The sequence below is a fragment of the Hibiscus syriacus genome, unplaced genomic scaffold (assembly GCF_006381635.1).
Source record: "Hibiscus syriacus cultivar Baekdansim isolate YM2019G1 unplaced genomic scaffold, ASM638163v2 tig00117005_pilon, whole genome shotgun sequence".
Lineage (NCBI taxonomy): Eukaryota > Viridiplantae > Streptophyta > Magnoliopsida > Malvales > Malvaceae > Hibiscus > Hibiscus syriacus.
Window position 1 is genome coordinate 861253 of NW_024063519.1, and position 72089 is coordinate 933341.

At 33.8% G+C, this 72089-nt stretch overlaps 3 protein-coding genes and 1 pseudogene across 5 annotated transcripts; 3 read left to right on the top strand and 1 right to left on the bottom strand.

Moving 5' to 3' along the window:
* The first annotated feature begins 712 nt into the window (after positions 1-712).
* Positions 713-3080, top strand: LOC120195137 (4-coumarate:CoA ligase 1-like). The gene is made up of 5 exons (XM_039197238.1): positions 713-1792; positions 2092-2290; positions 2360-2573; positions 2676-2778; positions 2881-3080. The coding sequence occupies exons 1-5, from the start codon at positions 794-796 to the stop codon at positions 2995-2997; spliced, it is 1632 nt and encodes a 543-aa protein (XP_039053169.1). The 5' UTR covers positions 713-793; the 3' UTR covers positions 2998-3080.
* Positions 3081-14058: 10978 nt separating this feature from the next.
* On the top strand, positions 14059-22214 carry LOC120194877 (protein STRUBBELIG-RECEPTOR FAMILY 6-like). 3 transcript variants are annotated; one of them, XM_039197055.1, is made up of 17 exons: positions 14059-14163; positions 16492-16776; positions 17549-17681; positions 17773-17844; positions 17937-18002; positions 18098-18169; positions 18266-18337; positions 18450-18521; positions 18603-18668; positions 18781-18843; positions 18936-19246; positions 19562-19842; positions 20064-20335; positions 20875-21007; positions 21203-21342; positions 21443-21599; positions 21852-22214. In XM_039197055.1, the coding sequence occupies exons 2-17, from the start codon at positions 16674-16676 to the stop codon at positions 22005-22007; spliced, it is 2169 nt and encodes a 722-aa protein (XP_039052986.1). In that variant the 5' UTR covers positions 14059-14163; positions 16492-16673; the 3' UTR covers positions 22008-22214. The 3 variants fall into 3 exon arrangements, with proteins under 3 accessions (XP_039052986.1, XP_039052988.1, XP_039052985.1); XM_039197054.1 differs by lacking the exon at positions 14059-14163 and having other exon boundaries at positions 16470-16776; XM_039197057.1 differs by lacking the exons at positions 14059-14163; positions 16492-16776; positions 17549-17681; positions 17773-17844; positions 17937-18002 and adding an exon at positions 16099-16103.
* Positions 22215-23504: 1290 nt separating this feature from the next.
* LOC120195034 lies at positions 23505-39181 on the top strand (annotated as a pseudogene).
* An 11162-nt stretch (positions 39182-50343) lies between these two features.
* On the bottom strand, positions 50344-51074 carry LOC120194963. Its single transcript, XM_039197114.1, has 2 exons — positions 50748-51074; positions 50344-50605 (listed from the first exon to the last, which is right to left on the bottom strand). Exons 1-2 carry the CDS (start codon positions 50895-50897, stop codon positions 50357-50359), a joined length of 399 nt encoding a protein of 132 aa, XP_039053045.1. The 5' UTR covers positions 50898-51074; the 3' UTR covers positions 50344-50356.
* Positions 51075-72089: the final 21015 nt, after the last annotated feature.

Consider the following 72089-nt stretch of genomic DNA (forward strand, 5'->3'; position numbering starts at 1 on the left):
AGTTCTTCGTTACAGACAATTAGTTTTACTTCTTAGGGGTTTCCATTAACTCATGCATTCTCTGAGGGAGTGACAAAGCATATCTCGCAATTCTGTCTGCTATCATGTTGCTGCTCCGTTTTACATTTTTGAACTACACTGCCCAATCTTGCTCCAGATAAGTATCAATATGCTGGACTATTGAAAGGTTTGTTTAACATGTGATTTACATAGTTTCCTCACATGACAGCCAAAATGTACAGATCAGAATCCCCAAGATGAAGTCCATTAAAGCTTTCTATATCAGGTATTCTCATGTAATAATTTAATGTCCTGGGAGGTGGAAAAGGGACGGTTTAAACATATCTTATGTTCTAAACTGTCACAATATTTAGGAGTGTTCACTCCTCGATTTTAATCCACCAAATGGAATTAATTCAATTAAAATGGTCGGCCACCGAGTTAAATTTCATTCTACCCTTCCAACAACTCTCTTCATCAACTCAACTTTAATCTGTTTATTTGTTAAAGTTCATTTCATTCATCAGATATAGTTACAAACTATCCAATATATATATACATATATACAATTGTTTCAATCAATTAACAAACTACCTTAACTTATTTCTAACAACTCTAACTAATATAACCTCCCAATTTCCACATTATTATATATCTATATTGTTATCTATCATTTCCTCTATATTGTTATCTATCGTTTCCTCTCAGGCTCCAATTTGTATTCAAAGCCTAAATTTCAAGTTTTAGCATATTTTTTTAAAATCTCTTCTGTATCTCAACTTTCAATTCCCAAATGGCACCCCAAGCTGAATTGCAAGTAGAAGAAATAATTTATCGTTCAAAGCTTCCTGATATCTACATCCCTAAGCATCTCCCTTTACATTCGTATTGTTTCGAGAACTTGTCTAGCGTTGCCTCCGGGCCCTGTTTGATTAATGGAACCACTGGTAGAGTTTACACTTACGCTGAAGTTGAGATCACCGCCCGGAGAGTTGCCTCGGGGCTCAACAAACTCCGCATCCAACAAGGCCAAGTGATCATGCTTTTGTTACCTAACACCCCAGAGTTTGTCTTGTTGTTTCTCGGAGCTTCGTTCCTTGGTGCCATTGCCACAACCGCCAACCCCTTTTTCACTCCGGCGGAGGTCTCGAAGCAAGCGAAAGCCTCCAACGCTAGGCTTATAATCACGCAAGCCATATACGTTGACAAAGTAAAAGAGATCGCCCAGAACAGCGATGTGAAGGTCATGTGCATTGACTCAGCCCCGGAGGGCTGTTTACATTTCTCCGAGTTGACTCAAGCCGACGAGAACGATATCCCCCAAGTCAAAATCACCCCGGACGACATCGTGGCACTACCGCTTTCATCGGGAACCACGGGGCTGCCCAAAGGGGTGATGTTAACACACAAAGGTTTAATCACCAGCGTTGCGCAACAGGTCGACGGAGAAAACCCGAACTTGTATTTCTACACAGAAGATGTGATCTTATGTACTCTTCCCATGTTCCATGTTTACGCTCTGAATTCGATAATGCTGTGCGGGCTACGTGCTGGGGCTGCTATTTTGATCATGCACAAATTTGAGATTGGACTGTTGTTGGAGCTGATGCAGAAATACAAAGTGACGATTGTTCCGATTGTGCCACCTATAGTTTTGGCCATTGCTAAGTCATCCGAAACTTCTAAATACGACTTGTCTTCAGTAAGGATTCTGAAATCCGGGGCTGGACCTTTGGGTAAAGAGCTTCAGGATGCTGTAAGAGACAAGTTTCCTTGTGCCAAACTCGGGCAGGTACGAGCAATTCAACTATTTTTAGTTTATGTGTTATAATTTTGTGCAACTACTCCAAATATGAACTTTCTTAATTTTTTTTGATAATTTGATTTTTCAAATGAATTGTGACGGTGGCTGGCCGGCTTTCTTTGTCCGATTGCTACCGTCTAGATTGGTGTCATAGGCTGTTTTATGCCCTCAGCAAGCAACAAAAACGTTTTCAACAACCTTGGACTTAATTGAATGTGAAAGTGAATGTGATGAATGGACATTATGGAGTAGGTTTTAATAAACATTACCTTGAAAACCTTTTACAGGGGTATGGTATGACAGAGGCAGGGCCGGTTCTAGCTATGTGTTTGGGATTTGCCAAGGAACCATTTGAAACCAAATCCGCGGCTTGCGGGACTGTGGTAAGGAACGCGGAGATGAAAATTGTTGATCCCGACACTGCTTCTTCCTTACCACGAAACCAGGGTGGAGAGATTTGCATTAGAGGAGATCAGATCATGAAAGGTAAATCACTCAGAAAATAAATATGACCAGAAATTTTAAAATAAAATATGAACCTTTGACTGCATGCAGTGTACCTTAATTACCCTGGGGCCACAGCTAGGACCATTGACAAAGATTGCTGGTTACATACCGGAGACATTGGTTACATCGATAATGATGACCAACTCTTCATCGTTGATCGGTTGAAGGAATTGATCAAATACAAAGGCTTTCAGGTTGCTCCTGCGGAGCTTGAAGCCATGCTCGTTGCCCATTCTGATATCACCGATGCTGCTGTGGTCGGGTAACTGAAAAGAACGGTTCATTTATAATCCATACTTATCTAATCTCTTGGTTTAATGTCTTTCTGAGTTACTTTAAATATATAATTTTCTGCAATTTTCAGCATGAATGATGTGGCGGCTGGCAAAGTTCCTGTTGCGTTTGTGGTGAAATCAGACAAATCAGAAATCTGCGAGGATGAAATCAAGCTGTACATTTCGAAACAGGTAATAATAATACTATTAACATATACTAGTAGTGGTTGAATTTGACCTGATGATGATGACAAATGTGACTTCACATATATACTCTGTTTTTTAATGGCGCAGGTGGTGTTTTACAAGAGAATAAGTCGCGTGTTCTTCATTGAAGCCATTCCAAAGGCACCATCGGAGAAAATTCTGAGAAAGGAACTGAGAGCTAAACTGGCTAATAAAACTCATTGATACCTGAATCCAGCCTTCCATGGAAGCTTGTGAAATAATATACAACCAAGTGCAAGGAGTCACTGTTATAAAATGGGACTGGTCATTTACGCGCCGACACTGAAATCCGAATTTTCTTTAATTAATTATTTATTTTGCTGTTTGTGATCACCTGAAAATATTTATGATCCACCACTGTACGTGTTCCTCCAATCTGACCGGTACAACATGCTAGAGAACATATAATTGATTAATATTTTGTTTATTATTATTTGTTTTAGTGGATGGAAAATTTGTCAGATTGATTTATTTGTAGGAATACAACAAAGAAAACAGTTCAGTGTTGAGGTTGCTTGATGTCTTTTTTCTCCGACAGGTGAATCAGACACTGGAGACACAAGTGGTACACTGCAATATTTCTAAAGGATACAAGATGCAGTTATTATGCCTTAATCTCAGCACAAATTACTGAAGATTGAAGACCATATGGTTTCATAATTGTGTAAAGTGCAATGAAATAATTTTCTAACCTGTTGGCTGTTGCAGAAGATTAACATTCGAAATCCCATGTGCAGACAAAGCTGTCGAATCAAACAGACTAAACTTAAAGATCTAAAATCCCTTTATTATATATAAACCCTTAAGTGACAGTTCATACACTACATTGCACAGTTGAACCATTACAACTGTAAGAAGCGTTTCCTCCATTGTTTCTACAAGCATTTCTCCAATTCCCCAGGAAAGGGAAAGTGAAGGAAAAAAGAAAAAAGTGATCTTTTATAAGAACCTAATACTTTCACCCTAATAGCAACAGGCAAACAACTCTTTGATACATGAATATAATTTTACCAGCTCCCTGAGATCATGCTTGATGTCTGCTTGGTGAAAAAGCAAGAACGCGGCAAGGCCATAAGCTTCCCCTGTTCCCCTTAAAACCTAATGGGATTACTCCAACCAAGTCAAAAACACAAAAGGAAAAATCTAGGAGAAAATTTGTAATATATTATACGCCACACTGGAGCTCCATAGAACCAAAACAGGATTTGCACGATTGATGAAGCCTAATTGATCTCAAAAGTCATCAAGAAAAACATGGTTTAAGCTGAAGAGTGCGGCTGGTGTTGCTGCTTGTCTAGTCATCCCCATGAATGTACCAACAAAGGAGCATGGTAGCACAACGGCGCACGATGTAGATTCGAGCACGTTGTTGTTTTACCAAGGATGCACACTTGGAGGAGAAGCCACTACCCTTTCTCTCAGGAGAGGCCTTAACTCCATGGTTGTATTGGTGCGACTGAAACTCACCCATGGCTAATACAAAAGTGTTGTTTTTACTAGATTTGATAGGATAAAGAGAAAAAAAAGCTCAACCTAGAGCTTGAATCCGTGTGGGTTAAGGGTAAAGAATATATATATATATATATATATACATTCCGAAATCCGAGAAAGGTTAACTGAGATATGAAGGAAGCAAGTGAACGTGTAGGTTCAAAAACTGAGGAGTTTGAATTTGCATGGAAGATGCAGTGTACATATATATATAACAAAGGGGAGTGGACGTGGTTTCGAGGCGTTTATTGCTTAATAATTAAATGAAACAATACCCTTACACAACAAAACACTACTTCCCTGCCTTCTCCTTTATACTAATCTTAAATGGTTGGAAACAACGAGGAATTATTTAATCAAGTAATGGGGATTAGAGAAGTGGCTGAGGATGAGCTTAAAAAGTGGAGAGCTGTTTAATGACGACAGGGCAATGGATTTGGCTGATGGGAACAATGCCCCGGCAAGATGGCCTCAATTTTGAGGTAGGACGTTGGTTTGGTTGGATTACTTGGATTTTCTACACCGTGGCTCCTACTCCAGCACACACACACACTCAGCTCTGTGTGGGCAAAATTTACAATTTTCTCCACTTGAGAGAATAAAATCTCGACCAATTTTTTGTGTCCTTTCAAATAATGGAAAATGGAAATGCCTGTGAATGAAAGATGTAAAAACTCTCTCGATCGAAATCCCAGTATTGTGTATGTTATGTAAATGGTGGTCATAGAATCAAAAGAGAAACTATGTTTGATCCAATGCATCAATGTTTACGGTATCATATATGTTATAAAAATGTTCATGGTATCCCCACCCAAGATTTTGCATTAGATAGCTGGTTCTTTATCATTAGCCAGCTGGGTTTGCTTTAAGTGAAAGATCCTGACAATTCTTAACCAGAAGTGACTATTCAGTGATCCATGCTGCCTACAGACGGCTCAAATTAGTTTACCAACATTTCCTCATTTCCTAAGCATATATCATATGTTCATTTGAACAAATTGGATATGGATATCCTAATCTTTTCCATGTATTACGTTTCAAGCAAGTCAGTATACATGACATTTCTATCTCCAAAGATTATTTTATGTTTTTTTTTTTTTTGAAAATTCTTGACGCAGAAATCTTTTGTCCCCTATAACACCATGAAATGGTATTCCCGCATCTTTTGCAATTCCTCTTCAAAGCTTTAAATGCATAATTAACAGCCTGTAGAATGGAAAAACATAGAAAACTGACTTCAACTCAAGTCTAGGTTTCGTATGGTAGCACTGCACTGCACCAGAAAAGGATTGAGAAACAAAGGATAAGTGATGAGCGTTGACCCATTGTTCGAGGAAAATAAAAGTCCATCTCAAATGCCTTTGTTTACAATTTTGATTTCCATTTCACCATCTATGTGCAATGTATGTGTATCCTTCCTTGGACCTTGGGCATTTAAAAACAGCGGTTTATCGATCTTCTAAAACCGAGTACAATTTCCTCAAGAAAAATAAAACCGAGTACAAAGATAAGTATTTACTCAAATTTCAAAATGATAAATCATCAAATAGAATAATTTTTTATTGATTCTTTTTAAATTTTACGAGGGACAAAATGGACATATAATATGAGTATAACATAACAAAAATATGATAATATAATAATTTCTTCTTAAAGAAAATGAAATACATCTCCATTTTCTTTTTCTCTTTAAAATTTTGTGCCCTTTTTTTATACATATAAACTTTTTATTCTTTGATTTTGTTTAGCCGGCGGCGAAATCAGTTTTGATGTTGGTTGTTATTCATTGGTTCTTTTTTTCTTTATATTTTAGTTTTTTAATAAGAATAATTCTATCTTTGTGGCACGTTTTTTTCTGTCTTTGCGGCACGTTTTTCATTTTATTTCTCAGTCGTTTGATGTTGATTGTCATCTTTGTTGATCGATGTCGGCACCAACTTTAATGATGGTTATCAATCGCCGACATTCTTTATTGTCTTTTTATTTTCTTTTGTTTTTTTGACTTTCAATAAAGTTGTCTGTATAGCACAATTTTCGATCGTTTGACCGTTGTTTTCACTTATTTTTCTAAGAGTTTATTTGACATCGCCACGACTGATCAAGATGACGCTTATCTATTATGTTGTTGATATTCTCTCCTTTGGACCCTCAGATTATATTTGGATACATGTTATGCGTTCGTGGATAGCTTTCCACATCGCTCAAGTCAGATTTACGGTTTGTCGATTGTCTTTTAATAGCTTTATTCCCTTTTGAGTTTCATTTGCCGATGCGATCATATATGTTTGTATCAATCTTTGTTTGAGTTTCTTGGTTATGTTTTAATCTTTCTTTGTATGGTCCTTATGTGATCTTCAGTTGCTAGTTTGTTTCATTTGTTATAGGAAATTATCCTAATTATATGTTTAATTTACGATTATGATTGTAAATATTTATTGTAATTGATATATTTCCTATTTTTAATAAAATTAGAGGCTTCTATCAAAAAAAGTTTGAAAAAAATATTTTTCAATCTCTCAATTTATTCAAATTAGATTTAGGCTTAATTAGAAAATAAGTACCCAAATTATATCGTTTTCCCCATATAGTTGCTCAAATTTTTTTCGATTCATTCAGGTGCCTAATGTTTACAAGCGTTATCACTTTACGTGCTAGACCGTAACTGTCGTTAAAAGACACGTGTTGCCTTTATAAAATTTTAAAAAAATTACTTAAATTAAAAAAAAACTTAAAAAAAATATTATATTTATGGGGGAAACCTTAATTTTTCTAAAATTAAAAGCCCAAATCCCTAAAAATCTCTAAAATCATCCTCAAATCCCTAAATTCCAACCACGATTGATGTTGCCGATGCCGCCTTCGACCGACATCGTCCTTGTCATCGCTTGCTTTATTAGGTCGCACAAATGTCGCGATTATTTCCTCAAATGTTGTGTCGTCAATCGATCTAAATTGCATTGTCGGTGGCTATTCTTCGCATGGGTGGTCATCGGGTGGAGGCACGGTTGGGGTAGGTTCAATCGACAGTGACCATAAAGGGCAGTGACGATAATCTGTGTATAGGGTTTAGATTTATGGTTTCTAAAGTTTGGGGTTTTTTAAAAAGGTTTTTGAAAATTTTGATATTTTTAAATATATTTTCAAGTTTTTTATTTTAAATGAAATTTTTAAAATTATCTGAATGTTACATGTGTCTTTTAACGACTTAATTTAATGGTTGTTACGGCCCGGACACCTAAAATGGTAACGTTTGTAACATAGACACCTAGATTAATCGGGGGGAACTTAGATGCCTATTAATTTCAAGTTTTTTATTTTAAATGAAATTTTTAAAATTATCTGAATGTTACATGTGTCCTTTAACGACTGAATTTAATGGTTGTTACGGCCCGGACACCTAAAATGGTAACGTTTGTAACATAGGCACCTAGATTAATCGGGGGGGAAATTTAGATGCCTATTAAAAAAGTATAGTTTTGGTAATTTTTTTCTAAATTAGGCTTAGAGTTATACTAATTCAAATTAATTGATAAAGCCTAAATGAACTTATATTTGGGCTACAACTTCGATTCTAAAACCCATTAGAAGGAAAACAATCGCATTACATTTAACTTGGGTCAAAACCCGAACCTACAGTTCTACGTATATCATGGCTTATCTCTCTAACTCACTCCCTACAATATCTAAATTGTCCCATAAACATTCTTTTGAATGTTACATTATCTTTTTCAAAAAAAAATATGTTACATTATCACTACGAATCAAACTAAAATTTAATTAATTATTTAATGATTTATTATATTATATAATATCTAAAAATAATAAATCAATTTTAACGTAATTATATGAATATAATTTTTAATAAAGTAAATGCATTTCCTTTCATGTTTTCAATTTCGCTTATCTATTTTTGGTTTACTCAGTAAGGGTTATTTTTATATAACACGCTAATTTTATTAAAAACAAGAAATATCTAAATTATTAAAACTCTATATTTATAATCATAAATTAAGCATATAATTTGGGTAATTTTCTACAATCATCGACACAAAAACTAGTCACGTAAGATTACATAAAATCATTTAAGGATTAAAAATTTAGCCAAGAAAATCAACCAAAAATATATACAAATAGATTTGATCGTCTCGATAAACGAATCAAAGGAATCAAGCTATTGAAAAATCATCGATAAACTACGAATCAGATTCGAGCGACGTGAAAAGCTATACACGAATGCAAATCATGTATCCAAATCTAATTAGAAAGTCTAAAATATGGAAGATCAACATGATAATAGATAAGCAAGATCTTGATCAGTCGTGGCAATATAAAATCAATCTTTAGAGAAAGATAAATGAAAACAACGATCAAATGATCAAAATGTGTCAAAAGATAGAAGATTTTTTCTTATAAAAACATATGAAAATGTGACATACATGTATACTTATTTAAATAAAAAATAAAAGAAAATGAAAATGTGACGTATGAAAATAAAAAGACAATTAAAAATGTCAACGGTCGATAATTAACATCAAAATTAAAATTATCATCTATCAACAAATACGAAAATAAAAAGAGATAAGCAGAGCATTAATGAGAGAGAACTAAGTTTTAAAAAAGTTTTTACAATCGAAATAACATTTAAGAGTTTAATTTTACATCAATCTGATTTCATTATGGAAAAAGTATTGTATTTATTTTTAGTTGTTCTCTCTAAATTATTTGTTATACAAATAGAAACGATTAACTTTTCATTAAAAAAGATAAAAATATTAAAAATTAAAATGAAAGTTTACAGTTAAAAATTTAAACTAAATATATAATTAGAACATATTCATGTAACCATTAACATATGAAACTAGTTGTTTGAGATCATACAAGGAAAATATTAAAACTCTATCTAAAAACTCGAATAGAAAATAGATACGAACAGATCTGACTGCATCAACAAACTAACAATGACTCAAACTATTGAAAGATCATTGACAACCACAAATCAGAGTTGAGCATTGTGAGAAAAATATTTTCGATTGCAATACGTGTATATAAGTCTAGTTCAAGGGTCTAAAGCATTAAATATCACGCATTAAATATCACCACGATAACAAATAAACGTTATCTTGATCAATCGATGCGACGTCAAATCTAATTCTAAAAAAATTAAACGAGAAAAATTCAAATGACCAATAAAAAAATTAGCAAACGTGCCAAAAAAATTAAAAATCATAAAGATAGAATTATTTTAAATAAGAAAAATATAGATATTATATAAAAATAAAAAAATATAGGAGATCAACAACTAACACTTGTATTAATATTTCGGTCTACTAAACAGGGGGAAAGAAATAAAACGACTCTAAGTCGAGGGGAAAACTCGTCTCTAAATATTTCTTAATAGTAATTACTAGGACCTTTGACATAATTGCCTTTTATAAATGTATTAGTATGTTCATTTTTCATGAAATTCCACAGTTTAATTACCTTAGCCCTTAAATTACTCTCACGTCCTTAGAAATAAGTGACATGTTTTAAATTATATAATATATAAATAATTTTTCTATAAATGAAATGCGATTAAAAAAGATTAAGAATTAAAAACATTAGGTACTAATATCGTAAAACTCATTTGTGATGGTTATTCCAACAGAACGGAAATTCTTATGACGGAAGGAAAGCGGTTAATAATTATATATCTTATTTGGAGAAAAAAATGGGAGCGGTCACCGACAGAAATTAAAGTTAAGCTTGGATGGGAATTTCACTTTGAATTACAAACCTAGCATTTCAAAGACAAGGTTGCTATTAACAGCGCCACATGGCGTGGACCACAACATCCTTACGGGGCCTCTCTTCTTTTTTCCTGATAATTCCTTGTCTCCTGCCATTTTTGTCTGTAACTCCTTTTTATATTTTTATTATTGCCACAGTTTCATAGTACTAAATTATGTTATATATTTTTTTAGAAAAAGCCAATGCTAAAAAATTTCTGTGAAATTACTTTGTGATAATTAAAATATTATTTTAGAAGTCCTCTTTATGTATTATTTTTATTTAAATTCGGTAAAAAGAGTGAGCAAACAAATAAAATTTTTCCAAATCATGACTATTCTCTTTAAAAGAAAATGCGTATCCCCCCCCCCCTTTTCTTCGTCCATGGTGACTTTAAAGGGTTGTTCGGATGGTGAGAAGATAATTACTGAAGGGTTCTAGAATCTATTTCCTTGGTTTGGATTGTAAAAATTCCTGATAGGAATAAAAAATCAATTTCCAACAATACCATTTTTGTGGGTATTTTACCTAGGGATGGGCATGAAACCCGAACCCGATAAATTCTGATTCGACCGATCGAATTAGTTTTTTTTTTAAAAAAAAAATTCTAATTCAGTTCGGTTTTTTTAATGTGGTGTTCAAGTCAGGCTGGGTTTAGGGTGAAAAATACCCGATCCGACCCAGGAAAAATAATTTTTACCTTATATATTTATGAATAATTACAATAATACCCTTATATATTTTATTTTTTTTCAATTAAGTCATTGTTTTTATTGAATAAAAATAATATTTTTATTATTATTTCGGGTTGGGTCGGTTTTTTAATTTATATATCGGGTTGGGTCGGGTTCGGATCAGGTGAAATCTTGTTTCAGTTTGATCGAATCTCGGGTGGAAGATTTCTTGTTCTCGGATTAAATCGGATGAACCAAAAACTCGACCAATGCACATCCCTAATTTTACCGCCCCCATTGTTTAGGTATTTTTCAATTCCTATCAATATGGACTAAAATACTCTTAAAATAAAAGAGTTATTTCAAAAATACCCATGCTATGTTTTTCTTTGCTTTGTTTATCAGCAACTGTGAACTTTGTAAAGGTTAGTTAAAATGGTGAATTTGACAATTTTAATTTTTTAATATTAATCAAGATCACATTAAATATTGATATATTTTTGTATAATTAATTTATGAACAAACAGTTAAAAAAGGGGAAAAAGATAAAAGAATTTAATAAAAATTTATGGTAAATGAAAACTCTAAACTCTCAAAAAAAACAACTTTAATCAACTGCTCCCCTTTTATATTCAAATATTATGATACTAAATTGGTATTGCGTGTATAAATGTTTAATAATTATTTTAAAAGATTTATATAATATCGATATTATATGATTTTGAATATTAAAAAGTAAAATCATTATTATTTTTAATAATGTATATATATATTCTATTCAATAAATAAAAAACAATTTAAAAAATAATAAAACAACCCATGTGGTCATGTACATTTAAGTAGGAATAAAATGATTCATCTATTAAAATTTTCATATTCTTCTATAGTTAAATGTTGATGTAAAATACTAATATATTTTTAGATAAATGATGTAAAAACTAATACTAATTAATATTAAAAGAATATAGGATATATTTACTCTTTTATTCTCTTCATTTATCTTTTAGATTTTATAAAAAAATACAAATTTTATGAATTTAAATTTTATAAAAATATATATAAATTAAAAATAATAAAATAATATTTTTAATGAATTATTATATAAAAATTTTCATTTGAATATTCTGAATTCAACTTGGTGAAAAACAAATATATAACAAAGACAATTTGGTAAAATATACAATTCTCTAATCTTTTATTCATTTAATTAAACATTATAATCTTACATTCCTGATAAATAAACCAAACACAATAATGCAACATTCTCAGTAATGTTACATTCCGATAATCCTATTTTTAGAGGTAATGCTACATTTCATGAACCAAGCGCACCCTAAAAATTGTTTCTTTTATATTATTGAATAATGAGTATGTATTTTAATTGATTTCAATTATACACTAACAATAGGAAATAAAATCAAATAATTCAATTTTATAAAACATAAAATAAATAATTTATATAAAAGGGTACAAAAAGTTAGTCGATGCAAATAGAACACTCTCAATGTTTATTTATTTATGATTAATATTTAAACAAACTGACATTTAATTTCGTTACACTAGTTTGATTATAAGTTTATTTGAAAATCAAAACTAATATATTTATTATTGTAACTTTTAGGGTTTTATTATTTTTAATTTATAAGTTAGTCGAATGTTTAATTGAGAAAGATAATGTCACGGTTGTTAAAAAAATTGAGAACATTACAATAGTTGGTATCCATTTTTTGTGAGACGCTCGAGTTATTGACTGCAAATCTACATATTAAAGTTCGATTTATTAAGAGAGAGACAAATAATATTGCACATGAGTTTGTTCGATGGATTTTATTTTATTTATTTATTTTGAGAAATATTTATCTAATTATATTATACAAATTGTACTCACTGACACATTCATGGTTAAATTTTTTTTACTCATCTTGTTTTTTAAAAGATGAAAATAATAAGATTGAGATTTTTTATAAAGGAAATAAAGTATTTAATATAAACCTTGAAATTTAATATAAACTAAAATAAAAATAATATATCTTGTAAATATATTATAAATATATTTGGTTGATTGGTCAAACTATTTATTTTTATTTTTTCATATTACCTTATGTCACGAATTCTAGACTCGTTATGAACATTTTCTTTTCTTCTCTTAGAGTCCTCATTCCCCTCTCCTCTAAGTAAAATTAAGATTAGATTTAAAATTTGTCAAAAAAGAAACATTAAACTTCCATAGAATGTTTATACTATAATTTTAAAAAATTAACTAAACTAATATTACGTCTTAGTTAAATAACGAGTGAATTTACGATATGGTAAATAATTTGATCTTAATATATTGTATCATATACCATTAACGATAAATATGTTATTTAAGTTATTTAAAAATTTACTTCAATTAATAAAAAAATTACTTCAAGTACATTACATCATTAACTATCCTTTTTAAAGAAAAAACCTACCAATCTGAAAATATTCTTTACTCTTTTTAAACTATCCTATTTACTTATAATGACTTTCTTATTTTAAAAAATCTGAACTTTTATATTGTTAACCAATTAATAAAACAAGTGAATGAACTGAATTTAAATATAAATAAAACAAAATGTTATTTGATATAGTGACAACCATTAATTATCCTTTAACCTGAAGGTTCAAATCTAAATATATGATTACGTGGGTATATTAATTTATATGAAAAACTAAAATAAAAATACTTAGATATTAGGAATTTATAATAAATGATATTCAAATAATAAAATAATAGACTTGTGCAATAATTTTGTGTCGGTCCAGTTTAGTTCAACTACCCTGATAAACAGAAATAAACCAACTACAAATGAATTGTTTTTAGTTTGAGAGTTATGATCACAATTAAAAGGATTTGAAAATGCGGAGGGTGTTGATCATAATCTCTACCTTCTTACATCATCTGACAGTGGCTGCCACTGTTCAATTCACTCATCCTACTTTAATCATTCAAGAATCTCTGCCTAAACAACTTGAAAATTTCTATTACAACAACCCAAACCCAAAGCTCAAAACAAGGAGAATTTGTGAACAGGTAATATACTTTTCTTAAAATCGGTGATAATGACATAGACAAATCATGCACTATGCTTTCCACTTTCAACTGTTTTCAAAAGCAAATGTGATTATTTAATTTATTTATCAATCATTCCATCAATAAAGCAGTTTATCTTTTTCTTCTTCTTTATTTCTGGTTCTTATGAAATGCTTTGCGTGATGTGGTCATCTCTTTGATCCAACACCCAACTACTGTATAAGTATGGCTGCAAAAATTAAATAAATCCCAAAGCCTAAAGAAAAGTGTGGGCATTGTGAAAGCTACGAGTGCTGTTTTATCATTAGATAATGAAGGAAGTGAGTATTTAGTTAAGCCATATACGCCTACCAAAGCGTAAGCATCTCTTTACTTTTTCGTTTTTGACAGTGTCAGTCATGCAAGAAAGGAACAAAAAAAAAAAACCCAAATTACAAGAATGGAAACCGTGTTCTGCATATTTGTTTAAGTGACTATTTTCCGGTATATCAACGGTGATTGGTATTATTTTCGATCTAATATCGATCAGATTATATTTTTTGATCTAACACCCTTAACAGAAAAACGCGCCCCTGCACCGCGCTATATGCTGATTTGACGCCACGTGGGTATAGCGCGCCCCCTGCCCCGCAATATACGGTGATCTGGCGCCACGTGATTATAGCGTGCCCCTTGATCCGCGCTATACCTGGATATCTGACACGTGGGGTATAGCGCGGTACAGGGGGCACGCTATACCCCTAATTACCAACCCTTTACGTCCTCATCCTCCCTATAAATACCCACATACTCAATTACTTTTATCACACTAAATTCTCACAAATTCTCTAAATTTCTCTCAAATATTCTCTTTTTAAGGTATATTTTATAATATTTTTACTATTATGTTTTTACTTTATTTAATATTTTACTAATATAATTCTTTTGCAGATATATAATGGAAGGCAGTCTACTTCGCTCGGATATAAATCATATATCTCTACACTTTGCTAATACGGTAACTTTTAACGTTTTAATTTAATTTAAATTATTAGTAATATTTAATTGATTTATTATATGTATAATTATTAGATTAAGAATTAAATATCTCGACACTTTGTTGATACAGTAACATTTTAACGTTTTAATTTAATTTAAATTATTAGTAATAATTAGTTGATTCATTTAATGCATGATTATTAGATTAAGAATTAATTTTTGTAATTATTTATTTTTAGGAGAAGGACCGTGTATTAGATCATTTTATTAGGAATCTTAAGTTAGTGATACCCAGCCGTGTTTTGCTGTATTTAGTAGAGGCTGGATTCGGTTACATAGGTAGATATCAGGGTCACTGTAAAATAGAGTCAGACTTGATTTCTGCCTTAGTACAGCGGTGGAGGCCGGAGACCCATACATTCCATCTTCTGTGCGGAGAGTGCACGATCACGCTTGAGGATGTTTTTATGCACCTGGGGCTTCCGGTGGATGGAGATGTGATATCGGGGATAACTTCCGGTTCTTGGACTACTTTGTGTCGAGATAGTCTATGACGTGTCCCGGAAAATTTTATCGGAGGTAGGATACCGTTAAATTGGTTAGATGTCAATTTTCGGGAGTTGAGCGCAGACGCCTATGAGGTTGAGGTTAAGATGTATGCACGGGCATGCATACTGCAGTTGATAGGAGGGTTGCTGATGCCGGACAAATCGCGCAACCTAGTTCACTGCATGTGGTTGCGATATCTTAGCGACTTTCGTCTCGCCGGATCATTCAGTTGGGGCTCGGCAGTTTTGGCTTTGCTGTACAGGGATATGTGTGGAGCCACTGACTACAGACGTAATGCTATCGGCGGATGTCTCCTGCTGCTGCAGTCTTGGGCATGGTATCGATTGCTTTTTTTATGTCCTGTTGTGAAGAACCCATTCATATTTCCACTACTTCTGAGGTAATTATAAAACTGATTTTGTATATTAATAATTTTATACAGCGTATAACAAATTTTTTTCCTTGAATAGGTGGTCTACTGATAAGAAAAATCATCAAGAGCTACCTGATGATTTAGAAAAAAATTAGGGTGCTAATCGATCAGAAAGCTGACATACATGTATGAATTTTAATGTTTAAAAATTGATTTTAGATTATAGTTATATAATTAGATTATTATTTTGATAAAAAAAATATATATTATTTGTTTTAGTTTTAATGGGTGTCATATTCTACTGATTATAACAAAATTACCTTATAACGAAAAAATCGCACGAACTTCTAAATCAAATTTGAGAAGATTGCGAGAATTATTACTCGTTGACGGAATTGTTGTATTAATTTATAAGAGATGATAGATGCGAGGAGATGTGAGCCGGAAGAGTGTATTTATAAGCATATAAGGCACGGTATCTGCACCGCGCTATATGTAATTATTCAGATAAAAGATATAACGCTGATCAGAGACCGCCTTAAATATAATTTCGGCGTATAGCGCGACCCCTGATCCGTGCTATACCCCTACCTGGCGTATAGCGCGGATCAGGGGCGCACTATACCCACGTGACGCCAGATCATCGTATATCGTTGGACAGAGGACGCGTTATACCCACGTAAAAATTTAGTATGACCGGTGTTAGATCAATAATAATACCGATCACCGGTGATATACTGGGAAAATAGCCTGTTTAAGTAATAATGTGGATGATAATGCTACAGGCATAGGCAGTGTAAGCATCTAAGCTTCTCCGTGGCTTGGGATTCTTCTTGCAAATCGTGCTTGCCTAACTTTTTCTTGGGTATGACTAAATAAGTATAAATTCGCAGCGTTGGAAGAATAAGAAAGAGGTCTCAGACCAAAACCATTTCTGGTATCTGGGAAGTGACCGGTTTAGGGAGAGATGGTGAGGAAGTGGAGAACAGGTTTGGTTTTGGTGATGTTTGCAGTCTGCATTTTGGGGCTCAAGCCCAGGTGTTCCGATGGTGCAACAGATCAAGGCGACGGTTGGTGTTATTTCTCTTTGCTTTTATGCCTTATTCTGCTCATTTTTATAGATTTTGCATATGTTTAAGTTTCGTGGTAAATCTGTGCTTTTTTCTTCTTCTTTTATGTGGCTTTTGCTTTTGTTACCTTTCTGTTATCTGTTTTGAGCTGCTTGCGGCTTCAAATGGGCCGACTTCATTGCATTGCCTTTTAAACTTTGTTAGCGTTGTTTAAAAATTTTGATATTGCTTTTCGAAGCTGGGTTCTTTTATATTATGGAGATAAGAGATGAGAAATGTTTGGTTTTTCATTTGGCATTTCGGTTCATAACTTGATAGGATATGGATTTTTTTTTTTTACAAATTTGTATATACAGCAAAATCGGGCCTGGCCATGTTACTTGTCCTTTCTTTCCCTCTCTCTATATACTGCAAATACATATCAGTTCTCCGCTTAAAAGGTTATTCATTGAAACTGAGATCACTTTAGTTTTCAGATTTCGCCGTTTTTTTTTTGGTTCCATTATTTCTGGCCAAATGTTGTTCGGACTAATAATTTCTCATTAATACCTTGTTCCCTGTGAAACTGCTAGGTGCTACTCACTTGCTGGAGGGAAAATTTTGTTAAACCACACATACGTCCATGAAAGCACACATAAACATACGATTGATTATGTTATGTGTATTTTTTTCATTGAACTTTTGCAACATTGCTGTCGAAGAATTTAAGATATGTAATTAGAAATTCTCTCATTGGGTTACTCATCCTGCTTGTGTGATCTTTGACATGCAGCTACTGCCCTAGGGGTTATGTTCACCAGTTTAAACTCTCCGCAGCAGCTTACCGGATGGACTGCTAACAACGGCGATCCATGTGGGCAGCCCTGGAAAGGTGTTATTTGCTCAGGCCAACGTGTTACGGAAATGTGATCTTCTGTATTCCCTGTTTTCCTTTGATATGTTTTGCCCTTCATGATGTTCCTAACTTTTACACTCATCGACTCTCCTGTTTATTAGTCATCTGTCAAATCTTGGACTTTCTGGGTCAGTGGGTTACAACCTTGAAAGTTTGACATCCTTGAAGGAACTGTAAGAAACCTAATCTTCAACGGTGTATGTACTTGTGTGTATACTATGAATGCTTGTGTATGATCTTCATACTGATGTGAAAAATTCTGCAGGGACTTAAGCCAAAACAATCTTTCAGGAAATATACCATATAATATTCCTCAGAACTTGACACGGCTGTACGTTTCATATGAGCGTTTATTTTGTTTCCTGTTACTACTACTTCATTCTGATTTTTTAGTGAACTTTATATAATGTATTCATTTCTATGCAGAAATCTTGCATATAATCAATTTACTGGAAGCGTCCCTTATTCCATTAATCAGATGCATTCTCTTCAATACCTGTAAGTAATGTTCCAATTATTTATTTCACCACACAAAGTCCAAAGACTGTTAAGCACTTATCCTTTTTTTCTCCTTTCTTACTACTGGAAATGCAGAAATCTTAGTCATAACCAGTTACAGTACCAATTAAATGACATGTTTGGACCACTTTCTTCTCTCTCCACAATGTAAGATATTCTTCTTACCACCAATTAGATTATATAGACTTTCATGTATGCCTGTCCTTTAATCTAATTTGAGAAAGACTAAGTTTGCAATTATTTTTACTTTTTGCTTCAGGGATCTCTCGTTCAACAATATAACTGATGCTCTCCCTGAGAGTTTTAAGAATCTTACAAGTATGAAGTCTATGTAAGTATTAGAGGCAATATCTTTTGTGGAACAAGTATAAATGGCTGATGTTCTTGAATATTTCGTTTACCCTTTTTGCAGGTACTTGCAAAATAACCAGTTTACAGGCACAATTGATGTCCTTGCCAACCTTCCCCTTGATAGTCTGTGGGTGACCAGTATATCAGTTTAAATATTCTAACATGTAGTCTCTTGTTTTCTTATCATGTAATTGAAACTGTAAGACTGCCCTTATGATGGTTGTTTTTTTGCCCATCAGGTATATTTCCAATAACCGTTTTACCGGCTGGATACCTGATCAATTGAAAAGCATCAATTTGCGGTAAGCATTTGACTTCATTATCAAGTGCTCCATTTCTATTTTGCGTCAAAGAAAGTTCTTCACAAGTTTAATTTGGAAAATCTTCATGGCAGGACGGATGGCAATTCATGGAGTTCAGGGCTTGCACCCCCTCCTCCACCTGGTACCCCTCCTGCTCCTAGAAACAACAGAATGCACAAATCTGTTAGCCATACTTCCCCCCCAGACAGTGGTTCCAGTAGTGGCAGTACCAGCAAATCAGGGATTGGAGGTGGAGGCATAGCAGGAATTGTGATATCTATCCTTATTGTTGGCGCTATACTAGCATTCTTTCTGGTGAAGAGAAGATCCAGGAGATCATCATCAGATATTGAAAAGCTTGATAGTCAATCTTTTGGTCCTCTAGTTTCTAAGGAAGTGCAAGGTAACTCTCATACTTTATCTGCAATTCCATGTAGTGACTAGCTTGAGTGTCACCATATATCTATCTTTATTGTTTTCTCCATGTTGCTTGTAATGCTGTGCCTTTTAAATAACAGATTCTGAGAGTGTGTTTCAATTTCAGCTGCAAACTGCTATAACCCTTTTCTTGTAGTTATTAAATCTCTTAAGAACATATAAGGAGTTTGAGTGTCACCATATAATGTTCTTATTTTATCATATCAAAATGCTACTTCATGCAGCTAGACACTTGTTTAGTTCTTTTGATCTATTTCTTATGCTTAAAATTGTATTGCAGGAAGGAAATCCATTCAATCTTCTTCTTCACTTGACACCAAGATGTTTGATAAACCCGCTTCAGTAAACCTTCGACCCCCATCGGTTGACCGTCTCAAATCATTTGATGAAGAAGACTTTTATAATAAGCCTGTTGTTAACAAAGCTATCACAACTCCTATAGATGTTACATCATATTCGATAGCAGACCTCCAGATGGCTACAGGTAGTTTCAGTGTTGAAAATCTTCTTGGTGAAGGAACTTTTGGATGTGTATATCGAGCTCAATTGGATGATGGCAAGGTAGACTTGCTTCCTAGAAAACCCATGGTTATGTCAACATAAATGCAGCATGATTATCGTCGGTGAAAATAACCCATAATGCAATTAATACTACAGATGCCAATTTTTCTGGTCTCCCTAGTTTTTTCCCTTCAGAGTTTGACATTTTATTGTCTCAACTGCTATAAAAATGATATACTCGATACTCATCTATATGCCAACTTTTGCTTATACTGCTGTAGGTTCTTGCTGTGAAGAAAATAGATTCAACAGCTCTTCCCAGTGAAATGTCTGACGAATTTATAGAGATGGTTTCAAATATATCCCAGCTGCATCACACAAATGTAACAGAGCTGGCCGGCTATTGTTCCATGCACGGGCAGCACCTGCTTGTCTATGAGTTCCACAAAAATGGCTCACTTCATGACTTCTTGCATTTATCAGATGAGTACAGCAAGCCATTGATTTGGAACTCCCGCGTCAAAATTGCTCTGGGGACTGCACGTGCATTAGAGTAAGTTGATAATTCAATAATGGAGAACAATATCTATAGTTTATCTCAATTTAGATCATCAGAAAAGGGAAGGAGTTGCAAGTAATCTCCTTTTCATTTCCTTCAGAACAGCTAATCCAGCTCATCATAACCTGCTATATATTTTACTTTATTGTCTTCTTCTTCAAGTAGTGTTAATTTGGTTTTTGCACCATCTACTTGAAACAGTTTACTAATTCGTAGTGTCTTGTTCAACTTTTTCCAAGTCATGCATGGCATTCCAAGCATTCCATAAAACCTTTGTCAAGTGGTGGTAGTTCAATGATAGGGTTAACACTGTTGTCATGTCTTAAATTAGAGATACCCTGATTGAGAAGTAATTATTTGTAAGACGCTAGTAGAGTATCTGTTGAATATTAGAAACCTCTAATTTTTGTCAAGATTAGGTGTGTAGTTTTCAGTTATCTATTTATAACGCAAGGGGCCTTCTTACCTGCTGTGCTAATTATCTTGTGTCCAATGGTTACATTGAATTCATAAAAGGAAATCTTTTTTTCTAGGTACCTTCATGAAGTTTGCTCACCGTCTGTTGTTCATAAAAATATCAAGTCAGCCAACATCTTACTTGATGCTGAGCTCAATCCTCACCTTTCAGACTCAGGATTGCCAACCTTTATTCCCAATGGAGATCAGGTGAATATCGTGTATTGTCGAATTCACTGTTATTGCATGAACTCATCATTTCCTTCAAAGTTTTTGAGTTTTGCACTAGATCACCAACTATGTTGTAGAGCATTTATTCGTTGAATTATGGAGTCTCTTTTGTTCGATATGCATTCTCTGTTTCCTTCATAGGCTCAAGATTGGCAACCTTTATTCCCAATGCAGTTACTGAATGGTGATGAAATGGGTTCTGGATACAAGGCACCGGAGGTTACTATGTCTGGGCAGTACTCCCTGAAGAGTGATGTTTACAGTTTCGGGGTGGTTATGTTAGAACTTCTCACAGGGCGTAGGCCATTTGATAGGTAAGGAATCCTCTATCCAGAACTGGGTATTCCATCATTTAACGTAATAACATCTTGTTATTTCACCACAATTCTAACTTAACATGAGTGTTCTTAACAGTACAAGGCCAAGATTAGAGCAATCTTTGGTTCGATGGGCAACACCTCAGCTCCATGATATCGATGCTCTATCTAAGATGGTTGATCCAGCACTTGAAGGGCTTTACCCTGTTAAATCTCTCTCTCGTTTTGCCGATGTTATTGCACTTTGTGTCCAGGTAATGCCTTGGTTGAAAAAAGCCAGACTAGCTCCCCTTTTTCTTGTTTCACCATGTTGGATGTTCAATGATTTGTGCACAAGTTTGGTGTTGATGCAACAGTCAATTTTCTTAACATATAGAAAGAGAATGGACATACCGTAAAACATGAATTTTTACTTACCTGTCTGGATGGGAAATGGAAAATAACTTGTTAAACAAATGCACCGCCGTAGTACCGAACTAATCCTTTTAATGATTTCCTTGGGGCAGCCTGAACCCGAGTTTCGGCCTCCAATGTCGGAAGTGGTTCAAGCATTGGTTCGATTGGTGCAACGAGCTAACATGAGTAAGAGGACAATAGGGACAGACCAATATGGTTCTCGACGAACCAACAGCACCGATGAATCACATGACTATATGTCCTAAATTGTTGCACTATATAGGCTTGCCTTTCTGTGTTGGAGACGAGGACTTCGCGATTCTAATCGTGCTGTCTCTCTGTTTGATTACAATATTATTAATGTTATATATACAACTCCCTAACTTTAGCTTCAGTTTCAAGTCAACCATGCACTTTGTAAAATGTTGCAATGTAGTCCAACCAGTGGCATCCACTGAAGTTCTTTCATACTTTACGTACGCATTGCACTTCACTGGTGTTTCTCTTGTTCTTTCTACAATAATAATGCTCATTATTCTCTAGGGGCACAGTTCCCTTGTGTTACCAAAGGAGGCTGGTAATTGGTAAGAGGGAAAAGTTGTAAATGATGAAATTTAAAGTCGGTGTTCATTCGATTAATAATAGAGTCAAATAATTAGTAGCTGAATTAATCCAACAATTACAGTTTTTATTATTAAAATAAGTATATTCGTCAAATGAATATCAAGTGTGAATAAAAGTTTATCTATCGCTAGTCAAAAACTACAACAGTTAAATATTTAAGCTATTTTGTTATATATTTACGATATTTTAATTAATTCTGCTTAATTAAATTGAATTAACATATAAATGAACTTTTTTAACCATCTTTCTAAAATCAATTCAATTTTTTATATCAACCTCTTTTATTAGTTTCCATAATTAATTTTAATCTAAATACTTATCAAAATTTTAAATTTCAATTCTGATTCAAATACTACATAAATAATATGATTAAATTATAAAAGCTTTAAATTATTAAATTATAAAATAAAAATTAAATCTATAAGTTACAAATGATACATATACCAAACATAGAACTTAACACTAGACAGAACCGAAAATATAAGATTTTAATTTTCTTTTGAATAAGTAAGATTTTATTATCCAAGAAGAAAGTTTAACAAATAACAAACATCCAATGAGCGAGTATTAACCCCTATTTACAACAAAAAAAAATGACAAGTCAAGACCCCAAAAGCTACAAAGATTAGAGTTTACATGATCCATTATATTAATATCTTTATCACTAAGCTGAATACGAACAAATTCCTTGACAGACTTAAGAATTTGATATGTTGTTCTTGATCCACCTTTGAAAATCCTTCTATTTCTTTCTTCCCAAATCAAGTAGTTAAAAGCGTTCCAAGTGATTCTTAGGATGATGAAAAGTAAGGATTTTCCCTTCCATTTTTTAGCAACACATTCAATCCTTGAATCCCATGTCGTGTGAGTATCTCGTAAGTTGGTAAGAATCATGATAGAGTTCCAGATAGAAGAAGCATAGGCACAGTCAAAAAACAAGTGGTTTCTGGATTCGGGTTCTCATTGCAAAGGATACATAGCTGATCAGTAGTAATTCCCATTCTGAAAAGTCTATCACGAGTAGGAAAACGGTCAAGAATAATCATCTAATAAATAATGCTTTGTTTGGGAATGTGAAGAGAAACCATAGCATTTTCTGCCATGGAACCTTATCTCTATGCTCCCTTAATTCTTCCCATATGGCTGTGGTTTTAGTGATTCTAGCAGAGATAATTGGGAGGGCCTCTGTTCTGAGTTTTAGAAGTTTTCTGATGCTCCAGCTAAAGGAAGAACTAACATTGATGTCACTTAATTCTCTGTTTTTAAAATGAACATTCGATTGTTTTTCTTTCTTTCTTATTTGTTCACCTGTCCGATATATTTCATCTGTGGAAGTTTGCCTAATTGCTTTTGATTATTTAGTTTCGTATTTTAGTTGTTTGAGATGTTATCCTAACATCAAGCTGAATTTCTAGGGTTTATAAATTTAAATATATATTTAATGCACTTTTTTCGTCTGTGTTTACTTCTGGAGCAGCATTAATACTATTTTTTCCCTGACAGGGGCAAGGGCCTTATTCAACCAGCATAAAGAAAGTTGAAAAGGAGATTAAGGAGATGGCAAAGAAAGTAAACGATTTATGCGGTATGGGATTCACCTATTTCCCGTTCTTATGTTTACGAAGCCCTTTGTTGGCCTTATTTTTTTGGCTTCATGTATTATTTGGATTTAAACATGATGTTTTGTTTAGGTATATGATTTGGCTTGGTATTTCTGGTGCCTTTTACATCATGTTGAATACTTTCAGATATGCGTATGTGTATAATATTCATCTTTAACACAAAAGAAAAAAGGGGTGGTGGGACTCAATTCGTATGGCGTATTAATTTATGTTGCCATGGAAATATCTGCCTATAGGGTTATGGTAGATCAAGCATAAGCTAGCTGCTTGGGGGATATACCTGCTTGTCCCTAGTCCCTACATTTCATAGTTTGCCATATCTGGCCAATATTTACCAGGAAAAACTTTCATTATAGCATTAGCTAGTTTCTACAGTCTCTCTTCTTCTTGTGTGTTCTTCTTGATTGCCAGCTGCAAACATTGTATCACATGACTTCGTTTAGCAACTATTATTGTCACAATAAGCTATTGAGTTATGTGGCCAATATTTAAACTTAAAATTACTATTTTTTTGCCACCGTCCACAAATTTGTTGAAACAAAGGTTTGTTCTTAATGTGTTATTGACTGTTTAATATGCTGGTATAATTTTGAAATAAGGCATCAAGGAGTCGGATACTGGATTAGCTGCACCCAGCCAATGGGACCTCGTCTCCGATAAGCAAATGATGCAGGAAGAGCAACCACTTCAGGTTTTTTATTTTTACTAAAAGGAATTTTAAGAATGTATTTATGTTATTTGTTCTGAATCATCTTCCCTATATTTTTCATCTAGGTGGCAAGATACACTAAGATAATTAATCCGAACACAGAAGATGCCAAATATGTTATCAATGTGAAGCAAATTGCCAAGGTATGTAACTTAAGACCCTGAGTTCCGTGTTTACCAATTTGCGTGATTTAGCTTAAACCTCCGAGTTAAATGACTTCATTTTCAGAAGATGGGCATTGAATTTTCTTTGTCTGATATGCATTTGGGTTCTGACTACAGTTTGTTGTTGGGCTGGGTGACAAAGTGTCCCCCCATTAACATAGACGAAGGCATGCGTGTTGGGTAAGTTCTCTGTTTGGTACTTAAAGGCTTCAGGCATGAATTCTTGTAATTGTGCATAAGGGTATCACAGTTTACAATTTACCTAAAGTTCTATGTCCTGTAAATAATTTATTTCGCTCTCTGCAGTTGTTGCATCTTTTTGTAACCTTTATAGCTTTCTAGGTAGATGTATATTTGCAATTTTTGGATTGTTTGCTTGTTTCCACTACTAGGGAGCACCTAGAAAACTGCAAGACAATGCTAATCATGATTTTATTCATTTTGAACCACTTTTTTTTTTGTAACCTTTTTTCTCTTTTAAACAAAGATTGAACCTTAATCATATAGTCAATTGCCACCAAGTTTGTTTTACATATGTTCACCTCATTTTGAGGTGAGTTTCTTTTTTACTAAAAAAAAATAGCAGTAACAATTAATGATCATGCTTTTATGATATTTCACTTTGGCCTTCATTTTTTTTTTTTGGAAGCAAACTCTGCTTTTACGTCCTTGTATGTTCTTAGGGTAGTTATGTGGTGCGGCGCCTAAAAAATAGTTAATGTACGGCGTGACCTGTTAAACAAGTGACCGGTTAAAATTTAGATCGGTTATGTTATATTATTTAACCGGAAATATTATAAAGTACAATAACATACTAGGTAGCGCTTATATAATGTAATAGGTAGTGCTTATATTTACCTATTTTATAAGTAAACCGGTATATTTATACCGATAGCATTGCAAATTTACCTATTACATTATAATATGTTGAAAGTGTCCATACTTTTTATAAAAAGGATCGATACTTTTTTTACAGTTATGTAATTTATGTTTCAATTTTTTTTAATATTGTTTCATGTTTTCCACCTACAATATTAATTTAATAATTTCATTTGCACAAAAAATTATTTGATTGTTTTGATATTTTATAAAATATTATTTAGAATTTAAATTTAACAATATTAACCAAAGATAATAATAAATATGTAATATATATGTTTATTGTTTTTAATTTAATAATAATATATATTATCATAACGTAAAAAAGAAATCATTAGACGCTTATAATTACTAAATTAATATCTTAAAACTCACTCAAAAGATAACCTTAAATTAATGTTTTTCACAGTAAAAAAAGTATGGACACTTTTATAAAAAGGATAGATACTTTACAATATAAGCACTACCTATTACATTATAAACGCTACCTATTACATTATAAGCGCTACCTATTACATCATATTTTTACCTATTATATTGAAAGTGTCCATACTTTTTATAAAAATGATCGATACTTTTTAAAGTTATGTAATTTATGTTTCAATTTTTTAATAGTGTTTCATGTTTTCCACCTACAATATAATTTAATAATTTCATTTGCACAAAAAATTATTTGATTTTTTGATATTTTATAAAATTATTAGAATTTTTAATTTAATAATATATATGTAACGTAAAAAATAATCATTAGACGCCAATAATTACTAAATTAATATATTAAAACTTACTCAAAAGATAACCTTAAATTAATGTTTTCCACAGTGAAAAAAGTATAGACACTTTTATAAAAAGGATAGATACTTTACAATATAACCACTACCTATTACATTATATAAATGATATCTATTACATTATACAAGCGCTACCTATTACATCATATTTTAACTTATTATATTGAAAGTGTCCATACTTTTTATAAAAAGGATCGATACTTCTTTTAAAGTTATGTAATTTATGTTTCAAATTTTTTTATTAGTGTTTCATGTTTTCCACCTACAATATTAATTTAATAATTTCATTTGCACAAAAAATTATTTGATTGTTTTGATATTTTAAAATAATATTTAGAATTTTTAATTTAATAATATATATCGTAACGTAAAAAATAATCATTAGACGCTATAATTACTAAATTAATATCTTAAAACTCACTCAAAAGATAACCTTAAATTAATGTTTTCCACAGTGAAAAAAGTATAGACACTTTTATAAAAATGATAGATACTTTACAATATAACCACTACCTATTACATTATATAAACGATACCTATTACATTATATAAACACTACCTATTACATCATATTTTTACCTATTATATTGAAAGTGTTCATACTTTTTTATAAAAGGATCGATCTTCTTTTAAAGTTATGTAATTTATGTTTCAATTTTTTAATAGTCTTTCATGTTTTCCACCTACAATATTAATTTAATAATTTCATTTGCACAAAAAAATTATTTGATTGTTTTGATATTTGATAAAATAATATTAGAATTTTTAATTTAATATAATATATATCGTAACGTAAAAAAGAAATCATTAGACGCCTATTTACTAAATTAATATCTTAAAACTCACTCAAAAGATAACCTTAAATTAATATTTTCCACAGTAAAAAAAGTATAGACACTTTTATAAAATGGATAGATACTTTACAATATAACCACTACCTATTACATTATATAAACGATACCTATTACATTAGAGAAAATCGCCTCAGTGACCAAAAATACCTTATAATATACGATTTTAACCAATTTTTTTTGGATTTGCCCAAAATGCCAATAAAATCGCAACGCGATATCAAAAATCGCAACGCGATTTAGAAAATCGCAACGTTAAAAAGAATCGCAACGGTCAAAGAAATCGCAACGCGAGCTTCCAAGTTCGCAACGCGATTTAGAAGAAAATCGCAATGCGATTGATTGAATCGCAATGCGATTGAGAGAGTCGCAACGCGATTTAGAAGAGAATCGCAATGCGACTGAGAGATTCGCAATGCGACTGAGAGAATCGCAATGCGACTGAGAGAATCGCAATGCGATTGAGAGAATCGCAACGCGATTTAGAAAATCGCAACGTTAAAAAGAAAATCGCAACGGTCAAAAGAATAGTTAAAAAATTTTGTTTCTTAAGAATTTTCTCTAAAAAAGATAGTATCCGCGCGGACGTGTCGAAGACACGTATTACCACGACACGACCGACCACGACCCGACCCGAGACGAGACGGCGGCGGCGGCGGCGCGCGAGAGTCCCCCTTGTCCTCTTTCACTCAACAAGGAAGTGCAAAAATACAAGCCTTAAATACCATTCCAATAGTATTTCCAATACTATGTGGGATTGAGCATTACCAACACTTGTCCAAATATCATTATTCTTCATAAGTTATCATCCATTACAATATGAATTAGTCGTGTTAATGAACCAATATACTCATTAATATATGGTATTGTTGAACAAAAGAATGATGATGATGATCTTATTAAAGACCATCTAATACGAAAGAATCCAATGCATAACCGATACCTTAATGTGAAACTAATTCACATAGAGGTTGTACGTGAAAAAAAAATCTTTTACTTTTATAGTAAATATCTATCTCAATAATTTTAATATAAAAAATATATTTTTTATTTAATAATAGAATTATTTCATGTATTTATCAAGTTATAATTTAAATACTTATTAAAATGAATTAATTTATTATCGATAATTCATATTGTAATGGATGATAACTTATGAAGAATAATGATATTGGGAACAAGTGTTGATAATGCTCAATCCCACATAGTATTGGAAACACTATTGGGAATTATATTTAAGGCTTGTATTTTGCACTTCCTTGTTGAGTGAAAGAGGACAAGGGGGACTCTCGCGCGCCGCCGCCGTCGTCGTCTCGTCTCGGGTCGGGTCGTGGTCGTGGTCGTGGTCGTGGTCGTGGTCGTGGTCGTGGTCGTGGTCGTGGTAATACGTGTCTTCGACACGTCCGCGCGGATACTATCTTTTTAGAGAAAATTCTTAAGAAACAAAATTTTTTTAACTATTCTTTTGACCGTTGCGATTTTCTTTTTAACGTTACGATTTTCTAAATCGCGTTGCGATTCTCTCAATCGCATTGCGATTCTCTCAGTCGCATTGCGATTCTCTCAGTCGCATTGCGATTTTCTTCTAAATCGCGTTGCGACTCTCTCAATCGCATTGCGATTCTATAAATCGCATTGCGATTCAATCAATCGCATTGCGATTTTCTTCTAAATCGCGTTGCGAACTTGGAAGCTCGCGTTGCGATTTTCTTTTGACCGTTGCGATTTTCTTTTTAACGTTGCGATTTTCTAAATCGCGTTGCGATTTTGATATCGCGTTGCGATTTTATTGGTCATTTTGGCAAATCCAAAAAAAGTTGATTAAAATCGTATATTATAAGGTATTTTTGGTCACTGAGGCGATTTTCTCATTACATTATATAAGCGCTACCTATTACATCATATTTTTACCTATTATATTGAAAGTGTTCATACTTTTTATAAAAAGTATCGATACTTTGTTTAAAGTTATGTAATTTATGTTTCAATTTTTTTTAATAGTGTTTCATGTTTTCCACCTACAATATTAATTTAATAATTTCATTTACACAAAAAATTATTTGATTGTTTTGATATTTTATAAAATAATATTTAGAATTTAAATTTAACAACATTAACCAAAGATAATAATAAATATGTAATATATATGTTTATTGTTTTTAATTTAATAATAATATATATCGTAACATAAAAAATAAATCATTAGACGCCTATAATTACTAAATTAATATCTTAAAACTCACTCAAAAGATGTATATACCTAAATATATAGTTATTGTACATACCTAAATATGTAGTTATTGTACATACCTAAATTTAATGATAATATATACTTGTAGTTATTGTACATACCTAAATATGTACTGCGAATTTAATGTTGTACCCACCCTTTAACTACCACTACCAATGCCACATCCTATTGAAAGCAGCACGACTGAAACATGTTCAAAATGAACCTTTGCTTACATCTCCATCAACTCCTGGAGCACTGAACTTGCACAACAAAATTTTGCCATGGATAATACTGTTGTAGACAATGTTAAGCCAACCGAGGAATGCCATGAAGTACATAATGTTAATGAATCTGACAGATTGGTTGGTCAGCTCTTTTGTTCACGTGATCAAGCTTGGTACTTTTACAAGGGATTCGCACGGGAACATGGGTTTAGTGCACGTAAGGGAACAACACGGCTTGACGTGGAAGGGAATGTGAAGACACAAGAATTTTGTTGTTCCAAAGAAGGGTTTCGAGTATCAAAAGTCAATACTGTTGATCGTCAATGTGCTCATACGCCAGTCACAAGAACAGGATGTAAGGCTAGAGTCGTAGTTACAGCAACAAATACAAACAATCAGTGGGTTATAAGTAAGTCTGATCAGAAACATAATCATGCATTGTGCACACCTGCTATGACACCATTTATGCGTTCTAATAGAGCTGTAAGTAAGGCTGATATCGATGAGGCAACAACATTGAAATAGGTCGGTGTTGGCACGTCACAAGTAATGAACTATTTAACGCAGCAGACAGGGGGCTATCATAATGTTGGATTTACACATAAAGACCTCTACAATGCACTTCAAAGAGGTAAAGCAAAGGAAATCGTCGATGAGGATGTGAATGCGCTTATTGCCTACTTTGATTATAAGAAACATGATGATCCCTGGTTTTTTATGACATACTCGGTAGACGAATCGGGGGCATTGTATAATCTTATTTGGTCGGATTCTACATCGAGATCGGATTACACATGCTTCGATGATGTAATTGCGTTTATCTTTTGCCTGCTTGCCTTTATGTTTAGGGTTTCTCGATTAAGAGTACTATATATAGTGAACGGTGGAAAAACACTTGATATTTAAATTAGTATCGACACAAACTAAAAAGTGTCGACACATTATTTAGACATATTCTCTCATAAAACCGGTATACTTGTACCGGTTAGATTGAAAAATTACATATTACATTATACTTTTGGGTTCGATGTTTTTGGGATCGATACTTTTTATATATGGATCGACACTTTATGGTTGCACCCTGTTTTCCATTCATTCTGGACCAAAAATATCGACACAAACTAAAAAAGTGTCGACACATTATTTAGACATATTCTCTCATAAAACCGGTATACTTGTACCGGTTAGATTGAAAAATTACATATTACATTATACTTTTGGTTTTCGATGTTTTTGGGATCGACACTTTTTATATATGGATCGACACTTTATGGTTGCACCCTGTTTTCCATTCATTATGGACCAAAAATATCGACACAAACTAAAAAAGTGTCGACACATTATTTAGACATATTCTCTCATAAAATCGGTATACTTGTACCGGTTAGATTGAAAAATTACATATTACATTATACTTTTGGGTTTGATGTTTTTGGGATCGACACTTTTTATATATGGATCGACACTTTATAGTTGCACCCTATTTTCCATTCATTCTGGACCAAAAATATCGACACAAACTAAAAAGTGTCGACACATTATTTAGACATATTCTCTCATAAAACTGGTATACTTGTACCGGTTAGATTGAAAAATTACATATTACATTATACTTTTGGGTTCGATGTTTTTGAGATCGACACTTTTTATATATGGATCGACACTTTATGGTTGCACCCTGTTTTCCATTCATTCTGGACCAAAAATATCGACACAAACTAAAAAAGTGTCGACACATTATTTAGACATATTCTCTCATAAAACCGGTATACTTGTACCGGTTAGATTGAAAAATTACATATTACATTATACTTTTGGGTTTCGATGTTTTTGGGATCGACACTTTTTATATATGGATCGACACTTTATGGTTGCACCCTGTTTTCCATTCATTCTGGAACAAAAATATCGACACAAACTAAAAAAGTGTCGACACATTATTTAGACATATTCTCTCATAAAACCGGTATACTTGTACCGGTTAGATTGAAAAATTACATATTACATTATACTTTTGGGGTTCGATGTTTTGGGATCGACACTTTTTATATATGGTTCGACACTTTATGGTTGCACCCTGTTGGCCATATTGTAAATTTGCCTTTTACTTCAAAGTATCAACATGACCCTTAATGTGTATAAGAAACATGTACAACAACATACTGTTAACTTTTCTCATCTCATTCATAATTATATTCACATACAAAAATATAAATCGTATACAAAATTATAAATCTTATACAAAATTAACCCTATATTTACATCATTGCATCCTTTTGTTATTCTTATGTAATATGGCAGCTTTTGTTATCTCCTGTCTTCGTTCATTTTGATTGTGGCTTACGAGATCGTTTAATATTCGCGATCGATCTCAGTCTCTAACAACCTATATTCAAATTGTCAGAACGTTAAGTATTGTCAACTACAATATTCAATATACGACTTTTAACAATTTTACCACAAACGAATTTTTCTATCCACTTAAAAAATCACCAGTTGCCCCTGTACAACCGATCGATTCCATCCACATCATCACATACATGCCGCAATCATGTCTGTTACAAAATTTGAAAACCACACATGTCAATTATGATGAATACTGCATAAATTAAGCTTTCTATTTGTGATAACATCTCATACCCATTTAATTGCTTATTATTCTTATGCTCCACAAATTTGAAATTTTTCAAGGGATACTTTCCTAGAGATCCACAGGATTCAACCCAAATGCGTTTCTTATTATAAGAATCTAATATTTTAATCTGCATTAAAATAGAAGAAGTTATGCACCCAAAAAATTATGCATTATAATTTACATAATGTCCTTTTATACATACATACATACCAATCTCTTAGCATCCTTCACTCTCTGTTTAGCTGCTTCAGTTGTAAACATACTATCATATATTGTTGCAACACGATCTACCATATCCAATACCAACAGATACCAACGTGAATTATGGTAGTTTATTGTGATCATGATCTGCAACAAATTTCACACCCAATTTGACAAAATTCAACATTCTATATCCGAAAACATCATTTGCAATTGGTATGGTGTCTTACCTTCTCACAGTCGATGAATTTCACATAGTTATTCAGTATGGGACCCCAGAAGCTAACAATACCCTCAACACTTTCTTTGCTGTTGGCATCCAACACCTGCTGCTGCAATTACGCAACAAACATTATTAATTTACCGTCTATAACACTACTTATCTCTATTTATTAATTTAACTCACCGCTAAGTGGTATGGAAGGTAGCCAATCCTCCGGAGTGATTTCTGAGAATTGTAGCATACTGTCCAGGCGAGCAAATCAATCACCTAACAAAATTAATTACACAATCAGAACATATTCAATAAGTTTTAACATTTTCTACTTTCTACTTACCACACCGCCAACCCATTCCGTAGGCTTCAATGTTGCAACGTCGTATACACTAGCGAATTGATTTCCCATTGATATTACAGAATATCTGTATGAATCATTAGGATTAATATGTTGTCATGAAATATTTAAATATAACTCACAAAGCAATATATTTCACTTACTCCGATTCTAACTCGCTATTCCATAAATAATCACAAATTGCAGCTTCGATGTCATCAATTCCGCTTAGAATATCCGCTTTTTCAACCTACAATTTTGCATACAAATTTTTGTCACAACAACATAATAAAAATCAAATTAAGTTTTCTTTTATTCAACTTACCTTATGCTTCTTCTTCTGGGGTGCAGGACATTCCGAATCCAAATCTGCTGCTATAACACTCTCCGGTGTATAAATGACATCGACTTCCTTCCTCCTCATTTCTTCCATCTCTTCTTCTTCCTCCTCCCTCTTTTCTTCTTCATATTTTTTCAGTTCATCGTATTTTTTTTCTACATAGCTCTTCATCTCTTTTATTTCACTCTTCAATTGATCTCCTTCATCCAAGTATTTATCAACCACCCCCTTCACCCCCGTAAGTTCACTCCTCAATTCCACAACCTCCTTCACCACTCCCTCAAATTTTTTCACCCGTCACCATCTTAATATCACCCCTTAACACCCCAACTTCTTTCACCACTTCACCCCTCAATACCTCTACTTCTTTCACCACTCCATCTATTTTTCCTTCCACTACCCCCTTATGCCTCTCAAGTGTATCTTCGACTCTCTCAAGTTTCTCTTCGACTCTTGATTATCTTTGCATGATTTCAAATTGGATTTTTTTGATATCAGCCAATTCAGACATCAAAATGTCGAAGTTATTATGTTTTCCCTCACCGTCGTCCCACTCACCATCATCCCCCAATACAACCATCCCTCATTTCTTCTCCTCTGCCTCCACTGCCTCCTCTACATCCTTGCCAATAACCTTCAAAATTAAATTACAATATTAAGACATTGATTATATTCTTAATATTATTTAATTACATTTATTACCCTTTCTTGCTTCTTCGCTCTATCCAACTTCAACTTCACCATCACTCTAACCACCCCTTCCTTCCCCCCCATGCACGGATACGTGCCACTCCGGTTCTTTCATAAGCCGGCACTGCCTTACAGCCCGACCAAAAATCGAACAGTGCAACCTGCATTTATAATAAAATTTATATTTTTATATAAAAACACAAAAAAGTTCTTCAACTCATTTACCTCTAAGATTGCTATGCACCCTTTGAGGTATCTCTGGCTGCCCTTTTTAAAGGTGATTATTGATTCAATCAATCTCGAATGGATATATTCAGCCCAATTGAATTCACCCTTCAAGCCTTCATCACAAATGAGCTTCATATGTTCTTTGTTCGTTGACGTATTACCCGTTGGACAAAGAAAGATACCGACAAGGTATAATAGAACTCTGGCCTTCAGCTCATCCCCAACGTAAGATCCACTTTTTATTTCCTCTTCAATTTCAGCATATGTCACCTTATGCTTCAAACCATATTTGGAGGCAAGTGCTTTCCAGTCCTTACTCTTACAGACTTCTACAACACTTTTGCCTTCATTTTCTACCCCCAATACGGCTGCAGCACATGGGATCCCGAGAGGAAATGAAAAATCACCATATTTAGCAATACATTGTCTGACATCAAATTGCGCCATCAAGAATCGACACAATTCCCTCCGAATAGGTCGATCCCTTACTCCTACCAACGATCCAAAACCTATTTCTCCTAGCACATTCAATTGAACCTTCTCCTTAAGGTGTTTAATTAATAAATTCACCCTTTTAATGCTGCAATCTTGTCGACACTTCCTACATTTTTTAACAATATATAATGTTATAGTTCTTATATATTTTGTATCAACGTATTTACAAGTTTAATATATACCTTATTTTCATGTGCTTTCCTCCGTTCTTTGTATTCTTTACTATCATTCATTGACTGTGTGATGTAAGGTTCCTTTTCAGCATCACTCATTGAATTCCATTTGGACCTCATATCTTTTGTCACCTAATATAAAACATAAACGTTTCTTAATCAATACATTAACACTAAATACTACTCAATGTCAATTTCATTTTACATACCGAACCGCTCTGTGTGCCATCTTCCTTCATCCTTTTGCATTCGGCCATACTGTCAACATTTAAAATTTGTAATCAATTTAAAGTTTATCGATACTTTAATCCAATTACCATTTCAACAATAATAACAAAAAGACATTGATACTTACTAGAAGTACATATATCCACCCTTGGGTTGCTTTCGAGTCTCGGCCTCAATTTCAAAGTCATCTGCTCCACCAACAAATTTCCAACCCATTGACTCCATTTTTCCTTTATATATCAGTTTACGCAAATCAAATTATTTTGTTACATACACTTTATTCAATATACAAATATAGATAACTACTCTTGTGGTAAAACGATTTTCTTCAAAAGAATTTGAATGGCCACACCAAAATGTGTCGGCACATTTATACAACCTATAATATCATTTTCTACCTATAATATTTAATAAAAGTATCAACATTTATATTTTTCCTTGAATATCACTTTCTACCTGCAATCGTTCCCAAATGCTTCTTTACTCCAAAACCCCAAACAACAGATAAAAACCCTATCGCGATTACTGTAATAATAAAAAATTAGGGTTTCGACAACATACTTTTCGATTCGGCTGCAGCAACAAAAAAACAAACTTCGCTTTAGAAACGCCTTCTGAAATGCAGCAACAATTACGCTTCGATTTCACAAACTCGTCCGTTCTATCTATTTTCAGAGGATATTTAGCTTATATTTTCATCGGATATGTTATTTATATTTAATCGATACAAATACAAAAGTGTCGATACTTTTATGTCAGGTGTCGATACTCTCGAAAGGATAATTACCTATTTTTTTGAAAGTGTCGATAATTTATTACACGTACTTACGAAAGTATCAACACTTTCAATATATCCGGTATCATTTTATCGGTTTTATCATTTTGATACCGGTTTTATCATATTTTTACCTGTTATATCGTTGTGGATCGATATATTTTTTTAAAGTATCGACACATTATAGGCGCTAAAACTGCTTCTCTTTTAAATTCACAAAGTGTCGATCCTTATATAAAGCATCGACACTTTCAATATATCCGGTAACGTTTTACCGGTTTTATCATTTTGTTACCGGTTTTATCATATTTTTACCTGGTATATCGTTTTGGATCGATACATTTTTTAAAAGTATCGACACTTTATAGGATTTAAAACTGCTTCTCTTTTAAATTCACGAAGTGTCGATCCTTATATTAAAGTACCGACACTTTAAATGTATCCGGTAACGCTTTACCGGTTTTATCATTTCTATACCGGTTTTGTCATAGTTTTACCTGTTATATCGTTTTGGATCGACACATTTTTAATTTGGATCGACATGAACCGGTAGCACAATTTTTTAATATTTCTTCATGACTTTGACATACTTTTATAAGTATGGACACTTTTATAAAAATGATATATACTTTTTTTAAAGTTATGTAATTTATGTTTCAATATTTTTAATAGTGTTTCATGTTTTCCACCTACAATATTAATTTAATAATTTCATTTACACAAAAAATTATTTGATTATTTGATATTTTATAAAAATATTATTTAGAATTTAAATTTAAAAATATTAACTAAATATAATAATAAATATGTTTTCCACAGTGAAATAAGTATGGACACTTTTATAAAAATGATATATATTTTTTTTAAAGTTATGTAATTTATGTTTCAATTTTTTTAATAGTGTTTCACGTTTTCCACCTACAATATTAATTTAATAATTTCATTTACACAAAAAATTATTTGATTGTTTTGATATTTTATAAAATATTATTTAGAATTTAAATTTAACAATATTAACCAAAGATAATAATAAATATATTTTCACAGTGAAATAAGTATGGACACTTTTATAAAAAGGATAAATACTTTACAATATAACAGGTAAAAATATGACAAAACCAAATTCATTATGACAAAACCGGTAATATTTACTTAATATGTTAAAAGTATGAACACTTTTATAAAAAAGATAGATACTTACCGATAACCAAAGTTTACCGGTTACCAAATTTTTTAATAGTTTTTCATATTTTCTACCTAAAACATTATTAGTTGTCAACATAATAGGTACCGCTAAACCGAATTTATTAAATATATTTTAATGTATCCGATAATGCCGTATATTAACCGTATATTAACTCGTTTTTCCTGAGACAATCCCATGTTCTTATCTTTGGTTGTGTATAAACTTCTCATCGGTCGGCTGTTCTTATGCCTTTTGCAGGGTTATCTGCAATAAATATCAGATAAAGATTCCTTTGCCTGCTAAAATTGACCCAAGTGTGACCATGATGACTGTGGAAGAGAAGCCTGATGTGACATATAATGATGGAGGATGCAAGGAACAGATTGAAAAGATGCGAGAAGTATGTGTGATCTTTTTTATGCTAATATGTACAAGCAAACACATAGAAAGCTGTCTATAGTAAGCTAGGATTAAAGTGTAACATGTAGAAAGTTTGGGTTTTTTAGGTCGAGTTACCTATGCTTCATCCAGAGAATTTTGTCAAGATTGGAATTGATCCTCCTAAGGGTGTTCTTTGCTATGGTCCTCCTGGAACTGGCAAGACACTTCTCGCTAGAGCTGTTGCGAATAGAATTGATGCTTGCTTCATTCGTGTTATTGGAAGTGAGCTTGTTCAGAAGTATGTTGGTGAAGGAGCTAAAATGGTTCGAGAACTGTTTCAGGTTATAACCTACACTAGTTTTTTAGTTTAATTTTTGAAGTTGCTATAGATTACTTTCTTTTGCCTTTATTAAGCAAAAATGTTATCTGCTGCAGATGGCACGCTCAAAGAAAGCTTGCATTGTGTACTATGCAACTTTGATGGTATCGGGGGTGCACACTTTGATGGTGTGGGGGAAGACAACGAGGTTCAGTGTACTATGCTTGAGATTGTGAATCAGCTTGATGGCTTTGATGCTCGTGGAAACATTAGTCTTGATGGCAACAAACAGGTTAAAGTTGCAAGCTATATTTTCATCTTTTTTTTACCTCAGTTTTTGTCTTGTGAAACAATCCAGCAGTTTTTTTTTATCTTTACACCATTGATATTATGACATAATCCAATAACCTTCAGAGAAGGTGTTATTTGATTGATTATGAAAGTATTTGAATGTGCAGGAATATGATTTTGCCATTTGTCTTTATTTTTTTTTTGGCAATATTCAGGCCAGACATATTAGATCCTGCATTATTACGCCCTGGACGACTGGATCGTAAGGTCGAGTTTGATCTTCCTGATTTGGAAATTCGGACACATATATTCAAAATCCACAAAAGAACATTGAACTGTGAGCGTGATGTTAGATTTGAGCTTTTGGCCCGCCTTTGTCCTAATTCCACTGATAAGTTTTTTCTGTGAAGTTTCTTGTTTTACTTCTCTGTTTTAATCAGGAGTGTTCTCATGGTTTTAATTGGCAGGAGCCGACATAAGAAGCATGTGCACGGAGGCTGGAATATTGTAGGAGTGAAATCTTGATATAATTCGGAAAAGTGAGGAGTAAGTCCCAAGCCATAAACTAAGAAAAAAAAATACATAATTCCTTATAGGATTAAACAAAGGGATTCGCAAATAAAAGTGCAAATGCTGCAACCAGCCCATAAATTGTTAAAGCTTCCATAAAAGCCAAACTAAACAAAAAAGTACCTCGTATTTTTTCATCTGGCTTGGGTTGTCTCACGATACCTTCTACAGCTTGGGGAAAACAGTGACAGAAAAGGACTTCCTTGATGCTGTCAACAAAGTCATCAAAGGTTATCAAAAGTTCAGTGCGACGCCCAAATACATGGTTTACAATTAATGAAACTATGTTTTAGCTATTCCCGCTTTCAAACCAAAAGATGTGTACTTTTTCCAACGTATTGAAATAGATGATATTTGTTGCGGCTTTTTCATGATTTTGTTTCAATGGGGATTTCGCATATGCCTCTTTCGTGTTGCTTTCACGTGAGCAAAACTGAAAAAAAATGAGGTGGAGAAAAAGATTAATTCCCAGGTCCAACCCACCAAGACAGCGACAAGTAAAGCTGTGTTCTCGCTTAAAAAGGCTCCCATCCCATGGCTGAAATTTGTGTGGGGGGGGAATTACAGCTTTATAAGTTATGATTTCGTTTCACCTGGTGACTGCATTCGAGTAATCAACCCTGCATATCAGCCCGTCTTGAAAAATGTATACAACAAATACGAGCACTGTATTCTGCCATGGAAACTCAAACCAAGATTTTAGAACGTCGCTTTCAATAACTACATCGCCTGTACATTCAAGTTTCCAGTCCTCATGGTTGGAGGATTACAAGGCAGATCAATAGAGCTAAAAATGGTACCCTTTCCACCGAACAACTTATCTAATATTATATAATTTTAATAAAGTACCGAAAAATACATCCTTGCTTAAAGTGCCGGTTATGAAAAAGGTTCGTGCCAACTGCAAATGTTACATACAGGATGACAGTAGCGTAAATTGCAAACGTTAAATATAGCTGATAATAGTGTATAGACTCCACAACGCAGGGGCAGTACCTAAGCCGATTCGTGAAGATTGGACTCTCGCATGTAATACATAGCTCATTATATTCATGAAGCTCAGAAGGTCTGTGACTTAGTATGACATTTATAAAGCTCCTTCAGCAACTTCAACAAGCCTACCATGGACTCATTTCTTAGTAACAGCAACTACTTTAGAAGCCACGTTCCTGTCTTTCACCAGATCTTTGGTTCCATTGATAATCCAATTTGTTTCCAACAGGTTGAGTTGCTTTGTTGAATCAGACTTCTTAATCAAATTATCCAACTTGAGAGTCGATAGACTGTAACTACTCGAGCTCAGAGAAGTAGGTTCTTCATCACTGTCACCATTCAGTATCCTTGCCTCCTTGGGAGCATAAAGTTAGGGAAACTTAAGTCGATTTTCTCACTTAATGAAAGGAATTGGTTCCCATTCACTTCTTTCTGGTCTGCTTGGCTCAAACTATTATTTTCCGACTGCATTGTTTTCTCAATTGGGCTAACTGGTTCTGTAACATCCTCAATACCGGATTAGTGATCAAATTGTAAAGTTTCATAATTTGGTAACTAAAGAAGAATAATGGATCAGTTCAATGATTTATTTGGAAATAAATCCTAAAAGTTGTTAGTAATTATTAGATAAATTAGAGGGCAAAGTGGTCATTTGAATTGGAAAGGATAAGATAATGATTTATATGGGATAAGCTTGAGAGATTACTCCAGAAACTCTCTTTTCTTCTTCTTCTTCCTTTCCTCCCGTGTGTCCATAGCAAAGGTAAGTTTTCTGATTAGTTGATTATTTGTTGATTTTAAGTATGGGTTTTGATCATTAGAGGATAACTAAGTTTAAGGAAAGCTTAAGTTATCTTAAAATCAAAAGATAAAGGAGTTAGAGAAGATTAAAGATTTGGAGTTCATGAGTGAAATCTTGAAATAGAGTTTATAATAAGAATTGAAAGTTAAATTTGACTTGTCATCAATCTAGTTAAGACATACGGAGTGTTAGGAGTGGAATTAACACATGTTGCAAAATTAAGGTAATTCTTGAATTTCATATGAAGGATAGGATTTGGAGGTTTAAGATGAAATGAGTATAGATTGGTTTAAGTATGTGTACTGGAGTTAAGAATGAAAAAGGGGATGAAACATGAAGGATTTAAGTAAAAGTGGATGAATTTTCGGGTTTAAAAAGAGGATTATGGGCAGGGTGCATCGATGCACATTCAATGTGCATCGATGCATCAAGGTTAAATTCCAGAAATTGTTGAAGGTGTACCGATGCACAAGTAGTGCATCGATGCACAAGTAGTGCATCGATGCACTTCTTAATAATAGAAACATCAAATGCAATTAATGCATCGATGCATAAGGCGTGCATCGATGCATCGATGCATCACCTTAATATTGAAACATCGAAGGTATTTTATGCACCGATGCACAAGTAGTGCATCGATGCATCATTAAAGAATGCATCGATACACTGTAGAGTGCATCGATGCATACCTTCATTGAAAGACGAAATTTGCTTTTCTTTTAGTCTAAGGAGTGAATCATTAGAGTATATTAGTTATAATACTGATATAAATTCATGTGTGATTATGTAGATACTAAACGTTAGCTTGTTCCGGAACGATCAAAGAATTAGAATCGAATCAAAGCAAGGCTAAGGTGAGTGCCATTTAAATTGTACTTATGTATCAAATAAACATTGGCTTGCAATGAGCCAGTGATGGAGTACTATAGTAGGAAGGGACTTCTAAAATGTTATTTGAATTATGATTCTTATGTTTGCATGAGTACATGAAAATGGGTACATATGTTATATGTATTGCATCTGTTATATGAATTGAGTGAATAAATGTTAGTGTGATGAGTTGTGTGAACTGGTTTAAGTAGTGGATGTAATTATATACGTTATGTAATATAAATATGTGATTTAAGACATAAGTTAAAGAACTATATGATATTAGATAAGATAGACACATGCTATTATAAGTGACTATAGGATCACGAACTATGTAAAATAGTAATGATTTATGTGATAACAAGAGAAAGGATATAAATTACATGAGTTATATATATATATATATATATAGGAATTTGTATAACCAACTTATGAGATTAGATGAAAAGTGAGATAAGTTAAATAACATTGATTTATAGGACAATATAAGAATAATATATAAATTAGGAGACATTGACAGAAGTAATTATATGAATATGTAAAATAAGTTATACGGAGAGGATTTATGAGCTGAAATGAACATATAATATATGAGTCATATAGTAAAGATTTATGAAGCTATAGGAAAATGTTATGGGAATTATATGATGATAAGTTATGAGAAAATATTTATATAGGTAACAAGTTATGTGAAATTGAATTAAGTAATATATGAAACTAGAATATAATTAATGTGAAATAAGTGATTAGGTAAAACTGTGAGAAATTATAGGGCATTGTTATTCGAAGTATATGAAAGTATGTATATGGATACCTGTATAAGTTTATATGTTATACTATATGCTATGTGATGTATATATGAACATATGTGAACAAGATATAACATGCGAGTTTACATGAACAAATGAGGAATGATATAAGTCATATGAAATGATCTACGTGAATATATGCACTTGTGATACATGTGATATGATATGAAATATATGGTTACACATACATATGGTATGTGACAGAAGAGAAAGAGCAAGTGATATGAAAAGTATAAATGATAATGCCCATGTTATATGATATGAGAGCTAGTGGTATAGTTGGCATGTCAAGAGTCGAGGGTATATTAGTCCTTCGGGACGTATCTAGTGGTCCTTCGGGACATAGTGGTCATTCGGGACGAATACTGAACATATGTTTGGTGCCCCATGAGGGAATTTATACGAGCTATGGTGACAGCATTAGTGCACAACCTTAATGTACTCACATACCTTAAGTTCTCACATGTGTATATGGGCTAATAAAAAGACAATAACCAATTCAATACATATGATGCATATGCTTTTAGTGATATGGAATATGTTCCATGAATTATATGATATTATGTATGTTTAGTTTTGAAATGATAAATGTGTTATATGATATACATAAATGATAAATACAAGATCATATGATAAATAGAGATTTCGATAATGATGGTATATGTATATGTATGTATTTTGATATATGAAATGTACTATAATTTCTATTACATGTTTTATATGCCTCACTAAGTCAACAACTTAGCGTGTGATTGTTTCACACGTAGGTACCAAGAAGAGGAAGAATGATAAAAGTTAAGCAAAACAAGTCAGTTTCTCCTTTCCAAAGATCAGATCAGAAAAGCATTGTATAAGATGTATTTTATAATGTGAATGGTAGTTAGCATGTAAATAAAGATTTGAATTTGATATGCTCTAATTAGTTTTTCTAAAATCATATGAATATCTTTTATGTAATTTAGTCAGTTGTTTTAATAAAAGTTTTAAAATTATTCACTAGTTTGTACAAGTACCGGTTTTGAAAAGTCAATGTGACACCTCGGATTCGTATTCGGGTCGGGTACGGGTTGGGGGTGTTACATTTAATGGTATCAGAGTCAGGTTTAGCCGATTCTAGGCTAAAAACAAAGTCAAAAGTGTTTTAAAAAGTATACATGCCAACACAAAGTGAAAAATTTTCTGATCTGATAGTGTAAGGAGTATACTGTCTTGTTAATATTGTTATGTTATATTATATGTATGATTATGATAGCTTCCAAAGTGAAATACAAGGCAATAGACTGAAGGTAATAACATTCACCTGCCCTGGCCAGGCAGGGAGAAGAGCGAACACCTGAGGAAGTGCCTGTATAAAATTTGGAAATGTATTCATCATGTTGAAAAATGTTCTGATGTGTTTTCCAATTATACTTCTTTAACTCATAAAATGAATGTATCAATTTAATTGAAAGAGTTACGAGCACCCGAGTTCAAGGGTGAATTTGAGCAATGTTCTATTGTTATAGGCATTTGATTAATGATAGGAAGATAATGTCAGAAGGTTTCTATTTCTCCAAATTGGAGAAGTTAAATTGAGCAGTTTCGTTACTACGTGGGCAAGCTAGAGTATGGTGGACAAATGTCACCATGAGAATGTTGAAAGACTCAGTGATGTGGGTATTATTTGTAGAATAATTCAAGTATAAGTACATGGATGACATGTTCATAAGATAAATGAAGCTAGAATATACAAACAAGAAGAAAGGGAATTAAACATGCTTGTGTATGAGTATAAGTTTAATAAGTTAAGAAGATGTATTACTGAGTTGATTTTGATTAAGAATGATACATATGATTGGTTGTTTAAGGCTTGCGCCTTAAATTAAAATAGTGTTACTGATTTTGAATTTGTTCTCATTTTAAGAAATGGTTAATTGCGTTAAAGTTTTTGAGAGAGCTCAGAATAAAAGGATTGAAGAATAAAATCTCAGATGATTAAGAGAATTAGTGCTTCATAAAGTTAAGCACCATAAAAGAAATATGGGGATTATGATTTTCAGCTTTAAACCAGATATGAATTAGTTGTATTCTCTGCTAGAGAATAAAGTCAATCAGTTCAGACGGATTGGAAATTGTAGTATTAAAGAAACTCTATTGTTCTGAAATAGAATAGTTTCTTAACAGTATGGGCAAGATAAAGTGGAAGAAATTGATGTTAATTGGAGAATATTAAAAGACTAAGGAAGGGTTTAAGAATATATATATCAGTGATCAGTTATAAGACAACGGTAAATGGAATAGGTGAATTCGAACCAAAAGAATTGTATTATGGAAGAGTGGGAATAAAGGTTTGATAAGTGAAGGAAATAGCGAATGAATTATTTGGACTGGAAAGAATGCATATATGGATAGTTTGATGAAGGTATATGTTTTGATTGACAGAAATAAGTTGAATAATAAAGTAGTGTGATAGTGAATGTATTAAGGTTAAAGGATTTGTATGTTTGACGAAAACTAAGGATTGATAGAAAAGTTGAGAATGAGTTTGTCGGTGAACTTTATAAGACAAAGAAAGTTACAATTATTTGATTTTGAAACAGAGGAATAATATTGTATTTGAGTAAGAGTCTGAATTTGAAAAGTTGAGTAAGATACAATTGAGGAAAATTTCAACGGAAAAAAAAGTAATATGACAAGATCATGTGTATTAAAGTACAGGCAAGGATTAAGATATGATGAAAGGTCGGAAGATATATGATTGGATGTTTAGGGCTTGTGCCCTATATTGAACAGTTGATGTTTATTAACTGTAATAGTAAAGGTGATAGAGTTGTAAGATTTGGAAAGAATATACGGTTAAGTTCATCAAGTATGATGAATTTGAATTCGGTTGTGTATTTGGATTATATAGATATGATAAAGGCAAAGAGAAAAGTATTTACAAGTTTTAAAGGGAGCTTTGAGGAAGAAAATACAAGTGCAAGAGATGGTAAACTATGAGGTTTTGTATAAGTGAAGTTGATTATTAATGTTATGAAGAAGTGATAAAGATATGATTTGTATATAAGAAAATCTTGATTATAAGAGGATAAATGGATAAAGAAATGAAAGGATGAAGTATTAAGTAAGGGAAGCATCAGGAGAACATGAGAAGATATGTTCTTATCAAGATGTACAGTGAAAATTCGAGGAAGAATTTTCTTATAAGGATGGGAGAATTGTAACATCCTCAATACTGGGTTAGTGATCAAATTGTAAAGTTTTAGAATTTGGTAACTAAAGAAGAACAATAGATCAGTTCAATGATTTATTTGGAAATAAATCCTAAAAGTTGTTAATAATTATTAGATGAATTAGATGGCAAAGTGGTCATTTGAATTGGAAATGATAAGATAATGATTTATGTGGGATAAGCTTGAGAGATTTATCCAGAAACTCTTTTTTCTTATTCTTCTTCCTTTCCTACCATGTCTCCATAGCAAAGGTAAGTTTTCTGATTAGTTGATTATTTGTTGATTTTAAGTATGGATTTTGATCATTAGAGGATAACTAAGTTTAAGGAAAGCTTAAGTTATCTTAAAATCAAAAGATAAAGGAGTTAGAGAAGATTAAAGATTTGGAGTTCATGAGTGAAATCTTGAAATAGAGTTTATAATAAGAATTGAAAGTTAAATTTGACTTGTCATCAATCTAGTTAAGACATACGAAGTGTTAGAAGTGGAATTAACACATGTTGCAAAATTAAGGTAATTCTTGAATTTCATATGAAGGATAGGATTTGGAGGTTTAAGATGAAATGAGTATAGATTGGTTTAAGTATGTGTACTGGATTTAAGAATGAAAAAAGGGATGAAACATGAAGGATTTAAGTAAAAATGGATGAATTTTCGGGTTTAAAAAGAGGATTCTGGACAGGGTGGATCGATGCACATTCAATGTGTATCGATGCATCAAGGTTAAATTCCAGAAATTGTTGAAGGTGTATCGATGCACAAGTAGTGCATCGCTGCACTTATTAATAATAGAAACATCGAATGCAATTAATACATCGATGCATAAGGCGTGCATCGATGCATCACCTTAATATTGAAACATCGAAGGTATTTTATGCACCGATGCACAAGTAGTGCATCGATGCACCGTTAAAGAATGCATCGATACACTGTAGAGTGCATCAATGCATACCTTCATTGAAAGACGAAATTTGCTTTTCTTTTAGTCTAAGGAGTGAATCATTAGAGTATATTAGTTACAATACTGATATAAATCCATGTTTGATTATGTAGATACTAAATGTTAGCTTGTTCCGGAACGATCAAAGAATTAGAATCGAATCAAAGCAAGGCTAAGGTGAGTGCCATTTAAATTGTACTTATGTATCAAATAAACATTGGCTTGCGATGAGCAGTGATGAAGTACTATAGTAGGAAGAGACTTCTAAAATGTTATTTGAATTGTGATTCTTATGTTTGCATGAGTACATGAAAATGGTTACATATGTTATATGTATTGCATCTGTTATATGAATTGAGTGAATAAATGTTAGTGTGATGAGTTATGTGAACTGGTTTAAGTAGTGGATGTAATTATATACGTTATGTAATATGAATATGTGATTTAAGACATAAGTTAAAGAACTATATGATATGAGATAAGATAGACACATGCTATTATAAGTGACTATAGGATCACAAACTATGTAAAATAGTAATGATTTATATGATAACAAGAGAAAGGATATAAATTACATGAGTTAGATATATATATATATATATAGGAATTTGTATAACCAACTTATGAGATTAGATGAAAAGTGAGATAAGTTAAATAACATTGATTTATAGGACAATATAAGAATAATATATAAATTAGGAGACATTGACAGAGGTGATTATATGAACATGTAAAATAAGTTATACGGAGAGGATTTATGAGCTGAAATGAACATATAATATATGAGTCATATGGTAAAGATTTATGAAGCTATAGTAAAATGTTATGAGAATTATATGATAATAAGTTATGAGAAAATATTTATATAGGTAACAAGCTATGTGAAATTGAATTAAGTAATATATGAAACTAGAATATAATTAATGTGAAATAAGTGATTAGGTAAAACTGTGAGAAATTATAGGGCATTCTTATTCGAAGTATATGAAAGTATGTATATGGATACTTGTATAAGTTTATATGTTATACTATGTGCTATGTGATGTATATATGAACATATGTGAACAAGATATGACATGCGAGTTTACATGAACAAATGAGGAATGACAAATGAGGAATGATATAAGTCATATGAAATGATCTACGTGAATATATGCACTTGTGATACATGTGATATGATATGAAATATATGGTTACACATACATATGGTATGTGACAGAAGAGAAAGAGCAAGTGATATGAAAAGTATAAATGATAATGCCCATGTTATATGATATGAGAGCTAGTGGTATAGTTGGCATGTCAAGAGACGAGGGTATATTAGTCTTTCGGGACGTATCCAGTGGTCTTTCGGGATGTATCCAGTGGTCCTTCGAGACGTATCTAGTGGTTCTTCGGGACAAATACTGAACAAATGTTTGGTGCCCCATGAGGGAATTTATACGAGTTGTGGTGACAACATTAGTGCACAACCTCAATGTACTCACATACCTTAAGTTCTCACAGGTGTATATGGGCTAATAAAAAGACAATAACCAATTCAATACATTTGATGCATATGCTTTTGGTGATTGGAATATGTTCCATGAATTATATGATATTATGTATGTTTAGTTGTGAAATGATAAATGTGTTATATGATATACAGAAATGATAAATACAAGATCATATGATAAATAGAGATTTCGATAATGATGGTATATGTACATGTATGTATTTTGATATATGAAATGTACTATGATTTATATTACATGTTTTATATGCCTCACTAAGTCAACGACTTAGTGTGTGATTGTTTCACACGTAGGTACCAAGAAGAGGAAGAATGATTAAAGTTAAGCAAGACATGTCAGTTCCTCCTTTCTAAAGATCAGATCAAAAAAGCATTGTATAAGATGTATTTTATAATGCGGATAGTAGTTGGCATGTAAATAAAGATTTTAATTTGATATGCTCTAATTAGTTTTTCTAAAATCATATGAATATCTTTTATGTAATTTAGTCAGTTGTTTTAATAAAATTTTTAAAATTATTCACTAATTTGTACAAGTACCGGTTTTGAAAAGTTAATGTGACACCTCAGATTCGTATCTGGGTCGGGTTGGGGGTGTTACAGGTTCAGCTGAGTCAACGGAAATATATCCACCATTCTCATTGGATGTAACTCGTCCTCCCTTTATCGATTCAATTGATTGAATTTCTTTTGCTATAAGCTTTTTGGTTTCGATGAGTGAGGCTCGAGCAACAGGGCTCTTCATTGCAGCAGCTTCAAGGGCTTTTGCAGTCTTCTCAACATCAGCAATTAAAAGTCTGCATTGTCATATATGTAATCATTGACTTATACAGTGAATTGGCAAACTATTTTCTCTCATTGGTACCCAAAATGCACAAGGATGATGCATGGGAATGATTAAGAGAATATCATGTTATATGCTGGGAGAATATAAGAAAAGACCAACCTTGCTCGTGCAAAGACTAACCTTGCTCTTTTTTTTATAAGAATATTAGGCCTCATTAAAAACCCCCTTCATGATTTAAGGAACTTGAAAAATAGTTCCTTAATCAGGGGAAGGAGGAAAAGAGTGCCCTATGATTTTATTAACAACAATATCAACATAGGAATACAACACCTAACTCCCTTAAGGAGATAAAAAACCCAAAAGGAAACATCCTTTTAAAAATAACATGAGGATTAACCAATGCCAGCCTTAGCTAGGGAATCTGCCTCTAGGTTGGCAGTCCTATTAACCCATCTAATAACGCCTTCACAATCTCTGAGTTTTTGAATAATATCTTTAACAATATGAACATAAACAGCGGGACATAGAACAACGTCCTTAACCCAATCAACAACCACCCTACTATCACTCTCGATAATCAAACTTTCCTTATATCTCTGTCGAATATATTCAAAGAAAACCAGACCCTTTAGGATAACTTTCAATTCCATCAATGTAGGAGGCCCTGGACCAGCAGGCTCTTTGAAAGATGCTAGTATCGAACCAGATACGTCTTTAAGAACACCACACTCCTCTTCCAATCACTAGTAGTAGCAACATCCACATTAAGTTTAATAAGGCCCTTGGGAGGAGGGGACCACAGACACTTTGATAAAATCCGATTAGAATATGGTAAGCAAGAATACCCAAGGAAGGATCAACAATAAGACAATCCTTAAAGATAGAAACCTGAGAATTTTTTGCTAAAAGCCATGAAGCAAGCCTGAACCTTGCTAAAAAGAAAATTCCAGCTTGATCTAGCTTCCCTCCGAAATGACCATCCAGCTCAGTTGGTAGAGCACAAGGTTCTTAACCTTGAGGTCGTGGGATCGAGTCCCACGGAGGGCATTTCATATATGGAGGTCTCCCACGGAAGCTGCTCTCAACCTGACGTTGGGGGAAACCTACTATCTTACCTCCCCCCTACCCCATTACATATGGGAATAAGGGTCAGCTAATTATCTAGTTTCCCTCCTTCAAACACAATAGAATTCCTAGTTTTCCATATTGTCCATAGAACCACTCCAGGAATAAATGACCATATGACAGAGTTATACCTCAATTCTACCCAGGCTAGAAGAAAACTTTTAGCATCTACTTGAAAAACAGATTGAATATTCCAGTAGCACATGAACTTGTTCCATATTGACCAAACAACCGAACAAGAAAATAATAAATGGGAGGGGACTCTTCCATTAACTTACATAAAGGACATAACAAATCAACTATGTCCTTTACTCCTCGTTTAACCAAAGCTGTCTTCACTGACAATTTTTGCAAAATCACTTGCCATAGAAAAGTCTCCACTCTTTGTGCTGTGATGTTCTTCAACATCTCAAGCTTGGAACCCACCATGGTGTCCTTATAAAGTGGTTTATTTTTTCTTCAAACCTCAACCGCTCGATTGGGGTTATAGTCTCACTAATAGAAGAACAGCTTGTTTCATTAGATTTCCTCATGGAAGGGCTCTGCTTAGACTGTGTACTAGCTGTTGGCTTCCTCATTGGTTTTATTTGAGCCCCTTCTGATATGCCATGAAATTTCATCATGCCAGAGCAAACTCTCTCATGATATTCCTATTTAGGAGATTAAAACCCACATTTAGATGCAAAGCTACAACCTACAAGGATATCTTGTAAGCATTAAAATCAAAATGAAGTCGCATCAGTTCGATTAATTGGATGTTATCTCACAATCCATAAAAATGAAAGCACATACAGGATCAACCCATTTGGCTGCAATGGCTTCGGCAATTTTCCTTCTTTGTTCAGGTGATTTTGGTGCTTTCTTGCTACCTTTTGGTCTAGGCATCGTTTTCCTTTGTTCAACGCTTTCCAGCCATTCCTTAGTCAACTGCTCATCTAGCATCTTGTACGAATCCCATTATAGCACTTCTCCACCAATATAGCCTTTTCTTGAAGCTTCGGCAATCAAGTTCATCCACTCAAAGTGGCAAGTTTCCTGCACCATTAACTTCTCACGGCGTCTTTCCCATCCAATTCGTACTCTGGTTGCAATTTTTTCTCGTCTCCTGGCTGTAGGATAATCACGATGAAGGGAGTCAATGTAGATATTAACTAGGTAGAGAAAACCATAAATAACTTTGACATATGGTAAACGAAAACATAAACACAAGATTTAGGACATATATAAGATCGCTAAATGACTAGGAATCACAAGAATATTAGTATCATCGAAAAACCGAAACCCTGACCATAAAGTACCCACCTCTGAGCATGTCCAAGGTTAACTAACTTCATTCTAACCTGCATTTTGAAATTTTCATTAAACAACACTGAAGCAACTATATATGATGATTTGATAGCACCATTATTATTTTTTGCTTAACTAGCATCCATAAACCAAATGGTCATTAGTCTATAATTCATCCATAATGGGATTATGTTGGTAAAAAGAACTGCTTTGACCAGTTATGTTAATTCAAATATGTACCAGATAATAACTTAGTTGCTGGAAAAAAATGGTTTTCAGATGATTTGTTTCACTATATGCACCTAAAACATGCAAAGTTCAATCCCTGTGATAACATATAAAAATCTTACATGACATCACCTTAGGGTTCTGCATAGCAAGCATTGTCTCTCCCTTACCGGCACTGTGCTTCCTGCCTTTGTTCCGTGGTGTTGTAGACACCCGTTTTTGTCCGGGTCTTTTTTATTATTATCATTTATATATTTATTATTATTATTATTATTATTATTATTATTATTTAACTTACAATTTACATATTACACTGTTTTGCAGGCCAACCCATGCCCAACAAACGAAGCCCAATTGACCCGAGCCCATACCCATCACTCAGCAGCCCGATTGCAAACCCTAACCTTAGGGTATCAACATCCCAGCGCCGCACCAACATAGACCATTCGATCTGGACCCATTCAACGGTCCAGATCGATGGTAAATAGGGTTTCACAACCCTAAGCCAATCCAGTCGTCGTGCCTCTTCAACGTTCCAGTAGCCGTTCAAGCCGAATATCACCGAGCCTCAAGCCACCGTCGAACCTCTCATCGAGTCAATCTATCATCCACAGTGACAACAAGGCCATCAAATACCAAACCAGTCAGAGCAATCAGAGAAAAATAAAGGAAAAAAATCAAAAGAAAATCCAAATGATGTCCTAAGGTACATCTAGCCTCTGTCGACCCTAGTGTCTCGGGCAGCAAATTCAATCATCACAAATCATGGAAGCTAACATAAAATCAAAAAAAGAGAAGGCAGATAAAGAGGGGGAGCCATTCGGGGTTCAAGGAAGGAAGGGGAGGGAGTTTTCAGAACAAAAAAAGAAAATATAAAGAAAACAGAGAGAAAAAAAAAGAAGCTTACCGAGGAGGGAGGTTCGGCGAAGGCATGCAAGGAGTTCAAAGGTCACCGTGTCTTATTGTTTCGAGAGGTAAATCGGCAGATTTAGGAGACTGGGGTAGTGTTTAGGCAAAGTGGAGTGGGGTTTTGAGTAGTGGGGGTTGAGATGATTCTTTTGATGGTTGTTGGGCATCTCCGGCCGCCGTGCGCCGCCGTCGTCGCCGCCGTGAGCGCCACCGTCGACGGCGTTATTTCTTTTCTCTTATATGGGAGTTGAGAGAGTTTAAAACTCTCTAACTCCCCTCTGTTTTTCGAAGGCAAGCAAATGAGGAGAAGTGAGTGACCTAAGCCCGATTTTGGGCTTATATTATTCAACCAAAACGGCGCCGTTTCAGCAAGGGACCTTCAGCGTGTTTTTTATCTTGCGGGGTAACTACACTTTTGGTCCCTGGTCCTTTGTAACCGCATTATTTAAGCCATTTAATGAATTTATTATTGTTTTATTTCGAGCCTTTTAGTTTTTAATGATTGCATTTCAGTCATTAATTTGTATATTATGTTTGCTGATATTATAATTTGGTTGTGATATTTATATTTATTTCGTTTTAGTCACTGTCTCAGTTTATTGTGCATTTTCCTTTGATATTCGGATTTGGTCATGGAATTTGCAAATGTTATATATTAGTCACTGTTCATGTTTTATATCATATTTGTCTATATTTGATTCTGGATTTAATATTTTCAAATATTTCAATTTAATCACTGATCCCATGCATTTTATTATCTTTACTGTTATTTGAATTGGGTCACCATATTCGTATATATTCTATTTTAGTCATTGTTTGATGTTTGGTTTAATTACTTTGTGATCTTTTATGTTTCTGTTTATTTCATTTTAGTCCTTACTCTTTTATATTACTACTTTCGTGAATGTTGGAATCTGATCTCGTATTGTGTAATTATTTTATTTTAATCACTGAATATAACTTTGCATTTTTTTTAATTTTTGGCTTCAAGTTCTAATTGCTTTTATTTTAGTCATTTTCTGTTTTTTAATATATTTGGTTTAAGGTCTATTTTATTTTCTTTTGTTTTGGGCATCTATGTTTCCTTGTTTATATTTTAGTCCTACTAATGTATATTATGTCATTTTTGTGGATATTTGACTTTAGACCCAATGTTTGTAATAGTTTCGTTTTAGTCTCTGATTTCATATGATAGGTATTTTGGTAGATGTTCGAATTTATCCCTGATATTTGTGAATATTTTATTTTAGTCATTTATGTATGATTTTATTGTACTTGTTATTCGGTTATTTGTATTATGTAAATAATGTTTTTTAGTAATGTAAATATTTTATTTTGTATTCCCAATTACATTTATTATATTTTTATCTATGTATGAAATATTCAATTATATTTTCAAGAACACGTATGCGTAGAATGGGCGTGGAAAGTACCACTTGGTCGAAGTGGTGTGATCCGGTACGGCATTTTAACGACATAGAAACTTGAAATAAGTCGAGTATATTTTGATAATTAATTTGTTCAAACGATGCAATGTGTGTTATTATAAGTGACAATCTATTTTAGTTTATGTGAATGTAAATTTCAAATTTTTTAATTTGTATTCAATTCACGTTTTTAGTTAATCAATTTACTCGTATGTAAACATCGCTTTTAGTTATATTTGATTCGCAATTTTTTACATAATCAATGGTAGAATATTCTTTTACAAAAGAGAAATAGTTGAAATAGCTTTCCCGACGGAGGATTGCAAATTTCAAGATTTCTTATCGAGTTAAAGGATTTTCTTTAAATAGTTAACTCGAAGTAAATTAATTAAATTTCAATAAATGGATCTTAATTTAACTTTATATTCGATTTGTAATTTCCATCATCACGACGATATGTAAGCGATAGAGTACCAATTTTGGGCGCTGTGGGGGTGCTAATCCTTCCCCACGCGTAACCAACTCCCGAATCCATTTAATCGAATCTTTGGTGACGCATACCAAATTTTGTCTTATAAAATGATTTTTTTTAATTGTTTTAAAAGACGTTTTTAGGTATTCGACCTACCTAACCTAAAGGTCGATGGCGACTCTTTTCAATTTTATTCAAATCAATTCAAAATCACCCAATCTTTCCAAATCAAAGTCGTAATCGTTTTTTTAAATATTTAATTGTTTTACCTAAAAAGATGGTTATGACAGCTTGGCGACTCCGCTGGGGACTTTTTTTCGAGAGTCAGGCTGTATGTCGTTTACATATTGTCATCTTGGTGGAAATTATGATTTCTAGTTTTTAGTTAATTTATGATCCATTTATTGAAGTTTTTAATTGCTTCATTTTTAATTATCATACTAACATTTTATCTTTTTGCTTTCAGCTCTGTCCAAGTTTTTGTCGAGTTTTTTCTTTTCATTTTGAGTCAAAGGTAGGTATGTTCCTCCTCACACACATCACTCGCATTGGCATAACATAAGCTCTAGACACGAGCTTCGATCCAAATTAGTTGGGGTGAATGCTTTACTCTCGTAAGAATTTATTCTTCGTATGAGTTTTAGCAAATAACCCATGGGATACATACCTTATACCTTCGTAGGAATTTATTCCTCGTATGGGTATAAGACAGTGAATCCCCTCGAATTGAACTCGTTCCGTTTGAAACCTGTAATGGGTGAGGATTGAGGGTTTGGCAGCCCAAGGGGGCACCGACATCAAAGACAATTCGAGTCCCTTTTTTCCGTTAGAGCCGAAACCAAGCATATAGTGAACCGTCGAACGATCACCCTAGGTATAGTCATACCGAACCTTTGTCCGTCAGTAGGTACCCAAAATAGGTGTACACGAAGGAGGAGCGATTCTAAACCTTAACCATTTAAATTTGTAGAATATATTTTTTTTTTCCGAATAAAGCATGCGAACTAGATACCATGCAGTTAGGACCAATTTCTTGAAAATAGATCATTTTGGGTAGATAGCATGTCCGGGTAGGATTGTTATTTAATTGAAAGCATGTTTGGGTAGATATCATGACGGGGTAGGTGTTATATCCATCTCTGAATTACATTTTTATTTGTATCAATTATTTTACATGTACTAACTTATTTTTCTCTTTTGTTTGTGTATACTAACTTATTTCTTCTCATTTGTTTGTGTCAATTTGTCATTTGCATTGCATTGCATTGCATCATCATAATGCAAAAGTGTTGATCCGTAAGGGGATATTCGAGAGAAAATTTTAACAAGAAGAGATAAAAGTTTTCAATCAAGCGATCGCATACACAGGCATGCATCGAGGCTAAAAAGAAGTCCAGAGTACAAGAATGAGATTTTCTCGAATATCGTGCATTATTCGAGACTGATATGATAATCCACTGATCTAAGGAATAATCCAGCAGTAGATTCTCATCCACAATTATTCCATCGTTAACCATCAGGGAGTGAAGCACAAACTTCAGCATAGCCGAGGCATTAACGGAGTCAGATTACAGAGCGCTTGAGGGGCATCATTATTGAGGACGAAGATCCGATATGAAGCAGTGATCCATTCCAGGCTCACCATCTAAGCGAAGACATGTCTGTAAAGTGGACTGTCTTGTAATATGAAATTTTTTATCTCTGGTGGAAATTGTTCTACGGTATTTATCGTTGGGATCAATATTTTTGCATCCGCATTTGTATCATTGCATTTTATTCAACATTCATTTAAGCATCGTTACGTGCATTAATCATACCTTGTGGGAAACTTTGAGGAAGCGCTTCTAACTGTGCAACTGCATTCACACAGTATTGAAAATGGATGCAAAATTTGAGGAATTGAAGAAAGAGCTGAACGAGAGTTTGCAAAAGTTGCAAGCAGAGTGGGAGGTTAAAATGGAGCAGATGCAAAAGACCACCGTGGATCGTATCTTGCAAAACCAAAAAGACCTAGTTGACCAAATGGTAGCAAAGATGGTTGAGCTCAACCAAGAAAAAGGCAAAGAAAAGATTTCATTGACCCGTGAAACAGTTAAATGTGTGAAAGCACAGGCTAGTTCGCAACCAATTATCTCGCCCAACAGGATTCCTAGTCACCTAGCGACGAGAAGAGCCAAGAACGAGATCCCAGATAATTTGAAACAGTGGTGCAGAGAGACATTCCATGGAATGAGAGGACAAAACTCTCACAACGGGATGGATGCAACAGAACTAGTACTAGTTCCTAACCTGGTGCTTCCGCCCAAATTCAAGATGCCCGAGTTTGAAAAGTATAGTGGAACCAGTTGCCTTAATTCACATCTCACGATGTTTATCCAAAGGATGACTGGATACACCAACAATGATCCGATGTTGATCCACTGTTTCCAAGATAGTTTGATTGGACCCGCTTCTAGGGGGTATAATCAACCGAGTCATACTCAAGTCCGCTCCTGGAGGGATTTGGCTAGTGCTTTTCTGGGCCAATACAAGCACATGATTGATATGGCCCCCGATAGAACAATGCTTCAGAATATGAAGATGAAGAATTATGAGAGTTTCCGACAATATGCTCAACGATGGAGGGATGTCGCATCTCAAGTGCATCCACCAATGACTGAAAGAGAGTTCATCACTCTATTCATCGATACATTGAAGTCTCCATATATCGACTACATGATAGGGGTTGCCACTAAGAGTTTTTCTGACATTATCATGTGTGGAGAAATGATCGAAAGAGCAGTCAAGAATGGCCAGATAGGAGGCACTAGTCATTCCGACAATGAGGAAAGAGATGATATTAACATTGAAGGATCTTATCTAGCTAATATGGGGACCAAACCTCATAAGGCATTCTGTCACATCAATCCAATCCCAATGACATATGAAGAATTGCTCCCAATGCTAGTTGAGAGGAACCTTGTGACTCCAGTTCAATCCAAACCAAGAGAGACCCCATATCCTAAAGGCCATGATATTAACGCCATATGAAGCTATCATGTTGGGAGCTCGGGGCATACCACTGACAACTGCAAGACACTAAAGCACAAAATCCATAATATGTTTTATTCAGGGGTATCCTAATACTAAGCCAGAGAAGTCATTGCATCAACCACTTGCATCCATAGAGATTGTTTTGTTTGAACTCGTTTTTGTTCTTTCTTCAATATTTGCTTAAATATTTTTAATCTTTGATGACTGAAATGATGCTACCTTCTAAGGTTAAATAATTGAACAAATTTTAATCTTTAGTTCTTTGAATATCGAATGAATTACATATTCTTTTAATTCTTCAAGAATTATAGATTTTTGACATATGGCAAGATTAGACCTATTTTATCCTGTCTAAAACCCTAAAATAAAATCTCGATTTTTACCCGAAATAATTCCTGGTCACTACCAAGGAACCAAATTTTGACATTCTATCTCTTTGAGACCTTGAAATATTCTTTTCGACCTTGAAACATTCCCTCTCTTTAAGGCCTTGAAACGTCCTTTCCACCTTGAAACACTGCATTTATTTTTTGAGACACAAAAGTCATACCCATACCTTTCTTTGAGTCAATAAAGTCACAATCGTCTTCTTAGACGTAAAACCAACATTTTTCTACCAATAAAACCTACAGACATTGAGTACAAGATGTTCACTTGAACATAAACCTTCCTACAAAGAAGACACAGTGTGGGGCATCTCGCATCAATTTTCTGAAGACGAGCGTGAGCAATTGAGACATGTTGAGAGCAAGAAGCGAAGAAAAAAATAGAATTCATTCAAAATAATTCTATCATGCATTAATTACATTGTTTTCATTTAAATAAAAATTAATCCTGAAAATCTATCCCCCTGGGGATACCTCTTCTGCAAGGACTTCTGTGTATGAGATGATGAACGACTTTCTTTCTTTATCCCTTCACAAAAGGAGAAAATATATCCCTTGTGTCCCCATTTGAGCCTGAATGATATTTTCTTCTGATTCAACCCTAATCAAGGATCACCCTCCATATTGGGGGGCAAGTTGGAGGAAATCTGCTCGTATGAGTGAAGATCATTGATCCAGATAAGATACCAAAAGGTGAACCAAATACACAGTGCAAAGATCATATTAAAGCGAAGAGAAAAGAAAAACAAAGAGAAAGAAACAAAGTGAAAAGAAAAAAAAGAAGAGAAAGTGGACAAAGAGCACATACAAAGAGTCTCTCGACTCAAATGGCACATCAAGTTTCAAACTATGAGATTGATCCAGAATTAGTTCACCAGAAGATCATAGAACATCAAGAGAAGACAAAGGACTCATACGAGCATATTCAAATGGAGCAAGACAAGATTGAAGGCATCAGAGTTAATTGATCATTGGTTCAAATGCCCTTAAAACACATGTTTGGGCCTTTTATCCCTTTCTTTCATAACCCTGAACCATGACCTACATTACATGCCTTACAAGTCCCTTCTAATCATACATGGATTTCTAAGCGGAAGAGACTATCCTCATATTTCATCCCGCCTATCAGGATTAATATTTTACTTTTAAAGATTTTCTAAAAACTTTAATGCATGATAGAGAAAAATAACAATGGGGGGTTAAAGACGTAAAATTCTGAGTAACGTTTTGAAACCAAAGGAGAATTCGAGTTGAAAACCTGAAAGGGCAGCTCGAATATGAAGATTATTACATAGGAGACGATTGCTCAAATCCCTTGATGAGGCATCACACAACATGAATGAGAACATGAGAGTTGGGAGTCAGAGAACACTTCCAATAACTGAGTACAGAAGCTACTCCATCAGATCAGAGAACATCAAATAAATGAGAACACTATACTTTTGACCAAAATTAACCACTTGAGACTTTTTATCCTTCCTTACTTAACCATCTCTCAAAGATAGCATTGATCTTGACACTTGTCAAATAGCTATAATTTATTGAAGGATTAAAAGAGTAATTAATTCTTTGATATCCAATGAACTCTTGTTTTATGATTTGTCAATTGTGAAACTTTGAAAGGAGCAATATTTTCAAAACTTTTGATTAAACATTTTTCAAAACTATTGATATTTTCAGACTTTTGAAAATAAAAGAAGAAGAAAAATATTTTCAAACAAGATAATCTCTCTGGAAGCGTATCTTGGAATTCAAAAAAATATCTATCTGAAGCTCAAAGATCGAAGCTGGGGCAAGAGAAGCTAAATTTTAGGGCAAAATTTGATGGAATAAACAAATGGTCTCAGGTCAAGGTTTGTAAGAGTACACATTGGTGGAAATACGGACAAGTTGAATCAATGATAGAGTGAAGAATACTCTCGCAACTATTCTCCTTCCAGATCGAGAAAACATACATACATACATATATACACATACATACATAATACATAAAATTTGCATCAAACATTTATCATCATATATATTAAAGACACTTTTCTCCTCACTTGAGGACAAATTGGATAAAAAATCAAATAAATTTCATCTTGACATCCATCATAACATCCAATATAGTCAGTCAAAAATGCATCATTTTGATCTCTCATGAAATCAAAGCTCGGAAATGATCAGATGTCTAACTTGCAGAAACAATGATTTGGGCTTCCTGAAGTCAACAATCAAGACATTTCCTCAACGTGCATGAACAAACAGACTTTTTATCGCCTTTGAGGGTGTTTTTCTTGAAACAAAATTTTTGTCTCACTTGAGATATTTTTCCACAAATTTTGAGAATTTTAAAACAAATTTTTGTCTCGCTTGAGACAATTTCTTTCAAAGCAAATTTTGTCTCGCTTGAGACAGCTTTCTAAAAACAAATTTTGTCTCGTTTGAGACAAATTCTCTTAAAACAAACTTCGTCTCGCTTGAGACATTTTTCCTTTGAGATACAAATTTTGAATTTGATTCACTTAAAACAAAATTAATCTCACCTTAGATTGTTGTTTCTTTTAAAACAAATTTCGTCTCGCTTGAGACCTTTTCCCTTTGAGATCCAAATTTCGAATTTGTTTCACATTGAACAAAGTTGATCTCACTTGAGATCGTTTCCTCAAAAAACAAACTTTGTCTCATTTGAGACTATATCTTAAAGCAAATTTCGTCTCGCTTGAGACATCATTTTCTCTCATAATACAAATTTCAAGGTTGTTGTACTTAAAGCAAAATTAATATCACTTGAGATTTTCAAAGCTGATTTGTCTCGCACGAGACAGTTTCCCCTTTTAACAAATCCTGAAATTGTTTCATTTGAAACAAAATAAACACTTTTGAAAACACCTTTGAGATTATTTCCATATAAACAATATCGACAATCTTTGAATCTTTTTCTCTTAAAACGAATTTTGTCTCTCTGGAGACAGTTTCTCTTGAGATAAATCTTTGAGTCTGTTCCTTTTGAATAAAAATCTTTGAGTTGTTTCTTTTGAAACAAATATCTTTGAGTCTATTTCTTTTGAAACAAAGTTTTGTCTCTCTTAGGACAATTTTATGAAAAATCTTTGAGTCTGAAACAAAGTTTTGTCTCTCTTGAGACAATTTTGTGAAAAAAAAATCTTTGAGATTGTTTCTTTTGAAAAAATCTTTGAGTCTGTTTCTTTGGAAACAAAATTTTGTCTCTCTTAAGATAATTTCTTTTGAAACAAAAATCTTTGAGTCTGTTTCTTTGGAAACAAAATTTTTGTCTCTCTTAAGATATTTCTTTTGGAAAAACTCTTTGAATCTGTTTCTCTTAAAATGAATTTTGTCTCTCTTGAAACAGTTTCTCTTTAAGTAAATCTTTGAATATGTTCATTTTGAAAATCTTTGAGTTTGTTTCTCTTAACAAAATCATCTTTGAGTCTATTTCTTTAAAAACATATGTTATCTCTCTTGAGACAGTTTCTAATGAAAAACTAACTTTTGAGATTGTTTCATTTGAAACAAATTTGGTCTTACTTAAGATATAATCCAATCTTTGAGTTTGTTTCTATTGAAACACATCTTTGATTTGGTTTCTCTTGAAACCATAACTCCTAAAGATGGCCAGCCGTCCTCATCACGTAGGAACCGTGTTATCACCTTTAGATGGCCAGAACTCTTCATCACGTATGAGCCGTGTCATTCCCCAGACCAGATCTCTTCATCACGTATGAGCCGTGTCAACCATAGATAACCAGCCGTCCTCATCACGTAGGAACCGTGTTATCACCTTTAGATGGCCAGAACTCTTCATCACGTATGAGCCGTGTCATCCACCGACCAGATCTCTTCATCACGTAGGAACCGTGTCAACCATAGATAACCAGCCGTCCTCATCACGTAGGAACCGTGTTATCACCTTTAGATGGCCAGAACTCTTCATCACGTATGAGCCGTGTCATCCACCGACCAGATCTCTTCATCACGTAGGAACCGTGTCAACCATAGATAACCAGCCGTCCTCATCAAGTAGGAACCGAGTTATCACCCTTAGACGACCAGAACTCTTCATCACGTATGAGCAGTGTCGTCCCCACCAACACGCATATCCAATTTATAGGAAAGAAAGAGAACCAGACAAAAACGTGTTGTATTGTCGTCTTTACCCTATTCTTGTTAACACAAGAATATGCAAAGAGGGGCAGCTGTAGACACCCGTTTTTGTCCGGGTCTTTTTTATTATTATCATTTATATATTTATTATTATTATTATTATTATTATTATTTAACTTACAATTTACATATTACACTGTTTTGCAGGCCAACCCATGCCCAACAAACGAAGCCCAATTGACCCGAGCCCATACCCATCACTCAGCAGCCCGATTGCAAACCCTAACCTTAGGGTATCAACATCCCAGCGCCGCACCAACATAGACCATTCGATCTGGACCCATTCAACGGTCCAGATCGATGGTAAATAGGGTTTCACAACCCTAAGTCAATCCAGTCGCCGTGCCTCTTCAACGTTCCAGTAGCCGTTCAAGCCGAATATCACCGAGCCTCAAGCCACCGTCGAACCTCTCATCGAGTCAATCTATCATCCACAGTGACAACAAGGCCATCAAATACCAAACCAGTCAGAGCAATCAGAGAAAAATAAAGGAAAAAAATCAAAAGAAAATCCAAATGATGTCCTAAGGTACATCTAGCCTCTGTCGACCCTAGTGTCTCGGGCAGCAAATTCAATCATCACAAATCATGGAAGCTAACATAAAATCAAAAAAAGAGAAGGCAGATAAAGAGGGGGAACCATTCGGGGTTCAAGGAAGGAAGGGGAGGGAGTTTTCAGAACAAAAAAAGAAAATATAAAGAAAACAGAGAGAGAAAAAAAGAAGCTTACCGAGGAGGGAGGTTCGGCGAAGGCATGCAAGGAGTTCAAAGGTCACCGTGTCTTATTGTTTCGAGAGGTAAATCGGCAGATTTAGGAGACTGGGGTAGTGTTTAGGCAAAGTGGAGTGGGGTTTTGAGTAGTGGGGGTTGAGATGATTCTTTTGATGGTTGTTGGGCATCTCCGGCCGCCGTGCGCCGCCGTCGTCGCCGCCGTGAGCGCCACCGTCGACGGCGTTATTTCTTTTCTCTTATGTGGGAGTTGAGAGAGTTTAAAACTCTCTAACTCCCCTCTGTTTTTCGAAGGCAAGCAAATGAGGAGAAGTGAGTGACCTAAGCCCGATTTTGGGCTTATATTATTCAACCAAAACGGCGCCGTTTCAGCAAGGGACCTTCAGCGTGTTTTTTATCTTGCGGGGTAACTACACTTTTGGTCCCTGGTCCTTTGTAACCGCATTATTTAAGCCATTTAATGAATTTATTATTGTTTTATTTCGAGCCTTTTAGTTTTTAATGATTGCATTTCAGTCATTAATTTGTATATTATGTTTGCTGATATTATAATTTGGTTGTGATATTTATATTTATTTCGTTTTAGTCACTGTCTCAGTTTATTGTGCATTTTCCTTTGATATTCGGATTTGGTCATGGAATTTGCAAATGTTATATATTAGTCACTGTTCATGTTTTATATCATATTTGTCTATATTTGATTCTGGATTTAATATTTTCAAATATTTCAATTTAATCACTGATCCCATGCATTTTATTATCTTTACTGTTATTTGAATTGGGTCACCATATTCGTATATATTCTATTTTAGTCATTGTTTGATGTTTGGTTTAATTACTTTGTGATCTTTTATGTTTCTGTTTATTTCATTTTAGTCCTTACTCTTTATATTACTACTTTCGTGAATGTTGGAATCTGATCTCGTATTGTGTAATTATTTTATTTTAATCACTGAATATAACTTTGCATTTTTTTTAATTTTTGGCTTCAAGTTCTAATTGCTTTTATTTTAGTCATTTTCTGTTTTTTAATATATTTGGTTTAAGGTCTATTTTATTTTCTTTTGTTTTGGGCATCTATGTTTCCTTGTTTATATTTTAGTCCTACTAATGTATATTATGTCATTTTTGTGGATATTTGACTTTAGACCCAATGTTTGTAATAGTTTCGTTTTAGTCTCTGATTTCATATGATAGGTATTTTGGTAGATGTTCGAATTTATCCCTGATATTTGTGAATATTTTATTTTAGTCATTTATGTATGATTTTATTGTACTTGTTATTCGGTTATTTGTATTATGTAAATAATGTTTTTTAGTAATGTAAATATTTTATTTTGTATTCCCAATTACATTTATTATATTTTTATCTATGTATGAAATATTCAATTATATTTTCAAGAACACGTATGCGTAGAATGGGCGTGGAAAGTACCACTTGGTCGAAGTGGTGTGATCCGGTACGGCATTTTAACGACATAGAAACTTGAAATAAGTCGAGTATATTTTGCTAATTAATTTGTTCAAACGATGCAATGTGTGTTATTATAAGTGACAATCTATTTTAGTTTATGTGAATGTAAATTTCAAATTTTTTAATTTGTATTCAATTCACCTTTTTAGTTAATCAATTTACTCGTATGTAAACATCGCTTTTAGTTATATTTGATTCGCAATTTTTTACATAATCAATGGTAGAATATTCTTTTACAAAAGAGAAATAGTTGAAATAGCTTTCCCAACGGAGGATTGCAAATTTCAAGATTTCTTATCGAGTTAAAGGATTTTCTTTAAATAGTTAACTCGAAGTAAATTAATTAAATTTCAATAAATGGATCGTAATTTAACTTTATATTCGATTTTTAATTTCCATCATCACGACGATATGTAAGCGATACAGTACCAATTTTGGGCGCTGTGGGGGTGCTAATCCTTCCCCACGCGTAACCAACTCCCGAATCCATTTAATCGAATCTTTGGTGACGCATACCAAATTTTGTCTTATAAAATGATTTTTTTTAATTGTTTTAAAAGACGTTTTTAGGTATTCGACCTACCTAACCTAAAGGTCGATGGCGACTCTTTTCAATTTTATTCAAATCAATTCAAAATCACCCAATCTTTCCAAATCAAAGTCGTAATCGTTTTTTTTAATATTTAATTATTTTACCTAAAAAGATGGTTATGACATGTGTGTTTCCTTTATTTGCTTTAGAAATTTTCCTCCGTCTGAACTTTTCTCTCTCATCCACTTCTTCATCTGAGTCACGGGGAATGAAGGGTTCAAGCTAAGTTGACGGAGGAGTAGAACCACCACCAAGCTTTGACTTCTTGTGTTGATCTTCTTTTGGAACTGGGCACTTGGGTTCAAGGGTAGCGACAGCTCTAATCTGCAGTCTTCCACTTGGTTTCTCCAGTTTACCCACATGAAAATTTACTCTTTTAGGCAATTTCCATGGATTAGATGCGAGTTTACCATGAATAAGGATTTGAACCCTCACTGGACCAGATGACTCTGTAATGAAGGTTGAGCGCTGGCAATATCTGTTCACGCAGTCAAACACAACAAGGGTGTTCATACTTAATTCTCATCAGAATCTGGTAAAGTAATTCACAAAAATCTCTGGAAGAAGAGCAACACAATGGAAAGCAAGTCAACCCAGTAAGAAAAAGTGTACACTCAGTAAAGGCATGGATGATGCTCATTTAGACCAAAGAATCAAACTCGGGGCTTATACTCTTAGCAAATAACATACTTGAGATGCCACATTTCAGTAACCAAAAAAATATATGTTTTGTTCCCATATCTTCCAATGGTGATAATATCAGATTAACACAAGCGTAAAGAGCCTGGGCCTCAGATAGCTATAGAAATTTAGGTGCAGAGGAAAAAGTTGAAACTATGTGAAGCAGAGAGACGAGATACTTGTACTGCTACCACAATTTGTCCGATATTTGTAGTCGGTTGGTTTGGATAACGTGTCCAGGTTCAGCCTTTTTGAAAGCCCATTATCTGTATTAAAGGACCTAATGATTTTGTGGGTTAGAAAGCCCCATGCCTACCATATTAAAAGGTCTACTTTTTCTTGTAGCTCCTATGGCTATGGTCCTCCGTCTATTTTTTTTATGGCAAGGCAAAACAGAAAAAAAAAAACACGAAATTTAACAGTGAAGTTTCTTAAAAAATATTTTATTTTTGATAAATTCTAAAACTAACCTTTAAAAAAGAAGAGAGAAAAAATTATAAAAAAATTACTTCTTGTGAGTATAGAACTCATAACCTAAAAGAATATAAACGATTGAATGTATTATAAGATAGTGGAAATTGAATGATTAAATGGTTAAATGTACTAACGATATAAAATTTCATATATGAAATTGAAGTTAAAAATTATACTTTAATAATAAAATGATTATAATATAATATTTGCTTAGAATATTTTTAACCACATACAATTTATATATAGTTTGTAGACACAACTGATTGAACATCGAACTTCTAAAAAAAATAATACTCCCTTTAACAATTAAAATCGATTAATTTATTAAAAAGATTATAACATAAAAATCATACACAATTCATATATCAATCAATTATTTAACCTTAGAAAACATCAAATAGTTTGATGATATAAATGAAGATACATTAAAACTAAAACACGTATTTTGAAAAACAATCAAATTATAATTAAACAAATCAGTCAAAAAGCACAGGCGGACGCCGGTAATTAAAATCCTTTCAATGTAGGTGTGCTGGTGCATTAGCAATCATGGGCAGCTTCCGAGTATAGAAGTTTCCTTACAAAGTTGGTCATATTTAGAAGTTTCTGGGTGAGCACTTAGCCGCCTGTGGTCAGCAGATAAGGTTTAACTAACCACTGCAGGTACTTGGTATCATTAATATCCAACAATTTTGAATTTTCCAGATGAGTTTCCCTTTCCAGCAAGTTGCCTTCAACGAATTGACCAGACTGACTGCAGCAGGCAGGCAGCCAATTTTGGTCTTCCACGAGACAGAATCCCTAATTTGACTCCAACCCACCACAAAAACCATTTTCCTTCCGACTCCTATTGCAAATGAAACAATCTTGCTTCTGAAGCTTTGCAGACATAATCTGGTAAAAGTCCAATTTCATCACTCTGCCCACCAAAGATATGCTCCCAGTGCTCTTCACTTTCACGTCTTTCCTCGTCGTCGGCTGCCTCCATGCTTACAAAAAACGGTGGTCTGGAGACATTGGAAGCGGCCGTGAAGTTGAATGCGTGATTTGCCTTGGCAAGGTCTGCAAAGGGGAAAAGCTCCGGTCCTTGCCGGTATGCCACCATGGTTTTCATGTTCATTGCATTGATGCGTGGCTCAAAGTTCGTCCCACTTGCCCTCTCTGCAGGATTAACGTAGCGCCCCAGAGGAATTTTCTCTTTTCTTCCTTGCTTTTTTTGGCTAAAAGACTCGGAAAATGGGTTGAAAACCCACTTTATTTGGATCTTAAATCGGCAGTTTGTGAGAGTTTTGGCTATATTTGATGAACTTATTCAGCCTATCATGCGACCGTGTTTCGTACTTTGTTGGCTTCTTCTTAGATCGAGACAAGCCAATACAGGACATGTTCATTTATTCATTTCTTTCTGTGTCATATGAAAAACAAGGGAAATCACTTTTGGATTTCCATGATTTATTTCTTTATTTTCCTTTCTTTTGCGCTTTTTAGACAATTACAATATTAAGGAGATGAGAATACTAAAATCTTTGTTAAACAAAATATATTAAAATTTGTATCATGATAACTAGTATCGTGTTGATACTGCTTATAATATTAATTACATCGATTAACAAGATCCAATTTACCAAAATCTCCAAAAGTTGAAGACCGTGGCCCCTCAAACTCATTCCAACAACAGCCAACGAAATTGAAGTCTCTGAATCACCCTCATCCACTTTCTACTATCCCCAAAGGTTATCAATTAATATAATAATTCATCTGGATAAGTTATGCATTCTATACGTGTAAAAAATAATTTGATTTTTTTTACAAAAAAATATATGCATGTGCATTTTAGTCTATTAGATTTTCATTTTTAATTTGAAATACTTTTATATTTATTATTATATTGTATTAAAATTGCTAATTTTTGCAAAAAAAATAAACAAATAAAGGGAATATTAAGATAAGAAGAAAATGGGGGGGGGGGAGAAACTCAGTATTTCGAAATGTAAAAGCATCATTTAAAAAAATGTAAAAGCATTAAGCCCAAAGCGACTCCAATCCAATGGACCACGTCGTTTTCCTAGTCTGTTAAGCGGGACACGGTTCAAAATTCAAAAGAAAAACACCTTTATTTTGCGAGATTGGAATGAGATCGAGACAAAATTTATAAAGTAGATATTTTTAATGTATATTATTTGAAGTTGGAATTAAAGTAGAAAAATTGCGACTTTATATCATCTGTCGGTCATTGTGAGGACGAAAATCATTCACCGTTGATCATTTTGTGTAAAATGCTGAAATGCAAAAAGTTAAAAAGCCCAAAATTGTGGACAAATCATGAATACCACTGGCTTGTTTCAATGTGGCAACAGCGGTTAATTGCATGCGAAATACAATATTATAGTTTCCTCATGTACAAAGCTAAATTAATATTCAAAAGCTTGATTGATTTCAGGTCCCATTCCTGATTCATATATTTTATTCAACCCCAAAGACGATATTATTGCTTTAGCATCTCTCTTTTTTCCCATTCGTTGCTTTTGCTAGTATAAAACTACTTCTGGAGACAGGTTAACAGATTAGTCGAGCTTAAACTAATGCCAAATTATTTCGTATTACATAAATTATACTTAAGACAAGTAATGCGGTTCAACGCTGATGAAATAGAAAACTCAGAAAAAGGTCTAAAATGAAACCAAATAGTAATGCTTGGCAAAGTTCAAGTATGCCAAGTTAGGTAGGCTGAACTATATACATATATATCTCTGATTTTCCTTTTCAGTTTCAGTGGTTCATTTTGTAAACTTTCTGTGAAAAATTGTTGTTCATGGTCATGGACAATGACGGATAATACTACAAAACCTGGTTTTAATTTTATATTTTTTAACATAAAATTACACAACTGTAGAAAGTTTGTTTGGCCCATGCATGTATCGTATGCAGTAAAATTTTGTTAATTAGATCGGAGCTGCGAATCGAGGTTTGCGACCTTTTAAGTCGATACATGCAACTTGATAGTAGTTGGTCAGGATCATGAGTGCTCCTAAAAAACAGGGTTCAAAATATGCAATGATTTTGGTGAGAGTTGCTTTGACAGCTGGCCAAACTGTTGCCAGTTATGACGTTTTTTCCTATATATCACATTTTTCATTTAATATTTTCTGTTAGACACCCTTTAGATTATTTTTTTTGATCTAACATCTTTTGCAGTAAGACGTACCTCCTGCAGTGCGTTTTACGCTAATCTGGTGCCACGTGTGGTAAGGCGCGCCCCCTGAAGCGCGTCTTACGCTAATATGGATTACACGTGTGTAAAGCACGGCCCCTGGGGTGCGCCTTACGCCACGTAGGGCAATAGCGCTGGACAGGGGTCGCGCCTTAGCTTTAACTAATAAAATTATATAAGGCGCGGTGGTGCAAGTACCGCGCCTTGTATAATTATAGCAACTTTTCTCGGCTATAAATACCCTTCTCTCCTGGTAAACTCCTCACATCTCCCCTCTCAACTTATAAATTAATACAATAATTCTGTCAACGAGTCAATAATTCCGGCAATCTTCTCATATTTGATTCAGAAGTTCATGCGATTTTTCGTTATAAGGTAATTTTTTTTATAATTTTTTTATTATACTTATGGTTTATTATGATTATTTGAAAAAATATTATACTAATTGTTTTCAATTAATTTTTGTGTTTGTAAAATTGAAAAGTGGTAGCATTCGTCGAAATAGTTTTGTGGTGCAGGTAATAAAATAAAATTATATTATTTAAATTATTTACGTTTATGTGTAAAAAATTTATTGTGTTATATTTCGATCATATATTATTTATTTAATCAGGTTTGTTTTAGTTGTTTTTTTTTTGCATAAATTCGAGAAGATGAAACTGGCGTTGTTTTCGTATCAAATGAGCGTGTTAAAATATCATTCAAGAGAAACATAACTTTTGAGGAGCTGATAACGAAGATTTCGAGGAAGGTTCATGTTGGAAGTAGTAGAAGAATGTCGTCGTTGCAGTACAGATTTCCAACATCATTGTTGCCATTAATTTATACAGCGTTCGAACTTTCAAACAATGATGATGTTGAAGTGATGGTTGAATCTCAAAGTAATTATTCAGACACCGATATTGAGATGTATGCAAATTTTGTTCAAGTGTGTGCTGCTCGGGGTCAGTCATTAAGCTCCCACTATGGCTGGCTGAATAAGTTGATCAAGTTGACAGCCCGACGACAGAAATGTGTAATGATTTTAATGCCATAATGGGGAGACATTCATCCGTAACTTCTTACGATATATACCGAGGTGGGTCAACGAACAATCCGTATGGCAACATCGCGTGCAGTTCAAGGGGAATGCATTCATCTGCAAATCCCTTTGACCTTAATATGGAGATGTCATCGACGCAACAATCTGTGCACTATCCATTTGACACGATGGCTTCAAGCTCCAGGGGGAGACATTCAACTGTGAGTTTTTTCGATCTCAATGTCAATATGCCTTCTAGTTCAAGGGGAAGGCGTGCAAGTAGTAGGTTCTTTGACCTAAATGTAGAGAGCATAGAGGAACCATCATCTCCACCAGAAGAACCGCTTCGTGAGCCTGGTGCGGATGGTGCTGAGATTTGACTATTCATTCACCCAGAAATACCGCAATTCAACTCCGATGATGATGTAGATGAAGTTCCAGGAAATGTGCCACAAACTGACCCTTCTGCACACATGTATGAAGCTGATTATGGTGCAATGTATGAGCCAGAATTTGCGGATATGTCTCATCTCGGTGACTATGGATATTACTCATCAATAAATAATGGTGAGTTATCTTTAGGCATGGAGTTTTCAAGCAAAGAAGAAGCGATGATGGCTATCAAAAATTACAATATTCGTAATTCTGTTCAGTCCAGAGTCGACCGCTCCACGACCGAAAAATGTGTATGCTATTGTGCCCGAAGCGAAAACGGATGCAATTGGATGGTTCGCGTATCGAAGAGGAAGAGGAAAAACAACAGATGAGAACTAACAATATACAACTGTCCTCATATATGTTGTGCTGGAGGGGTCAACCAAGATTATCCCAACTTGGACTCTGAAGTGATATGCCAAGCCATCATGCCCATAGAAAAAACAAGCTCTCATATAGTTGTTGTAGTGTTGATTTCACCTATACAATCACAGTATGGGTACACTGTCTCCTATAAAAAAGCATGGTTGGCAAAATAAAATGCCATTGTCAAACTTAATGGCGAATGGGATGCATCTTACAACGAACTTCCAGGTTGGTTTAGGCTGGTGTAGACGTTGAATCCTGAGATAATTATGGACTTTAAAACCTCGTATGTATACCATAATAATCGAGTTCTACGCGATCGATGTTAATTCTATCGGGTGTTTTGGACTTACCCACGGTGCGTTAATGTTGTCAAATACTGCAAGCCTGTTGTCCAGATCGACAAGACTTTCTTGTATGGAAAATACAAACAAGTTTTATTATTGGCAGTTGTCCAAGATGGCAATCGCAACATTCTTCCAGTTGCTTTTGCTCTTGTCGAAGGAGAAGATACATATTCTTGGGCTTTTTTCCTCCGAAACTTACGTGCACATGTTATCACGAGGGGAAAAATCTGTGTCATTTCATATCGCGGAGCTGGGATCAAAGCAGCAATGGAGTCTTTGGGTTCAATGTGGCAACCACCCTTTGTCCAACATATGTATTATCTCCAACACATTGCTGCGAACTACCATGGAAGGTACAAGAATAATGATGAGCGTCAATTAATTGTGCGCATGGGTAAGTGAAATTGATGTTGTTCGTTTTCTTTCGATCATTTTAATTTTGCAAAGAAAGCAAGTTAGTAAGTTATATATTTTTTGATCAGGTTACGAACTACTTACTCGAACGTTTGAATCAATGCTTCAAGATTTACGGAGAAGAATGAGGAATGATACGATTACATAAGCCTCATCGATAAAGAAATATGGACGAACGCATATGATGGTGGATATCGATATGGACACATGACGACCAACTTGGCTGAGACAATCAATTCAACCTTAAAGGGTGCACGTCACTTACCTGTAGTGACTTTGGTAAAACTACATATTTTCGTTTGGGAGAGCTTTTTGCAAAGCTCGGGGGACAAGCTCAAACCTGTATGCAAGGCGGTCATGTCTATCACCCTATATTAGTTGCAGATCTATAGAAAAAAATTGATGCATCAAATGGAATGTATGTATCTGACTTCTCTAGAAGGCATGAAATGTTTCGTGTCACAGAGTTGCCGCGACCTCT

Coding starts and splice junctions, on each gene's coding strand:
- LOC120195137 (XM_039197238.1), top strand. CDS start 794: ATGGCACCCCAAGCTGAATTGCAAGTAGAAGAAATAATTTATCGTTCA. Junction 2,291..2,359: donor AGGAGATCAGATCATGAAAG/GTAAATCACTCA, acceptor GACTGCATGCAG/TGTACCTTAATTACCCTGGG. Junction 2,574..2,675: donor ACCGATGCTGCTGTGGTCGG/GTAACTGAAAAG, acceptor TGCAATTTTCAG/CATGAATGATGTGGCGGCTG.
- LOC120194877 (XM_039197055.1), top strand. CDS start 16,674: ATGGTGAGGAAGTGGAGAACAGGTTTGGTTTTGGTGATGTTTGCAGTC. Junction 17,682..17,772: donor GGCCAACGTGTTACGGAAAT/GTGATCTTCTGT, acceptor CCTGTTTATTAG/TCATCTGTCAAATCTTGGAC. Junction 21,343..21,442: donor GGGCGTAGGCCATTTGATAG/GTAAGGAATCCT, acceptor TGTTCTTAACAG/TACAAGGCCAAGATTAGAGC.
- LOC120194963 (XM_039197114.1), bottom strand. CDS start 50,897: ATGCTAGATGAGCAGTTGACTAAGGAATGGCTGGAAAGCGTTGAACAA. Junction 50,606..50,747: donor CAGCCAAATGGGTTGATCCT/GTATGTGCTTTC, acceptor TCTCCTAAATAG/GAATATCATGAGAGAGTTTG.